We start from the raw sequence: 70,277 nt of genomic DNA, 5'->3' as shown, positions 1-70,277 counted from the left end.
GTGATCCGGTTTTGGAGGCTGTGTAGTATGTCAGGGCACCAGACTGAGTCGAGTCATGGGACTCTGTCTAGCACCTTGCAGAAGAGGAATCACGGCCTCTCTCCCATCCTCAGTGGAGTTATCTGTACATGGAGTGGAGATGGAGGTGGGCGGGGCTAGGTAGCCCAAATGGGCTCTCCCAGCTCTGATGTTCCTTGAAGATGGGACACCCGGGGTTTGACTCCGTTCTGTGTCCTGGCAGATCCCTCTGTTCTCTGAGCTTCAGTTTTTCTGAAAGTAAAATGGGAGCTCAGGTAGCCCAGTGTTCCTCAGTCTATTTTGTGGATGTTACTAGGTGTTAGTTATTTTATTTTATTTTTTAAAACAGGCCTCTGTGATGAAATGGGAACTTTCTTTACTGCATGGGAACCTCGCCATGCAAATAAATGGCAAATGTGCATTGAGAGTCTCTGAGAGGCAAAGAGAACGATCAGCATTTCCCAAACTTATTTCACCACAGGATCTTTTTTCACATGGAACGTCTTATAGGACTGGCTTCTGAGGAACACAGGTGAGTCACTCTGAACTGGCTTCTCTAGAAAACCTCCAGCTCTGGATCGGGCGCGGTGGCTCACGCCTGTAATCCCAGCATTTTGGGAGGTGGAGGCAGGCCGATACGAGGTCAAGAGATCGAGACCATCCTGGTCAACATGATAAAACCCCGTCTCTTCCAAAAATACAAAAATTAGCTGGGTGTGGTGGCGCGTGCCTATAGTTCCAGTTGCTCAGGAGGCTGAGGCAGGAGAGTCGCTTAAACCTGGGAGGTGGAGGTTGCAGTGAGCTGAGATCGTGCCAGTGCACTCTAGCCTGGCGACAGAGCACTCTAGCCTGGCGACAGAGCAAGACTCCCTCTCAAAACAACAACAAAAAACATAAATAAAGTTTATTAAAAAAAAAAAAAAGAAAACCTCCAGCTCTGCTGTGATAGTTTTAGGCACTGCCCGTCACCCATTGGGCCTCTACTCCTGCCCCCTTGAAGGATTCTTTTCTCTGGCCCCAACCTTTCCTGGACACTGCCCACCTCTGGGCCCCTTACTGTACTCTCTTTAGGGAGGCCTTCCTTTTTTTTTTAAATTTTTTATTTTATTTTATTATTTTTTTTTAGAGACGGGGTTTCGCCATGCTGGTCAGGCTGGTCTCAAACTCCAGATCTCAGGTGATCCACCCGCCTCGGCCTCCCAAAGTGCTGGGATTATAGGCGTGAGCCACTGCGCCCAGCCTGAGGGAGCCCTTCCTGTGCCTGGCTTCCTGGGACCTCCCTGGCTCAGCCCTGTAGAGGGCTCCACTTCATTTAGCTGTCCCTTCCCTGGTCTTTTCCAGTTCCCAGAGGACCTGAGGGACACGGTCTGGGCTCTTCTGGCAGGGTCAGTGTGATGGCCACCCTCAGCCCCAGTACATGGTTTTCTGGTTCCTAATCCCAGACCCCAGTCCCAAGTTTCCCAGGCTCAGCTTCAAGCCTCGCTCTCCAACCCGCAATCCACAGACCTCATTCCCTAACCCCTACATGAGGCCTCCAGCCGCAAGTCTCCTGCCTCCCAGCTCCAAGTCTCCTGCCTCCCAGCTCCAGGCTCCTGCACCTTAATCTGCAGCTCAAGCCCTAGTCCCACTACCCACCCGTGGTGCCCAGCCTTCCTCTCCAAAGCAGTTTCTGAGATTCTGGGTTCTAGAGGGTTAATAGGCAGCCTCTTTCCTCTCTCCAGCTGCAGCTGCAACCTACTTGGTTTTTGGGCCTGAGCCAGGGGCCTGGGCCAGAGGAGAGCAATTGAGCATATTGGCTGAGTGAAGGGTGCATCTCAGGAGTCGAGGACAAGTATTACAGTAACACTGCCCCCAACCCCCCAGACTGGTTCAAGGTGAGGGAACCCCTTAGAGACAAAATTACAGGTTATGAATAGAAAATTCTAGTGAGGTAAGTGATGGGAGGTGGGGGTTGGGGCCAAGGGCGGGGTAAGAAGACAGGAGAGGGATGGGGTGGTAAACCTGGTCCAGCCAATGGTCCTAGATGGTGCTGGGGATAGGGTCTGCCATGGGTGTCCTAGCTGGGGAATCTCTAAAGAACCATTTTACAGATGGGGAAGCTGAGGCCCTGTGACTTGCCAAAGGCTACACCCAAAATTGTCTCCTCATATCATGATCTCCATGTGCAGTTCCAAAGTGCTTTTTCTTCAGCACTTCCTCCTTCTAGAAATACGTGCTGTGCTCAGCCTCTGGGGATACCCCCTCTTGGGTCTCTTCCTACTCCCTCAGCTGTTGTTCCATGTTCGCTTTTTTTTCTTTTTTTGAGATGGAGTCTTGCTCTGTCACCAGGCTGGAGTGCAGTGGCGGGATCTTGGCTCATAGCAACCTTCGCCTCCCGGGTTCAAGTGATTCTCCTGTCTCAGCCTCCTGAGTAATTGGGATTACAGGCATGGGCCATAACACCCAGCTCATTTTTGTATTTTTAGTAGAGATTTTAGTAGAGATGGGGTTTCACCGTGTTAGCCAGGATGGTCTTGATTTCTTGACCTTGTGATCTGACCACTTCGGCCTTCCAAAGTGCTGAGATTACAGGCATGAGCCACTGCACCCGGCTTGTTCCATATTCTTCTTTGCTGATGTTCTTTGCCATCCTGCTATAAACTTTGGAGTGTCTGGGCTCAGTGTTTGGACCTTCTTACCCACTTTCCAGGTGAACTTGTGCCACCCACACACTGATGACTGTGTGTCTGTCCCAGGCTCTCCTCTGAACACCTGCCTTGTATATCCAATACTTCCTCCTCTGTAAAATGGAATTAATATTAGTAGCTGTACATCCCAGGCCATGATGAGGATTAAATGAGTTTAGACGTGTAAAGTGTTGGAAGAGTGCTTGGCTCAGAGTAAGCACTACGGCTGGAGCTATGATTGTTATTATCACTGTCATTATTGCTGCCTGCCAGCTCCATTTGGATGTGTGGAATCATCTCAGTCAGTCATGACTCATCCCAAACCCCAAGCTTGTTCTATCCGCAGCCTTGCCCATCTCAGCAGGTGGCAACCCGGTTCTTTCAGCAGCCCAGGCCGAAAACCTTGGAGTCACCCTCCACTCCATTCTTTCTCTCACATGCCAAATCTAACCCATTTGAAAATCCTGTGTCTGTTCCTTAAATACATCCAGAGTGCAACACTGATCTTGCTAGTGGATTACTGTAATCTCTCACCTGGATTACCGTCTCAGGCCCATCGCCCTTCTACAGCATGAATGCTGAAGGCAGCATTCCGAAAGTTCCTTTTGACAGGTAAGTTATATCCCGTCTCTCTTCTGTTCAAAATGCTCTGACAACTCTCCAACTTTTTCAGAGTATAGTTTGAGTCCTTATCATGACCTGCAAGTCCCCATAGGAGCAGCCCCTGCTTCGTCCTTAGCTTCTTTTCCTACCTCTGACTCCTCACTGCTGTCCTCAGCCACACTGGCTTTGTGGTTCCCAGAACCTGCCAAGCACTTTCCTGCCTCAAGGACTTTGTACTAGTGTTATCTTTGCTCAAGTAATAAATAAACAAACCATCAGGTTTCTACAAGATAGATAAAGATTATGATAGAGATCATGCATGGGTTTGGGAGTTGGGGCAGTGGGCACATAAAGTGGAGCCCAGAGAGCCTGGCGGGGGCTAGTCCTCAAAGTCACTGAATGTCCCGTGGCCGCATGTGGTAGCTCATGCCTGTAATCCCAGCACTTTTGGATGCTGAGGCGGGCAGACCACGAGGTCAAGAAATTAAGACCATCCTGGCCAACATGGTGAAACCCCATCTCTACTAAAAATACAAAAATTAGCTGGGTGTGGTAGTGCGCACCTGTAGTCCCAGCCACTTGGGAGGCTGAGGCAGGAGAATCACTAGAATGTGGGAGGCGGAGGTTGCAGTGAGCGGAGATTGTGTCACTGCACTCAGCTTGGCGACAGAGAGAGACTTCGTCTCAAAATAAAAAGGTCACAATGTCCCTTACACAGTGGGCAGCTGAGGAAGGGGTGTGTGTAGGGCAGGGTGGGACTAGGGTGAGGTAAAGTGCAAATTTAAGAGGATGCCAAAAAACTCAACAATCATGATAAATAATATTTATTGCAGTATTTTTAAAATAAAAATTGCAAAAGTTCAGGATGAACAAAATATCAAACTTTCAGTTAAAGACTGGATCAGGATCAGGCATGGTGGGTCATGCCTGTAATCCTAGCACTTTGGGAGGCTGAGGTGGGTGGATCACCTGAGGTCAGGAGTTCGAGACCAGCCTGGCCAACATGGCGAACCCCCCTGCTCCTGTCTCTACTAAAAATACAAAAAAATTAGCTAGGTGTTGTGGCAGGAGCCTATAATCCCAGCTACTCCAGAGGCTGAGTCAGGAGAATTGCTTGAACCCTGGGTGGGGGTCGGGGGGAGCTGGGGCAGAGGTTGCCACGAGCCGAGGTTGTGCCACTTCACTCCAGCCTGGGCAAAAGAGTGAAATTCCATCTAAAAAAAAAAAAAAAGGACTGGATCAGGCAGGGCTCAGACTGGAGAGATAAGTCCATGTGGTGCTTCTCTGTTTCACTCACTCCATGCTGGTGTTGGCCCTGGACTGCAGGCCAGTGACTCAAGATCCTTCTGGGATCGTGGGAGGATGTATTAGACAGGGACACCAAGCAATGGGCCAGGGAGAAATCAGGTGGAGAAGCCTGGCCCAGGGGAGGGCAGTGGGCTGGACGAGATGTCCTTGGCCTGTGAAATGATATTAGCGAGTCTTGGTGAGGTAATGAACAGAAACTCTGTGCCTGGTGGTGGTGCAAGTTTGGCTGAGAGGCAGTTAAAGACTAGGGAGGTGTGGGGCAACAGGGACGGGGTGGGGCCACGTGGAAGAAGGGGCACTCACCTGGCTCATGTTGAAGATTGCCCTGAATCAGCCATCTGATCAGGAAGTGAAGTTGCAGCAGGTGAAGAAGCTGAGAGAGAAGGTTGTGCAGATCCTCGATTTCTCAGCTGAGGTGGGACCAGGGGAATGGGGCCTTGAGATTGACCCTGGTGATAGGGTCTCAGGAGCAGCGCCAAGGCTGAGAGGCGGGGAGTTAGGGGGTGGGTCAGAGCTGTGTTCAGGGTCTAAAGGCTGGGCTGATGGATGGGGGGTTGGCAGGCCAAGGCTAAGGGACGGGATCAGGGCAGGCAAGAAGGGTATCTGGAGACCAAATCTAGTACCCGTCCAGAACCTGTGTTGGGTTAGCCTTAGCACGGTTGCCCCTTCCCCTGCAGGGCCAGGTGCGGGTCATGCCAGCCCGCTTCCTCCCTTCCTTGGGGCTGGGACAATGCATGCCTGTCTCTGGATGTGGCTGGAATCAGGCACCTAGGCCCGGGGCAGGGTCTCATTAGCCCAGAGCAGGTCTTGGATGGGCAGATGGACATGGTGAATGGTTAACTGTTGCTCTGGGCAGCTACATCTTGCTTCCCACCCCACTCTGGCCAATCTACAGTCCCTACCAGAGCACCTCGCGGCCTGCACCCTCAGGTCCTTCCTGATGTGAGCACCAGAACAGGCACTGGGCATCCTGGGTTCTGTTCTGGATGCAGATCATGGCCATCCCTCATTCCGCTCTCCTGCGGTCTCCCCACTGCCATCAGCACTGGCTCCTACCAGCCCAGGAGGGGAAGGGAGGGGCTGGGGAGGAGGCAAGAACTGAGGATGGAGGATGGAGGAGATCAGACCTCAGGCACTATCCCGGCTGTGTTTTTCCTTCTGGGGTCCCACTACTGCCAGTCCAGGGCTCTCTAGAGGCAGATTACAGTAAAGTCTAGAAGTGCTATAGAAAAGCCCAGAAGGGCAACAGAAAAGCTAAGGTTAGTGGGGGGGGGGGGCGGTGTGTGGAACTTCCTGGGCAAGGGCCTAGATGTAAGGTGGCAAACTGCTCCTGAGCCAGGACCCAGCCTAGGGTGGAGGGGCTGTTGCCCCCACCTCTGCATTCTTCTGGCCTCCAGTTTCCAGATGTTTGCACCTGCCTCAGGGAAGGGAATAGCCCAGAACAAAGCCTCCTTCTTGGCTTCCTTCATTTTAGTTCCTTTTACCCTTCCAGGAAAGACTGAATTGGGAGGAGGAAGAGGAGGAGCAAGACTTGTAAGGTTTTTCACTAGCACCAAAAGAAAACCTTTAAGGGAGTAGAGAAAATGTCAAGGAAGGTAAGGAGGATGGGGTGTGTGTGTGTGTGTGTGTGTCTGTATGTATACATATCCCTGAATTCTGTCAAGCCAACTCTCTGGGTTCAAGAGTATCTCCTAGCCTACTTTTTTTTGAGACAGAGTTTCACTCTTGTTGCTGAGGCTGGAGTGCAATGGCGCAATCTCGGCTCACCGCAACCTCTGCCTCCCAGGTTCAAGCGATTCTCCTACCTCAGGCTCCAAAGTAGCTGGGAAGCCTACTTCTTAGCTGTATCTTCTAGCCTTCCTCCCCTTGAGGATAATGCTCTTACTTACCTTACAGGTTATTGAGGGTTTTGATATGTATTATGCCACATATCCACCATTATAGTACCGTAAAGAATAGCTTCAGAGCCCAAAAAAATCCCCTGTGCTGGCCCACTCATCTCTCTCCTCTCCCTCTGAAACCCTGGAAACCACTGATCTTTTTACTGTCTCCTTATATTTTTTGATGCTATTGTAAGTGGTATTGTTTTTTAAATTTCAATTTCTGGTTGTTTATTACTAGTATGTAGAAACACAAGTCTTTTTTTTTTGTTTTTGAGACGGAATCTCGCTCTGTTGCTCAGGCTGAACTGTAGTGGTGCAATCTTGGCTCACTGCAACCTCCGCCTCCCGGGCTCAAGTGATTCTTGTGCCTCAGCCTCCCACGTAGGTGGGATTATAGGGGCCCGCCACCATGCCCAGCTAATTTTTGTATTTTTAGTAGAGATGGGGTTTCACCATATTGGCCAGGCTGGTCTCGAACTCCTGACCTCAGCTGATTCACCCACCGGCCTCCGAAAGTGCTGGGATTACAGGTGTGAGCCACCATGCCTGGCCACAATTCTGTTTTTATATTGATCTTATAACCCGCAACCTTGCTAAACTCATGTTTTAGTTGTAGTAGTATTTCTGTAGATTCCACTGGATTTTCTACACAGATAATCACTGAAGGACATCTTGAACCAAGGGTTGGCTAACATGGAGTGGCCACTACGTAAGGGTCAGAGGGGAACCATGGGATAAATTGTGCATTTTTTTTTTTTTTAAGAGATGGGGTCTTGCTATGCTGCTCATGCTGGAGTGCACTGGCTGTTCACAGGTGTGATCCCACTACTGATGAGCTCTGTTTCTGACCTGGGGTGGTTTAACCCTCCTTAGGCAACCTGGTGGTCCCCTGCTTGCAGGAGGTCATCATGCCGAGCTTAATGCAGACACCCCATTGGCATAGGCCTTAGAACTCCTGCGCCCAAGCGATCCTCCTGTCTCAGCCTCCCAAGTAGCTGGGACTAGAGGCCTGGCTCCATAGTTACTTTTAATGAAGTGGGCTTGGGTGGATCTGCCCAGTAGTGAGGGGCCCAGGGGAAGTGTTTCTCTGAGACCACAGGCCCTGTCCTCTACTGGCTGCCATTTCTCCATCCCACCTCCTGGCATGGATTTCCAAGAGATATAGGGCTCCTCTTCTCCACCCTCTGCTCCTTCTCAGTCCTTGGGAGGCTTGGAGTGTGTCCATCTGCTGTTCCTGTTGCTGCTGCCCCAGTTTCTCTTTCCACCTGGGAGGGAAGGAGAAGCAGCATTCAGGAGTAGAGTTGGGGGATTCTTTTTAGGTGTCTGTGCTCAGTTGTCCTACTTTATATCCAAAACCACCCACTATTTCCAAGAGCTGAGAGTCTCAGGGAGGATTCCTGGGACTCAGCCAATGTGTGAGAATAGGATCCAGGGGGCCTGGATTTCAGCCTTGGCTCCAATCCCCAGCTGCATGACCCTGGCTAAGTCCCTGCTCTCCCCTGATCTGGCCCATTATGACAAAATAAACTAGGTTTAGGAGCTGTGAGCTCCTATGACTCTGAAGTTAGGGGAGTGTGCAGCCCACCTTCTCTCCAGGTCCTTCTGCACCTTTTTACCATGTTGGACAGTGGCTGGCCCAGGGTCTCTGGCAGGAGGACAGTGATGATACTGGCAGCCACAGGGACCACATCGTAGATGAATCGAGGCAGGGAAGGGTAGAACTCAGCAGCCATGTCCACCAGTAGGCTTAGAAGGGTGCCTCCATTGGTCATAGTTGTTATCATGCTCAGACCTGTCTGCCTATGGGAAGGAGGAGCATCTTGGTGAGGACTGTGGGACTTGGGGGTGCCCTTACTCTGCCTGCCACCCTGGTTTCCTCTTTTCACACTTGCTCAGGGTAAAATGATTGCATTTAATTTAGCTAAAAGGAAAAGCGGAGCAAATGATTTTGGACCTAGGAAGTCTAGGTTCTAGTCCTAATCTGAACTCATCGTGTGTCTGTGAACAAATTCCTAATCAACCTGTCTCTCCAGCTCCAGGCTACATATCAAACTACTCTGCATCTTCATTTGGATGCATTAAAGGCCTCTCAAATTGTGTATGGTCAAGGAACTCTTCATTTCTTCCTCCAAGCTTGGTCCTCCCCCAGACTTCCCCATCTTAGTAAACGGCACTTCCAACCACCTACTTGCTCAAGCTCAAGTATCTAGGAATTATCCCTGATGCCTCCTATTCCCTTATTTCTCCACATCCAAAATAGGAATTTGGATAGCTATTCCTAACTCACACAGGGTTAGTTTCCTTCTCTCTATCTCTATAACTTCTGTCCACCACTGATATGGTTTGGCTGTGTCCCCACCCAAATCTCATCTTGAATTGTAACTCCCACAATTCCCATGTGTCATGGGAGGAACCCAGTAGGAGGTAATCGAATCATGAGGGCAGGTCTTTCTTGTGCCGTTTTCATGACAGTGAATAAGATCTGGTTTTAAAAACAGGAGTTTCCCTGTACAATCTCTCTTTTTGACTGCTGCCATCCACGTAAGATGTGACTTGCTCCTCCTTGCCTTCTGCCATGATTGTGAGGCCTCCCCAGCCATGTGGAACTGTAAGCCCATTAAAACTCTTTCTTTTGTAAATTGCTTTTGTATGTCTTTATCAGCAGCGTGAAAATGGACTAATATAAACATGTCACTTCAAGTGATTTTCATCTCTTGCCTGGACGATTGCAGTAGCCTCCTGACGGGTCTTCTCTTTTCTACTATTGGCCCTGACCCTGACTCCCTGGCCCTACCCCATTCTCTATGCAGAAGCCAAAGTATTCTCTTAAAACCGTAACTCAGATCATTTCACCCTCTGTTTAAAACCATCCAGAGATGTCCCATTGTATTACTAGAATACAATCTGGCCTCCTTATAAATCCTTATATGACTGGTTTCTGCCTACCGCTTCTTTTATCTTGTGCCCTGTCCATTTGTTTCTACATTAAAGCCAATAGAGTTTTTTTTTTTTTCTGAGACTGAGTCTCACTCTGTTGCCTAGGCTGGAGTGCAGTGGTGCGATCTCGGCTCCCTGCAACCTCCACCTCCCAGGCTAAAGCAATTCTCCCTGCCTTAGCCTCCCAAGTAGCTGGGATTACAGGTGCCTGCCACCACACCTGGCTAATTTTTGTATTTTTAGTAGAGTTGGGGTGTTGACATGTTGGCCAGGCTGGTGTCAAACTCCTGGACTCAAGTGATCTGCCCACCTCGGCCTCCCAAAGTGCTGGGACTATAGGCATGAGCCACTGCGCCTGGCCCAGACTTGGTCTTTACCTTTGATCTTTACTGAGACTTTCCCGATTGCCCTGATTATTTTATCTAAACTAGCTACCGAATGGTTCCTTCTTTCCAGGTCTTTTTTTAATGTCAGGTGCAGAGGGTTGAGTTAATCATACTCCTCATTTCATGACTCTTTGTCTTGGCAATGGCCCTTGTTTTACCCTTTAATGTTTATTCCCCTTACCACCATTACCCACTTCTAATTCCCTTCCTGCCAAAGTCAACTAGTATATTGCGCTTAATGTGTACTCTTTTATTTACATGTGTTCTTATAAAATGAGTATTGTTGGCCGGGCTCAGTGGCTCATGCCTGTAATCCCAGCACTTTGGGAGGCCAAGATGGGCAAATCACTTGAGGTCAGGAGTTCGAGACCAGCCTGGCCAACATGTCAAAATCCTGTCACTACTAAAAATACAAAAATTAGCTGGTGGTGGTGATGTGTGCACCTGTAATCCCAGCTACTCGGGAATCTAAGGCAGGAGAATCACTTGAACCTAGGGGGCAGAGGTTGCAGTGAGCCAAGATTACATCACTGCACTCCAGCCTGGGCAACAGAGCAAGACTCCATCTCAAAAAAAAAATGTATTGTTTTGTGTGAAAATATTTTAATTTACCTAAGTGGTATAGGCATAGATCTTATTCTATTTTTTATTCCATTCAGCATTATTTTTTTTTCTTTTTTGAGACAGTCTTGCTCTGTCACCAGGTTGGAGTGCAGTAGTGCAATCTTGGCTGACTGAAACCTTTGCCTCCTGGGTTCAAGCGATTCTCCTGCTTCAGCCTCCTGAGTAGCTGGGACTACAGGCACATGCCAGCAAGCCCAGCTAATTTTGGTATTTTTAGTAGAGACAGGGTTTCACCATGTTGGCCAGAATGATCTCGATCTTTGATTCATGATCTGCCCGTCTCGGCCTCCCAAAGTGCTGGGATTACAGTTGTGAGCCACTGTGACTGGCTTAGCACCTTATTTTAAACAGATTTTCATGCCAATGGTGTTTACCTGCTGCTGCATAGTATGCCATGGTGTGCCTGTTACCTAAACACTAATTCCCTTGGCTATGGGGATCTAGATTGTTGCTAACACCCATGATCTCAAACAATACTGCAGTAAATGTCCTTGTATATGTCTTCTTAAGGGCTTTTGTGAGAAGTTCTCTGAGATACAGGCCCAAGAAGGGAATTACTGGTGTATGTGTACGTGTGTGTGTGTGTTTGTGGATGTGAATGTTGCCAATTGGTTTCCAGAATGGTGGTACCAACTTTCACTCCCACCAGCAGTACATTTGAGACATGTGAGGATGTAGGGGTCCTGTATTCTAACATGGCCACTAACACTTGCCGTTACCCGGCTTTCTAATGCTGCCAGTTTAATGGGTGTAAAGTGCTATCTCATTTTTCATATGGTGATTAACCTTGTGGATTTCTTTCTCTGTAAAATGTCTAATACATTTTTTTTTGCCCATGTGTCTACTAGGGTTCCTTTCTTTTTCTTGTTGAAGGAGTCTTGTCAGTGTTAAAGGTTGCAAATATTGGGATGGAGCAGCGGCTCACGCCTTGGTAGATCGTTTGAGCTAACGAGTTTGAGACCAGCCTGGGCAACATGACAAAACCCTGTCTCTACAAAAAATGCAAAAATTAGCTGGGCATGGTGGTGAGCGTCTGTAGTCCCAGCTACTCAGAAGGCAGAGGTGGAAGGATGGTTTGAGCCTGGAAGATGGAGGTTACCGTGAGTTGAGATGGTGCCTCTACACTCCAGCCTGGGCAATAGAGCCAGATCTTGTCTCGGAAAAAAAGAAAAAAAAGAGTTGCAAATCTCTTCTCTCATTCTGTCATCTGTCTGTTAAATTTGTCCAGTAAGCAGAAATCCTTTCTGATGCAATCAAATTTATATATTTATATGTCTATCTCCAAGTTCTCTTCTCAATTCTGTTTCTTCTTGCACCAAGAAAAGCTGGGGACATACTATATCTTTGTTGTGTGTCTCAATAAACAGTGGAGTGAGTATCCGCTCTTTGCTATTCTATTTCAAAATTGACTCAACAATTGCAGTTCTTTATTCTTCTATATAAATTTTAGAGTAAGTTTTCAGATACGGAAACAGAAAGTGAATCTAAAATATATAAATAAAATAAAAACATTTTTAAAGAAAGAAAGTTTTTGGAGTTACTAAAAAAAAAATCCAACTAGAATTCTGATTAGGTTGCACTGAATTTCTATATTTCTGTAAGTTAATTTGGGGACGATTGACATCTTTATAATATATGTCATTCTAAACCAGAGTGTGGAGTGTTTCTCCATTTACTAAGATAATCCTTGTGATCTTAAAAGAATTTCAAAAAGTTTCTCCATGGAAGTCTTGGGTGTCTTTTGTTAATTCCATAATGATATATATCTTTTGGTGCTATTCTGAGTGGTGTCTTACTTTTCAAAACAATATTTTTCTAGATTATTGCTTCTAAGTTATTGCTATTGTTGACAAGATTTTTAACTTTCTTTTTTAATTTTTAATTTTCTTATTTCTTTTTTCTTTCCTACTAGAGTGGTATTGGTCAGGCCCCCCAGTACTATGTAAAATAGTTGATTCTGATGCTGAAGAGAATGTGTATACATTTTCTCACACACAGTGTTTACTTTTGTGCTCAGGTGCTCTGCTTCCCTCTTTGGGTTTGCATTTTTCCTTAGATGATTGGCCTAGATTTTCCTTACTATCTTTTTTTTTAAGACGAAGTCTCACTCTGTTGCTCCAGCTGGAGTACAGTGGCTTGATGTTGGCTCACTGCAACCTCAACCTTCTGGGGTCGAGTGGTCCTTCCCTCCTCAGCCTCCTGAGTAGCTGGTACTACACATGCACGCCACCATACCCAGTTAATTTCTGTATTTTTTGTAGAGATGGGTTTTCACCATGTTGGCCAGGTTGGCCTTGAACTCCTGGGCTCAAGCAGTGTACCCACTTCTGCCTCCCAAAGGGATTACCGGTGTGAGCCGCCACACAGGGCCCCATTTTCCTTACTATCTTTCTAACTCTTTGCTCCTTGATACTTTTAAGGTTATTTAAAAATAATTTATACCTTTTTGGGGATTATTTTCTGTGTAATTTTGTTATTTTAAAGGGAACAGAAATCATTTTTCTAATCAATTTCTAGAAATTCGTTATAAATTCTGAATACAAATCCTTGTAAATTTCTTCTTTTACTCTTTTCACCTTATATATAGTGAAACGTATGACCCAAATTAAAACACTTTAAAGCAGAAAAATTTATCAATTTTTTTTTTTTTTTGGCTAGCACTTTATATGTCTTAAATTCCCCCCTTCAGCAGGAAGAGGTGGGTTTTCGCCATGTAAAGATGAGTTGGAATCAGCAGGAATTCATTTTTATTTAAGGTTGGAATATGGATTGTGTTTTATTTCTTCGCTATGTGGGTAAACATATGTCCTGGTACTACCTGTTGAATAGTCTGTGTTTTATCCAGTGATCTGCAGTGCCTGTTCTGTCACTTACCAAGTTCCTAGATTTTTTTGAGACGTAGTCTTGCTCTGTCACCCAGGCTGGAGTACAGCGGCACGATCTTGGCTCACTGCAACCTCTGAATCCCAGGTTCAAGCAATTCTCCTGCCTCAGCCTCCTATGTAGCTGGGATTACAGGCCCGTGCCACCTCATCTGGCTAATTTCTGTTCTCCGACCCAAGTTTCTTCCATGCTTGATCTTCTCCACTGGTGTATTGTTTTTCCTGAGCCATCATCTACTGTCTTAATTACTAGAGTGTTACAACAAGAATTTATAATCTGTATTAATTTCTGGTAGGGCAAGTTCTTCTACCCCATTCTTTCTAAAAAGAGCATCTTAGTTTTACTTGGCCCTTAGCACTTTTATGTAAATTTTATAATTTGCTTAGCCAGTTTCTTGAATATGGCCATTGGGATTTTGATCAGAATTGCACTGAATATTTTTTGAGAAGGAGTCTTGCTCTGTCGCCAGGCTGGAGTGCAGTGGCATGATCTTGGCTCACTGCAACCTCCATTCCCAGGTTCAAGTGATTCCCCTGCCTCAGCCTCCCAAATAGCTGGGCCTACAGGCATGTGGCACCATGCCTGGATAATTTTTTTTTTTGCATTTTAATAGAGATGGGGTTTCACCATGTTTGCCAGGATGGTCTCGATCTCTTGACCTTGTGATCCACCCACCTTGGCCTCCCAAAGTGCTGGATTATAGGTGTGAGCCACCATGCCTGGCCCAAATTGCATTGAATTTATAGGCTGGGCACGGTGGCTCATGCCTGTAATCCCAGAACTTTGGGAGGCTGAGGTAAACAGATCACCTGAGGTCAGGAGTTTGAGACCAGCCTGACCAACATGGCAAAACCCTGTCTCTACTAAAAATATAAAACTTAGCTGGGTGTGGTGGTATGCATCTGTAATTCCAGCTACTTGGGAGGCTGAGGTAGGAGAATTGCTTGAACTCAGTAGGCGGAGGTTGCAGTGAGCCAAAATCATGCCACTGCACTCCAGCCTGGGAGACAGTGTGAGGTTCCATCTCAAAAAAAAGTTGCATTGAATTTATAAATCAATATTGGAATAGCTACATTTTTATACCCTCTGATATGGTTTGGCGGTGTTCCCACCAAAATCTTATCTTGAATTGTAGTTCTCATAATTCCCATGTCTCATGAGAGGGACCCAGTGGGAGGTATTAGAATCATGGGGGTGTTTTTCTTTGAGCTGTTCTCGTGATAGCGAGTGAGTTCTCATGGGATCTGATGGTTTTATAAGGGGCTTTTTCTCCCCTTCGCTCTGCATTTCTCCTTGCTGCCACCATGTGAAGAAGGATGTTGTTTACTTCCCCTTCTGCCATGATTTTCCTGAGGCCTCCCCAGCCATGCTGAACTGTGAGTAAATTAAACCTCTTTTCTTTATAAATTACCCAGTCTTGGGTATATCTTTATTAGCAGCATGAGAATGAGCTATTACAGTAAATTGGTACCAGGTAGTGGGGTGCTGCTGGGAAGATACCTGAAAATGTGAAGGGACTTTGGAACTGGATAACAGGCAGAGGCTGGAAGAGTTTGGAGGGCTCAGAAGAAGACAGGAAAATGTGGAAAAGTTTGGAACTTCCTAGAGACATGTTGACTGGCTTTGACCAAAATGCTGATAGTGATATGGACTATAAACTCCAGGGTGGGGTGGTCTCAGATGGAGATAAGGAACTTATTAGGAACTGGAGCAAAGGTGACTCTCGTTATACTTTAGCAGAGGCTGGTGGCATTTTCCCCTGCCCTAGAGATCTGTGGAACTTTGAACTTGAGAGAGATGATTTGGGGTATCTAGTGGAAGAAATTTCTAAGCAGCAAAGTATTCAAGAGGTGACAGAGCATAAAAGTTTGGAAAATTTGCAGCCTGATGATACAGTAGAAAAGAAAAACCTATTTTCTGGGGAGAAATTCAAGCTGACTGCATAAGTAATGAGGAGCCAAATGTTAATTGCCAAGACAATCGGGAAAATGTTTTCAGGGCATTTCAGAGACATTCACAGCAGTCCCTTCTATTACAGACCCTGAGGTATAGGAGAAAAAAAATGGTTTTGTGGGCCTGGTCCAGGACCTCCCTTCTATGTGCAGCCTAGGGACATGGTGCCCTGTTTCCTAGCCACTCTAGCCATGCCTAAAATAGGTTAAGGTACAGACTGGGCCATGGCTTCGGAGGGTGCAAGCCTCAAGCCTTGGCAGCTAACACATGGTGTTGGCCCTGTGGGTGCACAGAAGCCAAGAATTGAGGTTTGGGAACCTCTGCCTAGATTTCATAGAATGTAAAGAAACTCCTGAATGTCCAAGCAGAGGTGTGCTACAGGGGTGGAGCCCTCATGGAGAACCTCTGCTAGGGCAGTGCAGAAGGGAAATATGGGGTTGGAGGCCCCACACAGAGTCCCCAGTGGGACATTGCCTAGCAGAGCTGTAAGAAGAGGGGCTGGGCGCGGTGGCTCACGCCTGTAATCCCAGCACTTTGGGAGACTGAGGTGGGCGGATCATGAGGTCAAGAGATCGACACCATCCTGTCCAACATGGTGAAATTCTGTCTCCACTAAAAATAAAAAAAATTAGCTGGGCATGGTGGCACACACCTGTAGTCCCAGCTACTCAGGAAGCTGAGGCAGGAGAATTGCTTGAACCTGGGAGGTGGAGGTTGCAGTGAGCTGAGATCGTGCCACTGCACTCCAGCCTGGTGCCTGGCAACAGAGCAAGACGCTGTCTCAAAAAACAAGAAGATGCCCACCATCCTCCAGACCCCAGACCCACTAACAGCTTGTACCCTGCACCTGGAAAAGCTTCAGACACTCAATGCTAGCTGTGAAAGCAGCCAGGAGGTGGGCTGCACCCTGCAAAGCTACAGTGGAGCTTCCCAAGGTTGTGGGAGCCCACTTCTTACAATAGTGTGACCTGGATATGAGACATGGAGTCAAGGGGGATTATTCAGAGCTTTAAGATTTTTTATTTTGAGATGGAGTCTTGCTCTGTCACCCAGGCCAGAGTGTACTGGTGAAATCCTGGATCACTGCAACCTCCGCCTACTGGGTTGAAGTAATTCTCCTGCCTCTGCCTCCTGAGAAGCTGGGATTGCAGGCATGTACCACCATGCTCAGCTAACTTTTTATTTTAGTAGAGATGGGGTTTCACCATGTTGGCCAGGCTGGTCTTGAACTCCTGATCTCAAGCAATCCACCCGCCTTGGTTTCCCAAAGTGCTGGGATTACAGGCATGAGCCACTGTGCCCAGCCCAACTTTAATATCTCTAATATGTTCAACCAATTCTTGATTGCATGACCTCTAGTATCTTTTAGAAATACCTTTTAAAAACTAGACCCGGCCGGGCGCGGTGGCTCACGCCTGTAATCCTAACACTTTGGGAGGCCGAGGGGGACAGATCACCTAAGGTCAGGAGTTCAAGACCAGCCTGGCCAACATGGTGAAACCCCATCTCACTAAAAATACAAAAATTAGCCATGCGTGATGGTGCACATCTGTATTCCCAGCTACTTGGCAGGTTGAGGCAGGAGAATTGCTTGAGCCCGGGAGGCGGAGGTTTCAGTGAGCTGAGATTGTGCCACTGCATTCCAGCCTGGGCAATAGAATGAGATTTTGTTTTCATTTGTCATTCTTATTCTATACACACTGTTATTCTTATTCTACATATTCTCCAGTATAATGTTGAATAGAGAAAGAAATAACAGGCACATTGGTCTTGTTCCAAAGTTTAAAGAAAATACTTTTAATGTTTCACCATTTTTTTTTTCTGAGATGGAACCTCACTCTGTCACCCAGGCTGGAGTGCAGTGGTGTGATCTCGGCTCACTGCAACCTCTGCCTCCCAGGTTCAAGCAATTCTTCTGCCTCAGCCTCTTGAGTAGCTGGAATTACAGGTGCATGCCACCACACACAGCCGATTTTGGTATTTTTTCTTGCTTTTATTGCCCAGGCTGTAGTGCAATGGCACAATCTCGGCTCATGGCAACCTCTGCCTCCTGGGTTCAGGTGATTCTCCTGCCTCAGCCTCCCGAGTAGCTGGGATTACAGGAGCCTGCTACCACGCCCGGCTAATTTTCTATATTTTTAGTAGAAACGGGGTTTCACTATGTTGGTCAGGCTAGTCTCGAACACCTGACCTCAGGCGATCCACCCGCCTCTGCCTCCCAAAGTGCTGGGATTATAGGCATGAGCCACCGCACCTGGCCTGATTTTGGTATTTTTAGTAGAGACAGTGTTTCACCATGTTGGCCAGGCTGGTCTTGAACTGGCTGGTCTCAAACTCCTGACCTCATGATCCACCTGCCTCGGCCTCCCAAAATGCTGGGATTACAGGTGTGAACCACTGCGCCTGGGCCGTTTCACCATTAAGAATAATGTTTGCTGTGGACTTTTTTCCATATCAAGTTGCCTTCTTCTATTACTGTTTTACTATGAGTGTTTATTTTTATATTTATGTATTTAATTTTTTTAAGAGACTGGGTCTCACTATGTTGGCCAGGCTGGACCTGAACTCCATAGCTTGAATGATCCTACTACATCAGCCTCCCAGCTAGTTAGGACACCTTCTGTTATCGCAGGAACAGAAAGTCAAGTGCTGCCTGTTCTTTTTTTTTTGAGATACAGTCTGGCTGTGTTGCCTAGGCTGGAGTGCAGTGGTATGATCTTGGCTCACTCCAACCTCTGCTTCTTTGGTTCAAGCTATTCTCCTGAATATTCTTACTATACATATGAGCTGAACATTGAGTACACATGGACACAAAGAGAGGAACAATAGACACCAGTGCCTACTTAAGGGTAGAGGGCAAGAAGAGAGTGAGGATCCAAAAGCTACCCTATCAGGCTGGGCATGGTGGCTCATGCCTGTAATCCTAGCACTTTGGGAAGCCGAGGGGGACAGATCACCTAAGGTCAGGAGTCCAAGACCAGCCTGGCCAACATGGCGAAACCCCATCTCTACTAAAAATACAAAAATTAGCCATGCGTGATGGTGCACATCTGTATTCCCAGCTACTTGGCAGGTTGAGGCAGGAGAATTGCTTGAGCCCGGGAGGTGGAGGTTGCAGTGAGCTGAGATTGTGCCACTGCATTCCAGCCTGGGCAACAGAACGAGACTCCATCTTAAAAAAAAAATCTACCCTATCAGGCACTATGCTCACCACCTGGGTGACAAAATCATTTGTATACCAAACCCCAGGGCCACACAATTTACCCATATAGCAGACCTGTATATGTACCCCACTGAAACCTAAAATAAAAACTAGAAGAAAAAAATGTAACCACACACCCACTAGAAATGGCTATAATAAAAAAGTCAGATAGTAATGAGCGTTGGTTGGGATATGGAACCCTCATACATGTTGATTGTGGGTATGTGCAATGGTGCTACTTTGGAAAACAGTAGGGCAGTTCCTTAAGAAGTTAAAGGTACAGTTACAAAATGGACTCAGCAATTTCACTCCCATCTATACCTAAGAGAAATGAAAACATATGTGTCTATGCAAAAGTTGTACAGAAATGTTCATAGCAGCATTATTAATAATAGTTAAAAGGTATAAACAGCTCAGATGTTCATCAGCTGATAATGGATGAACAAAATTGGTATTTCACTCAGCAATAAAATTGAATGAAATACTGATACATGCTATAACATGAATGAACTTTGAAACATTATGCTAAAAGAAGCCAGTCATAAAAGACTACATAGCATATGATTCCATTTATAGGAAATGTCCAGAAAAGACAAAGCTATAGAGATAGAAAATGGATTAGTGGGGCCAGGCATGGTGGCTCATGCCTGTAACTCAAGCACTTTGGGAGGCTGAGGTGAGCGGATCATCTCAGGTCTGAAGTTCAAGACCAGCTTGGCCAACATGATGAAACCCTGTCTCTATTAAAAATACAAAATTAGCTGGGCGTGGTGATGGTGCCTGTAATCCCAGGTACTTGGGAGGCTGAGGCAGGAGAATTGCTTGAACCTGGGAGGCAGAGGTTGCAGTGAGCTGAGACCGTGCCATTGCACTCCAGCCAGGGCAAAAAGAGTGAAACTCTGACTGAAAATTAAAAAAAAAAAAAAAAAATAAGAGAAAATTTAGTGGTTGCTTAGGGCTGGGTAGGGGATAGAGATGGATGTTTGGGGGTTGAAAGCTAAAGGATACAGGTTTTCTGCTGTAGGGGATGAAAGTGTTCTAAAATTTACTATGGTGATGGTTGTACGTATCTATGAGTATAATAAATATCATTCAATTGTATACTTGGAATGGATGACTCATATGGTATATGAATTACATATAAATAAAACTGTTACAAAATATTCATTGTTATTTGAAATTTATAAATATAAAATTTGTCAGCATAGACTTGTTTATAGATTTTTTGCATCTTTTTAATGACTCTAAGTCTATAGTTTTATTTCCTTTTTATTCATATTTGCTTATGTCCTCTTTCATTTCTTGATTATTGTTACCCATGATTTCTCCATTTCATTGATATTATTAAGTACCAACTTTTTGTTTCATTGAGCTTCTACACTGTATCTTAGTTTTCTGTTTAATTTATTTGTGGTATTATTGTTATTATTGTTGATGTTGTTGTTTTACAACTAAGGTAACTCAGCGTTTGGACCAAAAACTTTGGCTCCAGAGCCAGATTCTTAACCACTGCACCATTTTTTTGTTTGTTTTAAAGTTTACTTGGACTATTATTAGTGTTGCTAATCAGCTTTCTTCTGGTTAATATTTGCCAACTATATATTTTTCCATTTCTCTACATTTAACATTTATATGTACAAAATTTTAGATGAGTTTCTTATAAATAGCATGAAGTAGATTAAAAAAAATTTACCTGGAATATCTTCACCTTTAAATTGATAAATTTAATTCATTTACATTTATTGTGGTGACTGAGATATTTGGAGTTATTGATACCATCTTACCCTTGATTTTCATATGTTTTTGTCCTCCTTTCTTGCCTTAAAAAATAATTGATTGACCTTTGTACCCTTTCCAACTTGAAATCTGCTCTAGGGCCTGATTGGCCTGTCCCAGGATCCCTCCCCTAAACCTCACTCACTACATTTCTATAGATATAGTTCTCTCATATACACGAAGATGTGGTTTGTAGATCCAGTTGCATAGTCTTTTCCTAACATGACCATTGTAATGCAGAGGAATAACTGATATGGAAGGGAATGAAGATGATGGCAGGGTGCTGGGAAAAGTTTGATGGAGTCTTGGGTCTTTTCCACCCTTCTAGGTAGCTGGCCTGGGGCAGAGAATCACTTGAACCTGGGAAGCAGAGGTAGCTGGGACTATAGGCAAGTGCCACCACCCCTGGCTAATTTTTGTATTTTTAGTAGAGATGGGGTTTTACCATGTTTGCCAGGCTGGTCTTAAACTCCTGATGTCAGGTGATCTGCCTGCCTCGGCTTTTCAAAGTGCTGTGATTATAGGCATGAGCCACCGCAATGATTCTTTATTTTATTTTTTTTAGGGATGGGGTTTCACTGTGTTAGCCAGGATGGTCTCAATCTCCTGACCTTGTGATCTGCCCACCTCGGCCTCCCAAAGTGCTGGGATTACAGGCGTGAGCCACCGTGCCCGGCCAAAGATGATTCTTATAAATCATTACAAAGGAAAAAATCAGGAAGGGATATGAATGGGAAGTTTATAGGATAAAGACTTACAAATAGATCAAAATCATACGAAAAAAATGTCCAACTCCTTTCAGAATCAAATAAATGTGAATTTATTTAACACAACATACTATTTTCTGCTTCTCAGAGCAAGAATACTCAGTGTTAATAAGGGCATCTAATACACTTTTGCAAAATCTTACTTTTCTGGAGAGTAGAATATCTCCAGAAATATCTGTGAAAAGCCTTACCATTTTTTTGGACTTTTGACCCAGTAATCACACTTTTAAGATTTATTCCAAGGGTTTAGTCAGACAGGTATATGTGTATAGATACTGTTTATAATTGGGAAGAGCTGGAAGAAGGCTACATGTCCACTATTGGTACTGGTAAAATAAACTGTGAAATTATGAAATACAACATAATCTTTAAAAATGAAATTCTGATGAGTATGGGAGAAAATATATTGTAGTAACACAGGGAGAAACTGCCAGGAAAAGTAATACGTACAGTCAACATTCATAAGAGATTCTGTTTGTGATCTTGCATGTTTGGCAATATTTTATGTATTATTTTGTTCGCAGAAACAGAGAATATTCAATTGGCACAATTGGATAAACACAATAATGTCCATTAAACAACAACCACAAAAGTCTGGAAAGCAAGATGCTAGGAGACACATAAATGATAAAGAAGAAGATGCAATGATTTTTTGTTTGTTTGTTTGTTTGAGACTGAGTTTTGCTCTTGTTGCCCAGGCTGGAGTACAACGGAGTGATCTCGGCTCACCACAACCCCCTGCCTCCTGGGTTCAAGTGATTCTCCTGCCTAAGCTTCCTGAGTAGCTGGGATTACAGGTATGCCCTATTGTGCCCAGCTAATTTTGTATTTTTAGTAGAGACGAGGTTTCTCCATGTTGGTCAGGCTGGTCTTGAACTCCCAACCTCAGGTGATCCACCCGCCTTGGCCTCCCAAAGTGCTGGGATTACAGGCGTGAGCCACCGTGCCTGGCTGTATAACTTTCATTTGAAAGAGATTCTGGGGCTATATCAAAGAAGACTGGGAGTTGATTTTACAGCAATTTAATGGAAATACATGAATGGAATATCACGGTGGAGATGCCTGTGGGACACACCATGGTGAGTGGGATCAGGACAGCCTGGACAGGAGCTGAGGAATGGGAAGATAAGGAGCAAGAGAATGTAGGAAAGAGGCAAGAAGTCAGAGGAGTGCAAAGAGAGCAAAATCTATATGCAGCCTAATGATGAAATCTACATGCAGTCCCGATTAAAAACTGACTGATGCATACAAAATACTTAGCAAGAATCTCTCAGCCTCTGGTTTGCTGTAAGGTGCTTCTTATCTGCAAACGCAATAGTTGTATGGGGGCTTGTACCGCCTTGCGGACTGAGTTCTCTTCATTGTACACCTGAAGCCCCTGAGGATCTCATATTTCTGTGTGTTCCTGGGCCTCAAGTATTGAGAATTACTTTATCCCTAAAAGGAACCAAAGGCTAAGAAGAGACAGTGGTGGATTTGAGGGAGACTGAGGATTACTGCCCAGGACAGTCCTGCACTGCTAACTTGATAAAGACCATGATCAGTGACAGATGCTATGAGACTGGCCTCAGGGGAAAGAAAAGGGGGAGAAGAGAAAACCAATGACAGTGCCACCTGAAAGCAAAGAGGTGAAATGGTGCTTGTTATCCATCTGCAATGTAGGAGTGAACAGGAGGTAGGCTGGGTCATTCATAATAACTCACTCCCCCTGCCCTACAGTCATTGGACTAATGCGTAGGCACATGACTCAGCCCAGCCAATCAGTCTTTCCCAAAATATTTCAAAGTTGGAGGTGGGAGACAGGAACTTTTTTTTTCTCCTTGGTTACAAGGTTATCAGGGGTGAGCCCAGAATGGCAAGTGGCCACCGTGTGAAGGATCCTGTCCACAATAGACATGACCAGTATGGAAAGATAACAAAGATGAGAGCACACAAGAATTCTGATGCCATGATCCTGGTTCTCAATGTCCCTAGAGACAGCTCTACCTTTGTCCATTTTTGTTTTGGTCATGGGAGCCTTTACACGCCCCCTTTATGCTCAGATTAGCTAGAATTGAATTACAGCCACTTGCAAACAATAATCCTTATGAATATAGGTTCAGATTGATGTTGCTAGTTTCTGCCCAGTGTGTTAGTCTTACACTGCTAATAAAGACATACTTGAGACTGGGTAATTTTTTTTTTTTGAGACAGAGTCTCACTCTATTGCTAGGCTGGAGATGAGCTTGGCTCACTGCAAGCTCCGTCTTTCGGGTTCAAGCAATTCTCCTGCCTCAGCCTCCCAAGTAGCTGGGACTACAGGAGTGTGCCACCATGCCCAGATAATTTTTGTATTTTTAGTAGAGACAGGTTTCACCAGAGACTGGGTAATTTATAAAGAAAAAGAGGCTTAATGGACTTATGGTTTCACATGGCTAGGGAGACCTTACGATCATGGTGGAAGACATTTGACATTTTTTTTTTTTTTGAGATGGAGTTTCGCTCTTGTTACCCAGGCTGGAGTGCAATGGCGTGATCTCGGCTCACTGCAACCTCCGCCTCCTGGGTTCAGGCAATTCTCCTGCTTCAGCCTCCTGAGTAGCTGGGATTACAGGCACGCGCCACCATGCCCAGCTGATTTTTTGTATTTTTAGTAGAGACGGGGTTTCACCGTGTTGATCAGGATGGTCTCGATCTCTTGACCTCGTGATCCACCCGCCTCGGCCTCCCAAAGTGCTGGGATTACAGGCTTGAGCCACCGCGCCCGGCCTTTGGTGGAAGACATTTGTCTTACATGGTGGCAGACAAAAGAGCTTGTGCAGGGTAACTCCCATATATAAAACCATCATCTCGCGAGACTTATTCGTTACCATGAGAAAAAGTATGGGGGGAACCTGGCCCTGCCCTTGACATGTGGGGATTATTACAATTCGAGGTGAGATTTGAGTGGGGACACAGCCAAACCATATCACCCAAGATGTTTAATTCAAAATAAAATAACAGGAGGAGTCAGGTAGGGTTTTGTTGTTGCTGCTGTTGTTTTGAGATAGGATGTCTCTGTCAATCAGGCTGGAATGCAGTGGCGTGATCATAGCTTGTTACTGTAGGTAGCTTAGCCAGGCATGACTGGGGCAGGAGAGGGGTTCCCTCACTCCATCAGGAATGTCAGGCAACCATCAGGTGATGATCAGGCAGTTGTCACACTGCCTCTCTAAAGTAATAATGGGTCGCAGTCATCGCCAGGGAAAGGCAGTTTCCCAATAGATTAGAAATATCTGTAACTGGTGATTGGCAGCTTCCCAACAAGATCTCAGGAGTTGGGTGAGTGAGTTCAAGCATGCGCATTAAAAGGCAAAATGGTGGAGTTTAACTGGTATAACCTTCTGGGGGCATTCTACTGGAAAAGTGATGCAAGATGCCAGAAGTAGGCCAGCATATAAAACCCCAATTCCAAGGTCAAAGGGGACATGACCTCCAAGGTGTCCACTTGGCCCTCTTCCAAGTGTATTTTACTTTCTTTTCGTCCCTGTTCTAAGGCTTTTAAATAAACTTTCACCCCTGCTCTAAAACTTGCCCCGGTCTCTTCTGCCTTATGTCCCTCAGTCGAATTCTGAGGAGGCAAGAATTGACGTTGCTGTAGTAACAAGCTCACTGCAGCCCTAAGCTCCTGGGTTCAAGCAATCCTCCTACTTCAGCCTCCCTAGTAGCTAGGACTACAACCATGAACCACCACTCTCAGCTAATTAAATTTTTATTTTTTTTGAATAGAGATAGGGTCTCACTATGTTGCCCAGGGTGGTCTCAAAATCCTGGCCTCAAGTGATCCTCCCACCACTTCCTCCCAGAGTGCTGGGTTTACTTGAGTGAGCCATTGCACCTGGCTAGGCTTTTTATTAAAACCCATGGCCTGCATCTTTTTCTTGTTGTATTGATTAGTTTTTTGCTTTGCATTCAGAGTGCTGCAGTATGATACTGGGATGCTGTCCCTTTGGGATACTGGCTTCTTTGGGAGTTCCTCCTGAGGGGCAACCTGGGGCTTGTCTTCCTCTAGTGACTTAACTGTGTTGTGCTTACCAGTTACAGCCAGGTGGTCTTGGGGCATGGGTGTCTTCACTGCAATGAAACAATGAAATATCTTGTTCTTAAGTAACCCCTGTTGGCTTATGAGCCATTTCATTTGCTTAACAATCCAGCTTCACATTAGGTTATGCATGCAAGCTACCCATCCTCCTAATGAGATGTTCTTTTGATACAGCCATAGGCTTTGACATGATTAGCCCAAGGAAGAGGTATCTTGGCCGTGCTCATAAAATAGTGTCCCATGTCTATATGTGGTAGTGGATGATGGTGCCATCCACAGTGCCTGTTGAAAGAGGATTGGATTATTTCTGGCACTTCCATATAGACATATTTGGAATTCGGTGTTAGTAACTGACAACATCAGACGTACGCAGTTATCCTGATGAAATAACTGTGTGCATCTCATGTTGTCAGTCAGTTACGAACACCAAAAATGGTAAGAAGATTATTACTGACTCCCCATTTAGAAGGAAATCCAAGATGTTCATTCACCCAGATTCTCTGGACAGGAATCTAGACTTTTGGAAGGAACTGCCCGCTGTTTTGAACAGAAGAGCAACAGGTAGGTTGATAGTTCCTGGAGTATTGTTGACCTTGGAACACAGAGAGTTTAAGAAGGGAAATAGGGAAGCAGAACCGGGAGAATAACATACAAGTTATGGCGGGTGGACAAGGATATCTCAAAACTTGGCTTGAGACCGGCAAATATGAAGAAAGTGTCCGTAACTCAGTGTGGAGGGGATTGCATATGATGCCTACACGCATCAGAGGAAGTCTAGCCATATTGGTTACCTTCTGCTTCTGTGTGTTGGGTCTTTCTAGTAGGAATATGGCTTAACTGTAACCAGTTTCAGAGAGTTGCTACATGAGGCAGGTTTGCGGGGGCTATGCCTGATTGCAGCCCTTCTCAAGGCATCTTTTCTTTTTTTTCTTTTTTGAGATGGAATCTCCCTCTGTCGCCAGGCTGGAGTGCAGTGGCGCCATCTCGGTTCACTGCAATCTCTGCCTCCCAGGTTCAAGTGATTCCCCTGCCTCAGCCTCCTGAGTAGCTGGGGTTACAGGTGCGCATCACCACATCTCAGGGCATCTTTTCTTTGCACAGCTGTAACCAATGGACAATGGGCCGCAAAATCTCACTACGCTCCCCTTTGGCACACTGATAAGATGAAGTGTGGACACACCTGACTTAAGTGGGGAGGGTGAGGCGCATCAATATGAGGCACTAAGCCAGTCAGAGCCTGCTCTAGGAATTTGAATTGAGATAAATAGAAATGTTCTGGTTGCTGATGGGCTCTAAATCTGAGAAACAATGACTCAGAGCTGGGACTGGTTGGTAGTCATCCCTTAAGAAGAGCACACAGATGAAACTGATTTAAGTAGGAGCGACGAATGGAGTCAGCGTAAAGAGATGCCTCTTGTGCTCCAGCTCCTGGTTCCAGTGTCCATGAGGCCTGAATACACTTTGTTTCCTGTTCTTGAATTCCCTGTAATCTCTGTACCCTTGCAGTTATGCCCCCTTTTCCCAAGAGCTGATTCGACGGGGCTTCTCTTCTTTGTGACCAAAAGACCATTGACTAGAACAGATGTTGAGAACATGATCAGTGTGACAGCTGCTAAGTACAGAATGCAGCCTGATGAACCACTCAGCAGGCCAGGGTGACTACAATTGCACGTGTGTGTGTATGTTTAGGGGGAGGGGCATTAAATCACTAGAGATGAAAGGATCCCCCCCCCCCCCCCCGCACATAACCATCTTCTTTTTCCTGTCTTAGTTCCTTGGCTGCTCTCCATCTCCTGGCCCCAGCTGCTAAGAGCTATTTCTAGATAAAGTCAGCAAACTGTTTCTGTTTCTAAGACTGTGAGTCCAGAATCCCCTGCTCAGGAATGTCCCCTCTGCCCTCATCACCTGCACTCCTCTCTCCCTTTCTCTGTATCACCTCTTCACCTTATGGAATTGTCTTATCCCTCAGGGTCTTTTGACATTTTGAGAAAATGAAGTGGAACATTAAACTCCTGTAGCAGCGTCTGTCTCTGGTGGGGGCTGGGAGGCAGGGAGCAGCTCTCTGCAAGGACTTCATGTCTCCTCCACCGGGAAGCTCTGCTTCTGAGCTCCATCCTGGGTAAAACTCTTCCAAGCTCCAGGGTCTTCCCAAATTCAGACAAACTTGGGTCAAGGTTGCACAGTCTGTGTCTGTAGGTGGGACGGTAAGATGAGGGCACAGGGATTGGAAGGGGGCAGAGGACCCAGCTATCCTTACTTCAGTCACGGCGGTCATCGGGAAGGTGCTGTTGTCATAAATGCAGCCATTGGTGCAGGGCTCTATGGCCCCATGTTGTTGGCCTCTGTGCCGTTAGGAAAAGGTGGTCCCCACTGGGAGGAGATGAAGTGGAGGCAGGACTGAGGCCACACCTGCCAGTCTTGGGACAGCCAAGCCTCCAGCCACCTGTCCTTGTTGAGGTTGGCGTTGGCAGGTAGGGGTGGCAGGGGTTGGGTGGGGAGAGGCAGTGGCAGTGAAGTTTTGTAGAGTAGTGTGCAAACACAGGAGGAGCAGGCAGAGGACCACCACAGGGTGACTTGGATCTGCTGGAAGTGGCTGACACCCCCCCATTTGCTGTAGGAAGTCATTGAAAGCCATGGAACTAGGCCTGGTCAAGTGGCTGGGGAGCTGGGTCTCCCACTCGAGCAATTTGTCTCTTCCAGTGCAGTGGGAGGAGAGGGGCTGCCTTTGTCTCCTGCACTCATCAATTTCTGGTTCTGCTGTAGCCCTAGGCCTCCTGATGGCCAGCAGTAGTTTTTGTTTTTGAGACGGAGTTTCACTCTTGTCGCCCAGGCTGAAGTGTAATGGTGCAATCTCAGCTCACTGCAACCTCTGCCTCCCAGGTTCAAGTGATTCTCCTCTCTCAGCCTTCCTAGTAGCTGAGATTATAGGCACCCACTACCATGCCTGGCTAATTTTTGTATTTTTAGTAGAGATGGGGGTTTTACCACATTGGCCAGGCTGGTCTTGAACTCCTGACCTCAGGTGATCCGCCCACCTCGGCCTCCCAAAGTGCTAGGATTACAGGCATGAGCCACCACACCCAGCCAGTAGTTTTTTTTTTTTTTTTTTTTTTTTTTTATAACGTCTTTTGAAGCACCAAGTTAAACTGACTCGAGAGTGGGACATTTAATTATAAGACTCATCTGGCCAATGGTCTGTTCCAGGATGTCTAATGGGCAAGTGAAGTTGGATCAGGCAGAGGAAAGGCCTTTCCTCTGAAGGAGGGACATGTGTGAGTCTCTCTACCATGCTGGAACAGGTGGGGAGGAAGGGGAAGCACCGAGGGTGAAGGCGGTGTGAGCATGAAGCCTGATCTGAGCTCTCGTTCTCAGGGCCGGGTCCTACCTCTCTGAACCAGACTGAACTAGGGAGACTGAAGAGCCCACGCATAAATGCCGTGGGGTGTGGGCCTCAGCATCCCCTAACCTGTGAGCATTGCCTCTGCATGAATCCCGGAGCCTGGGCCTTCAGCCCTAGACAAGGGCCAGCCCACAGCTTAACCTTCACTTGAAGCAGAAATTCTTTGCTAGAGGTTTGTGTTAGCAGGGTCTTTTTTCCCAAATTTTTTTTTGTTTTTTTTGGAGACGGTGTCTCACTCTGTTGCCCAGGGTGGAGTGCAGTGGTGCGATCTTGGCTCACTGCAACCTCCGCCTCCTGGGTTCAAGCAATTCTGCCTCAGCCTCCTGAGTAGCTGGGATTACAGGCCCACGCCACCAGGCCCAGCTAATTTTTGTTATTTTAGTAGATACCAGGTTTTACCATGTTGGCCAGGATGGTCTCAATCTCCTGACTTCCTGATCTGCCCTCCTTGGCTTCTCAAAGTGCTGGGATTACAGGCATGAGCCATCTCACCCAGACTCTTTTCTCTTTATAATATCCTCTCTAATCCACTCTCATTTTTTTCCCCTTCCCAGAATTGTACTAATATATGTGACACGATAAACAGCCATCAGAATGGATAGTTATAACATTCTTCAAGGGTCTGGGCATATTGGGGTCTGCACCATTAACAGGGCCCAGGTGAATCCAGGTATTCTGACATCTTGGCCCCAGTTATGGACTCAATTATATCCCCCTTGTTCATATGTTGAAGCCTTAACCCCCAATGTAACTATATTTGGAAATGGGGCCTTTAAGGAGGTAATTAAGGTTAAATAAAGTCATGGGGTGGGGCCCTAATCCAGTGTGACTGGTGTCCTTACAAGAAGAGTGACAGCAGCAGGGTGGGACGCACGTGCACAGAGGAAAGGCCATATGAGGACAGTGGGAAGGCGGCCATCTGCAAGCCAAAGAGAGGCCTCAGGAGAAATCAAACCTGCTGACAGCTTGATTGTGGACTTCTAGCCTCCAGAACTGTGAGAAAATACATTTCTGTTGTTTAAGCCACCCAGTCTGTGGTATTTTGTTATGGCAGCCCAAGGCTGTCACATATCTGTAATGTAACACAATTCTAGCCAAGAAATGTGGCAGGAAGCCCACTGTGGGGGAAGTGGCTTTTGGGAAAGGTCTTCAGAAGAGATGTCTTGCTCTTCCAAACAGATGTGTGAGGACCGATATCCTTTTCTGCCTTTGGATACTGTGTGAGGGGTCATACCTGTAGCCACAGTAGCCCTCTTGCTGTCATGAGGGGAGTCATTGACCTGCTGAGGAGGGGGTTGAAAGAACCTGGATCCATGATGATGTCAGGTGCCTGAATCATGGAAGCCAGCAAATTTGTGTGTGTGTGTGTGTGTGTGTGTGTGTGTGTGTGTGTGTGTGTTTTCTTAAGCCAGTTATTGTGTCACTTGCAACTGAAAGACTCCTGGCTAATACGTCCATCATAAGAGCCATAACCTAGGCTGGGCGCGATGGTTCATGCCTGTAATCCCAGCACTTTGGGAGGCTGAGGCATGTGGATCATGAGGTCCGGAGTTTGAGACCAGCCTGGCCAACATAGTGAAACCCTGTCTCTACTAAAAATACAAAAAACTACCTGGGCATGGTGGCAGGCACCTGTAATCCCAGATATTCGGGAGGTCGAGGCAAGAGAATTACCTGAACTCAGGAGGTGGAAGTGGATCGCGCCACTGCACTCCAGCCTGGGCAGCTGTGGGAAACCCTCTCTCAAAAACGAAAATAAAAGAGATATCCCAGAATTCTGCGCGGCGCCAGCCCTTCCGCCACGGCCGCCATTGGAGAGCAGCAGCCGTGGCTCTTTGCTACCCTGCGGCTGTGGGCCTCAACAAAGGCCAAAAGGTAACCAAGAACACGAGCAAGCCCAGGCACAGCCGTCTCCTCGGGCGTCTGACCAAACACACCAGGTTCGTGCGGGACATGATCCGGGAGGTGTGTGGCTTCGCCCCGTATGAGCAGTGCGCCGTGGAGTTACTGAAGGACTCCAAGGACAGACGGGCCCTCAAGTTAAAGGAAGGGTGGGGACACGCAGCTGCGCCAGGAGGAAGCGGGAGGAGCTGAGCAATGTCTCGGTCGCCATGGGGAAAGCCGCTGCCAAGAAAGGCTGAGTCCTGGTCCCTGCCGTCTCCCTGAAATAAATAACAGCTTGACGCCCCAAAACAAAAACAAAAACAAACAAAAAGAGCTATAACTTGGAAGCACAGGGAAAACTGAAGCCGGTGAAGCCTCTTAGGCTGAGTGGTGATAGAATGGCTGTATTAGTCAGGGTTGTTGAGTATAAACAACAGAAACAGACTGCGGCTAATGTAAGCTGTAGAAAAATCATGGAAGGGTAATGGGTTGCTCATGGAATTGATGCGGAGGCCAGAGAATCTGGCTCAGGAATGGGCAGGAGCTGAGGGAGGCCGGGAAACAGGCTAGGACTCCACTGGAGTGTTACTTGGGTGTTTCCGTTCCTCCCTGGACCCTCACAGTCATTGCTGTTGTGCGTAATTTCCCAAATGTTCCCGTAGCTTTGTGTTTTTTCACAAAAGTCAAGGCCCCAGGTGGGAATCCTGATTACGTAGCTGACCATGGTTCTGTACCTGAGTAAAACTTTATTAGGGTTTAGCATATGCAATAAAATGCGTCGATTTTGGGGGTACATTTTGACAAGCTCTGACAATTATTATTTTTTTAGACAGAGTCTCACTGTATTGCCCAGGCTGGAGTGCAGTGGCGTGATCTCGGCTCAGTGCAATGTCTGCCTCCTGCGTTCAAGACATTTTCCTGCCTCAGCCTTCTGACTAGCTGGTACTACAGGTGTGAGCCACCATGCCCGGTTAATTTTTGTATTTTTAGTAGAGACAGGGTTTCACTATATTGGCCAGGCTGGTCTCGAACTCCTGACCTCAGGTGATCCACCTGCCCGGGCCTCCCAAAGTGGTGCAACTCTGACAAATTTTTATACCACGTAACCACTGTATAGAACATTTTCATCTCCTGCCTCTCCCACCCCAGCAATTCCCTAGTACTGCACCCCAGCCAATTCTCATCTTCTATCCTAGGCAGTAGATTTGTCTTTTCTGGAGTTTCAAATGAATGACATCATACAGTATATCGTCTTCTGTGTCTGGCTTCTTTTGCTCAGCAAAATGTTTTTGAGATACATCCACCTGGTAGTGTGCCAATAGTTTATTCCTTTTTTTAAATTTTTTTATTTTTTGAGACAGAGTCTCCCTCTGTTGCCAGGGCTGGAGTGCAGTGGCGACACCTCGGCTCAACGTTGCCTCTACCTCCTGGGTTTTTCATGCCTCAGCCTCCCGAGTAGCTGCGATTACAGGCACGTGCCACCACACCCAGCTAATTTTTGTAATTGGTAGAGTGGGGTTTCACCTTGTTGGCCAGGATAGTCTCGATCTCTTGACCTCGTGATCCACCCACCTTGGCCTCCCAAAGTGCTGGGATAATAGGCATGAGCCACTGTGCCCGACCTAGTTCATTCCTTTTTAATACTGAATAGTATTCCATTGTATGTATAAGCACACTTTGCTTATTCATTCACCTGTTGATGAACATTTGTGTTGTTTTCAGTTTTTGGCTGTTATAAAGAAAGCTGCCATGAACATTTGTGTGTAGTGAGGGGACATATACTTTCATATCTCTTGGGTAAATACCTAGAAGTGGAATTGCTGGGTCATATATTTAACTTCATAAGAAACTGTCAAATTGTTTTTCAAAGTATTTCCAATTTTTACATTTCTACCACCAGTGGATGAGAGTTCCAGTTATTTCACGTTCTTGCCAACATCTTTGTATGACCAGTCTTTTACAGTTCAGCCATTTATTATTTTATTATTTATTTATTTATTTTTTGAAACCGAGTCTTGCTCTGTCACCAGGCTGGAGTGCAGTGGCACAATCTTGGCCCACTACAACCTTGACCTCCTAGGTTCAAGCAATTCTCCTGCCTCAGCCTCCCGAGTAGCTAGGATTATAGGAGCCTACCACTGTACTCAGCTAAATTTTGTTTTTTGTATTTTTCGTAGAGATGGGGTTTCACAATTTTGGTCAGGCTGGTCTCAAACTCCTGACCTTGTGATCTTGCCCACCTCAGCCTCCCAAAGTGCTGGGATTACAGGCGTGATCCACCATGTTCATATATTTTAGCTATTTATATGAATATGAAGTGACTCGACATCTCACCGTGTTCTAACTTGCATTTTCCTGATGACTAGTGATGTTGAGCGTTTTTTCATGTGCTTATTGGCTATTCATATATCTTTCGTGGTGAAGTATGTGTGTAATTTTTTTTTTGAGATGTTATCTTTCTCTGTCACCCAGGCTGGAGTGCAGTGGTGCGATCTTGGCTCACTGCAACCTCCGCCTCCCAGGTTCAAGTAATTCTCTTGCCTCAGCCTTCAAGTGGCTGGGACTACAGGCACACGTCACCATGTCCAGCTAATTTTTCGTATTTTTAGTAGAGAAGGGGTTCACCATATTGGCCAGGCTGGTCTTGAACTCCTGACCTCAGGCAATCTGCCTGCCTCGGCCTCCCAAAGTGCTGGGATTACAGGCATGAGCCACTGCGCTCAGCCTACATGTCTAATTTTTTGGCCTATATTTGAATTGGAGTGTTTGACTTCTTTTTATTGAGTTGTAGGAGTACTTTTTATATTCTGCAGATCTGTTTGCATAGCTCTCTCCTCTCCTGAGAAATCTAGCTGCCTTGGCCATCCTGAACTTCTCTTTTGTTCTCCTTGGCTTAGTGAGGTTGCCTGGCTCTGTTTGGATTCACTTATTCACATTGCAGTCCAGAAGTTGCTTCCAGGGAGAAAGCTGGGTGATAAAAGTTGGTGGAAAAGTAATTGCGGGTTTTACAATGGAAAGTAATGACAAAAACCACAATTACCTTTGCATCAACCTAATAGTAGGTCTTGAATAATCTGTTTCCCTTCTCAAAGAAATTACAGTCCTGCGCTGCCTGTTGTCCAATGTCTGAACATTGTTATTTTCCACATTTCCTTCAGTTTTTTTTTTTTTTTTTTTTTTTTTTTTTTTTTTTACAGTGGGAGAGTTGTTTGGAAGTTTATTTCCTGATGACTGAAACTTTTCCTTTTCCACTCTGAATGCATTTAAAACAGCAGTGTTCCTTCTACAATTGAAAGTGTCTTTCTTCCTCTCTAAAGGGGGATGCGGGGTAGCGAGTAGAGGGATAAATTTCCATTCTTCTGGCTTCTTGTTTCCTTATGGAATAAGGAGTGGGTTATTTGGTGAATTTGCCAAGGAGAAGGAATAGGGCATGTATAGCTACGTTCTTCTTCCTTTCTTTTGGGCATGTGTTTTTTTTTTTTATTGTTTTTGACCATGTAGTAAGGTATTTGACTGCTGTGTCTCTGAACTGGTGAAGAAGAGATGATTTTTGTTTGTTTTTTGAGACAGGGTCTCATATCATCCAGGCTGGAATGCAGCCCCATGATCACGGCTCAGTAAAGCCTTGACCTCCTGAGCTCAAGCCATCCTTCCACTCAACCTCCATGTAGCTGTCCTACTGAAAATGAGTCCTGATCCAGACCCCAAAAGAGAGTTCTTGGACCTTACACAAGAAAGAATTTCAGGTGAGTTCATAGGATAAAGTGAAAGCAATTTTATTAGAGAAATAAATAAACAAAAGAGTGGCTACTCCATAAGCAGAAAAGCCCTGAGGGCTGCCGATTGGCTATTCTTTTTTTTTTTTTTTTTTTTTGAGACGGAGTTTCGCTCTTGTTACCCAGGCTGGAGTGCAATGGCGCGATCTCGGCTCACCGCAACCTCCGCCTCCTGGGTTCAGGCAATTCTCCTGCCTCAGCCTCCGGAGTAGCTGGGATTACAGGCATGCACCACCATGCCCAGCTGATTTTTTGTATTTTTAGTAGAGACGGGGTTTCACCATGTTGACCAGGATGGTCTCGATCTCTTGACCTCGTGATCCACCCGCCTCGGCCTCCCAAAGTACTGGGATTACAGGCGTGAGCCACCGCGCCCGGCCCTGGCTATTCTTATGGTTATTTCTTGATTACATGCTGAACAAGGGGTGGATTATTCATGAGTTTTCTAGGAAAGGGGCTGGCAATTCTCAGAACTGAGGGTTCCTCCCCTTTTTAGACTCTATAGGGTACCAGCTGGGTTGCCATGGCATTTGTAAACTGTGCTGGTGGGGGTGTCTTTTAGCATACTAATACATTATAGTTAATTAGTGTATAATGGGCAGTGAGGGTGACCAGAGGTCACTTTCATTGACATCTTGGTTTTGGTGGGTTTTGGTGGCTTCTCTACTGCATCCTATTTTATTAGCAGGGTCTTTATGACCTGTATCTTGTGATACCAATTCTGCCGAACTAAAAAGTAAGGCTGAGACCTACTGGGCCCTATTCTCAGAAGGTTAGGCTTTCCTAATCACAGGATGAGAAAGCCTAACCTTCTGAGAATAGGGCCCAGTAGGTCTCAGCCTTACTTTACCCAGCCCCTATTAAAGATGGAGTTGCTCTGGTTTGAATGCCTCTGACAGCTGGAACCACAGGCACATGACACCACACTTGGCTAATTTTTAAATTTATTGTGGAGATGGGGTCTCACTATATTGCCCATCCAGTCTTAAAGTCCTGGGCTCAAGCGATCTTCCTGTCTTGGCCTTTCAAAATGCTAGGATTATAGGCATGGGCTACCATGCACAGCAAACATGGATGAATGTTTTGATCGTTTATTGTACCCAGCTCCAAGTTAAGGACATCTTAGTTATGTCTTCCTCTTTAGTTTTGTTGCAATGCCATTGTTATGCTATGCATAGAAATCAGAAAATATTGTCTTTAATTCTTTTTTTTTTTTTTTTTTTTTGAGATGAAGTTTCACTCTTGTTGCCCAGGCTGGAGTGCAATGGCTCAATCTCGGCTCACCGCAACCTCCGCCTTCCGGGTTCAAGCAATTTTCCTGCCTCAGCCTCCTAAGTAGCTGGGATTACAGGCATGCACCACCGTGCCTGGCTGATTTTTTTTTTTTTTTTTTCGTATTTTTAGTAGAGACGGAGTTTCTCCATGTTGGTCAGGCTGGTCTTGAACTCCCAACCTCAGGTGATCCGCCTGCCTTGGCCTTCCAAAGTGCTGAGATTACAGGCATGAGCTACTGCGCTGGGCCTGTTGTCTTTAATGTCTTCAATCTTTTCTGTTTATGGAAATGTTTTGGCAAGAAGTCATGGGACTATAATAATATATCAGTTGTTAGGATTCTGCTTCCATCCAAGATGAAGGAACAGGGACTAGTAAATAGTAAATACTCTCCTGCCTTAAACTAATAAAAAAACTGACAAATTAGGTTTGTCTGATAACTGTTTTTACACATTGGACCATAGGCAGCTCAGGACAGTTGTTCCTGAGAGAGGGAAACAAACAGAATGAGCCTTATGAACCAGTTTACTTCCTGGAGAAACTTTGCAGGCTGCAGAACATGGAGAGGGGATCTACTCGGAGCCCAGAAGGCTCCCTGAGTTGAGGAAACAAAGTTGGGAGTCTGGGGAGGCCCAGATGGCAAGAGTTCACAGGGCAGAGGACTGGAGAGAGAGAGCTGCATAGAGCACTGGAGATTTGTAGGGGGGTTTGTTATTGATAGACTCTTTAGCTGAGTATTGGTTGATGCATACACTTGGGGAAAGAATGATTCACAAAGTTCACACAGGCCAGGAACAGTTTATCTTTCCACCAGCCACAGTGAAGACAAAACCCATAGTATTCAGGGCATTGGGTTGAGAACTCGGAAAGATCACTTGAGAGGAAAAATTAGAAGCACCTCCGCTCTCACCTAACAAAGCCTAAAAGCAAACCTTGAAACGTAACTTATGGTGACCCAGAAAAAAGTTCAAAATGACCAGGTGTGGTGGCTCATGCCTGTCCTAGTACTTGGGAGGCCAAGGCAGGCAGATCACCTGGGGTCAGGAGTTCGAGACCAGCCTGGCCAACATATGGTGAAACCCTGTCTCTACTAAAAAATACAACGATTAGCTGGGTGTGGTGGTGCACACCTGTAGTCCCAGCTACTTGAGAAACTGAGGCAGGAGAATCTCTTGAACCCAGGAGGTGGAGGTTGAAGTGAGTTGAGATTGCACCACTGTACTCCAGCCTGGGCGAGACACTGTCTCAAAAACAACAAAAAAGAAACCAAAAAAAAAAAAAAAGTAAGAAAAAGAAAAAAAGTTCAAAATAAAAACTACAAATTCAGATCCAAGAGGGTAAATTAACTCTGATATGATGATATTATAAAAACTACAAAGTGCATCATAATCAAATGCCTAGAACCAGGGATAAAGAGAAAATCTTGCTTGCAAACAGCTGGAGGGAAAAAAGACACATTAGTATAAAGCAAAAAGTTAAGAATAGCAGCAGATTTCTTGTCAAAAATGATGTAAGCCAGAAGACAATGGAGAAATATCTTTAAAATGCTGAAAGAGAAAATCTGTCAACCTAAAACTCTCTACCAGCAAAAATATCTTTCAAAAATGATAATAGAATCAATATCTTTTTAGGCATACGTAAGTTGAAAGAACACAGCAGCAACAGACCTGCACTGCAAGAAATGTTAAACGAAATTAAATTTGTACTTAAAAACCACCCCACAAAGGAGATTCCAGGAACATATGACTTAACTGATGAATTCTGTCAAACATTTAAGGAAGAAATAATACCAATTCTACATAAACACCTACAGCAAGGTGAAAAGTAGGGAATACTCCACAACTCATTCTATGAGGCTGAAATTATCCTGATACTAAAACCAGACAAAACATTATAAAAAGGGAAACTAGAGACAGATATCTCTCATGAACATAGATGTAAAATTCTTATTATAATTTTATCAGATTCAACAAAAATATGTAAAAAGGATAATACATCTTTGCCAAGTGGGGTTTATTCCAGAAAAGCAAGATTTGTTTAACAAAAAATCAGTTAATGTAATTCACCATACTAATAGACTAAAAATGAAAAACCATATAATCATCTCAATAGATGCAGAAAAAGCATTTGATAACATTCAATATCCATTCATAAAGCTTCTCATCAAAGAAGGCATAAAGGGAACTTCTCAGAATAGATAAGCCAGGCAGGGTGGTACATGCCTGTAGTCCCAGCTACTCAGGAGGCTGAGGCAGGAGGATATCTTGAGCCCAGGAGACCAGCCTGGGCAACATAGGAGGATCCCATCTCAAAAAATAATTGATAAAGGACAGCTATGGAAAAAATATAGGTAACATTATACTAAATTGTGAAAGACAACGTGTTTCCCCTAGGTTCAGAGACAAAGATATTCACTCTCATCTCTTTTATTTAACAGTGTACTGGAGATTCTAGGCAATGTAATAATGCAACTAAAAGAAATAAAAGAATTCTTGAAGGGAGGAAAAAAGGAAGTATACCTTTATTTGCAAACAGCATGATTGTATCAAAAATCCTGAGGAATCTACAAAATGCTATTGGGACTAATAAGTGATTTTAGTGAGTTTTCAGGATGCTAGTAGGATATATTAAAAAGCAATGGTATTTCTATACACTGGCAACAAACAATTGGTAATTAAAATAGAAATATCATTCATAATAGCTGTTAAAGGAAAATAAGCAGGAAGTTATTAGTCTGGAATTGTTTCTGTATCCAGAACTCTTACACAAGCAAACTGAAACTTAACCTAGAGGCATTCTTTGTAACTAATAAATTTTGAAAAGCGAAAACCAAAACAGAGACCAAGCTTCCGCCAATCACAAATAGCACGTTAGCCCATTAGTTATATAACTCGGAACTTTCCACCAGATCATACCCAAATAAGACAAATAGTGGCTGAGCATGGTGGCTCATGCCTATAATCCCAGCACTTTGGGAAGCCAAGGTAGGAGAGTCCCTTGAGGCCAGGGGTTCGAGACCAGCTTCGTCAAGATTCTAAAATACTGTTCTCTACAAACAAAACAAAACGAGGCAAGACAAGACAAAACAAAAGCCTGCCTGTAGCCAATTGAGTTATTTCTTTAATTCTGTGTTCAGACTATGAAGATCTACTGCTTGTAGTGCTAAAGTGTAGCTACATGAACCTCTTCCGATTTCAAATGCCCCCCAATTCCTTAATGCTTTAGTGCTCAAATAAAATGTTACTTTTATTTTGTCTAAAGTTTTTCTTTTTTTCTTCTTCTTCTTTTTTTTTTTTTTTGAGACAGCATCTCGCCCTGTTGCCCAGGCTGGAGTGCAGTGGTGTTATCTCAGCTCACTGCAACCTCTACTTCCTGGATTCATTCAAGCGATTCTCCTGCCTTAGCCTCCCATGTAGCTGAGACTACAGGTGCGCACCACCACACCTGGCTTTTTGTATTTTTAGTAGAGATGGGGTTTCACCGTGTTGACCAGGATGGTCTCGATCTCTTGACCTCGTGATCCACCCGCCTCGGCCTCCCAAAGTGCTGGGATTACAGGCTTGAGCCACCGCGCCCGGCCTAATGTTTGTATTTTTAGTAGAGACGGGGTTTCATGGTGTTAGCCAGGATGGTCTCAATCTCCTGACCTCGTGATCCATCTGCCTCAGCCTCCCAAAGTGCTGGGATTACAGGCGTGAGTCACTGCACCTGGCCAAGTTTTTAACATAGTAATAGGAGATATGTAGGGTTAAACCTGGCAAAAGATGTACAAAACCTATACAATGAAAATACAAAACATCATTGTGAAGACTTAAATAAATGGAGAACTATGTCATGGATTGGGACACTCAATATTATTAAGATATCAGTTTTTCCCAAGTTGATTTATGATTCAACATAATCACAGAAGTTTTCTTGGTAGAAATGTACAAGTTGATTTTAAAATTTATACGGGAATTTAAAGCATCTAGACTAGCCAAAATAACTTCGAAAGAGCTGAACAAAGTTAGAGAATCTACACTGTTTGAGCTCAAGACTAATTACAAAGTTATAGTAATTATGACAGTGTGGGATTTATGTAAAGGCAAATAGATCAATGGAAAAAAAGTAGAGTCCAGAAGTAGAGCCACACATATGTAGCCAATTGATCTCTGACCAAGATGTTTAGGCAATTCAATGAGGAAAATAAAATCTTTTAACAAATGGTGCTGGAACAATTGGATATCCATATGCAAAAAGAAATGAACCACAATCTGTTTACCTCATATCATTTACAAAAGTAACTCAAATAGGATCATAGACCTAAATATAATAGTTAAAACTATGAAATGTCTATAAAAAAGGGAGAAAAATTTAGTGTTCTTGGGTTTGGCAAAGATTAAAAAAATTTGACACAAAAAGTATTAACTATAAAATCAGTAAACTGGACTTTATCACGGTTTAAAAACTTTTGTTCTTCAGAAGTCACCGTTATAAAACTGAAAAGGCAAGCTATAAACAAGGAGAAAACATTTGCAAAACACATATCTGGCAAGAGACTTGTTTTTGGAATATATAAAAAGTTTCCAACTTGACAATATGAAACAATCAAAATTTAAAAATGTGCAGAATTTTTAACAGACACCTCACCGAAGAGGAGGTCTAGATGGAAATAAGCATGTGAACAGTTGCCTTACATTATTAGTCTTCAGAGAAATTTAATTAAAACTATAATAGGATGCTACTACGAACTTGCTAGTATGGCTTAAATTAAAAACAGCAGTCAGACCAGGTACAGTGTGGCTCATGCCTGTAATCCCAGCACTTTGAGAGGCCAAGGCAGATGGATCACTTGAGGTCAGTAGTTCGAAACCAGCCTGGTCAACATGGCAAAAACTCATCTCTGCTAAAAATACAAACAAAATTAGGGTGTGGTGGTATGCGCCTATAATCCCAGCTACTTGGGATGCTGAGGCAGGAGAATTGCTTGAACCTGAGAGGCGGAGGTTTCAGTTAGCAGAGATCACACAACCGCACTCCAGCCTGGGGTACAGAGAGAGACTCCATCTCAAAAAAAAAAAAAAAAAGCAATTATACCAAGTGTTGATAAAGGTGTGGAATAACTGGATCTCTTATATACTGCTGGTGGGAATGTAAAATGTTAAGAAAATTGTTTGGCTATTTCTTTTTGTAAAATTTTGGCTGGTGCAATAGTTCATGCCTATAATCCCAGCACTTTGGGACTCTGAGGCAGGAGGATCACTTGGGGCCAGGAGTTTGAGGTCAGCCTGGGTCATATGGTGAGACCCTGTTTCTACTAAAACATGGTTTAAAATTATTTATTTATTTTTATTTTTTATAGACAGGGTCTTGCTATGTTGTCCAGGCTGGTCTTGAACTCCTGGGCTCAAGGGGTCCTCCTGCTTCAGCCTCTTGAGTTATTGGGATTACAGGCATCAGACACCACACCCAGCTGTTTGGCTATTTCATAAAAAGTTCAACATGCACCTTACATACTATTCCGCCATTCCACTCCTTGATATTTGTTCAAGAGAAGTGGAAGCATATGTCCACGTGAAGAAGGAGCATGAGAAAACTTAAATTTGTTACCCCTAGCAATCTTGGTGGTGATGGATATGTTCATTGTCTTGATTGTAGTGATGGTTTCATGGATGTGTGCATGTGTCGAAAAGCATCCGATTTTACACTGTAAATATGAGCAACTCAGCCTGGGCATTGTAGGGAGACCTTGTCTCTTCAAAAAAATACAAACATTAGCAAGGAGTGGTGGTCCGTGCCTGCAGTCCCAGCTGTTTGGGAGGCTGATGTGGGAGAACTGCTTGAGCCCAGAAGGCTGAGGCTGCAGTGAGTTGTGATGGCACCACTGCACTCCAGCCTGGGGCCAAGAGCAAGATCTTGTCTCACCACCACCACCAGCACCACCAGCACCACCACCACTGCCACCAGAGCAACTAATTGTCTGTTATATTTCAATAAAGCTGTAAGAATATAAGATATCTTTGATGAAGGCTGGGTGAGGTGGCTCATGCCTGTAGTCCCAGCACTTTGGGAAGCCAAGGTGGGCGGAGCAGGAGGTCAGGAGTTCGATACCAGCCTGGCCAACATGGTGAAAACCCGACTCTATTGAAAATGCCAAAAATAGGGGTGGTGATGCACACCTGTAATCCTAGCTAGTCAGGAGGCTGAGGCAGAAGAATTGCTTGAACCCGGGAGGCGGAGGTTGCAGTGAGTTGAGATAGTGCCACTGCACTCCAGTCTGGGGGACAGAGCGATACTCTGTCTCAGAAAAAAATGAAAAAACCTTTGACTGCAAATCACAAAAAAATGAACTCACACTGGCTTAAAGTATAAGGAGGATTTAAGTTTAAATTGTTAGCTTTAACAATAAGAGTAGAGGTAGGTGGTGCCAGTATTGATTAAATCGGTGGGGTTAAATTATCAAACCCCAGATTAGGTCCATCTTTCCATTATATTATCCTTATTTGTTGCCTTAGTCCATGTACTAGTTTCCCTCTAGGTTACAAGATGGCTGCCACAGTTCTGGACATCCGTCCAGACTCAGCATTGTCTGCCACCTACATCCAAATCCTATATTCAGGCTCTTACAGGCTGCTTGGTCTTTCCTATGGGTGTGGTTCACATGGCACTTGTTACTGGGGTGCAGGATTCTCTTGGGGGAGAGGTTTAGGAGGAGCAGACCTCACTGGAATGGGTCAGGGAAGCTGAGCCTGAAGTTCATCTAGCTTATTACTATAGCATTTTTGTGGTAGAGTCCTCTGCTGTTCTATGACTATGACATAAACCACATGGACATAGTCATATCTCAGAGAACATCCAAATGGTTTTCTTGAAAGAGGAGATGCAGTGGGACAATGGAGTCCACCAAGTCAGTGTTTTCCTTTTGCTTCCTGCACCTGTGACACAATTTTTTTTTTTTTTTTTTTTTTGAGATGGAGTCTCGCTCTGTCGTCAGGCTGGAGTGCAGTGGCACGATCTCGGTTCACTGCAACCTCTGCCTCCCAGATTCAAGTGATTCTCCTGCCTCAGCCTGCCGAATGGCTGGCACTACAGTTGCATGCTACCACACCTGGCTAGTTTTTTGTATTTTAGTAGAGATGGAGTTTCACCATGTCGGCCAGGATGGTCTCGATCTGCTGACCTTCTGATCCACCTGCCTCGGCCTCCCAAAGTGCTGGGACTACAGGTGTGAGGCACCACGCCTGCCCTCCTTCTACAATTTTTAAACATAAGGAATGGTAGTGGTGGGAGTGTAGCACAGAGGAGTCTAGGAGTCCCAAACTTAAATGTCTACAAGGGCTAGTGGCTAATTTAAACTCTGTGAATCTGACAAGATATAAGACAATAGGAAGGAGTGAGGCCTATGGTGATTTAGACATTACAACCCATCCCTACAAAAATTGTAGTGCATGGGAAAAATAAATCTCTAGGGGCCTCCCTGGAAGAATCTAGGAACAGGGGATCCATATCAGTTTCATATTGCTGTTGTTAACAAACTGTCACAGATTAGAGGCTGAAAACAGTACAGATTTATTTTCTTATAATTCTGGAGGCCAGACATCTAAAATCAATATGTCGGTTGGGCATGGTAGCTCATGCCTGTAATCCTTGTACTTTGGGAGGCCGAGGCAGGCAGATAACCTGAGGTCAGGAGTTCAAGACCAGCCTGGCCAACATGGTGAAACCCCATCTCTACGAAAAATAAAAAAATTAGCCGGACATGGTGATACATGCCTGTAATCCCAGCTACTCGGAGGCTGAGGCAGGAGAATCACTTGAACCTGGGAGGTGGAGGTTGCAGTGAGTTGGGATCTCACCATTGTACTCCAGCCTCTCAAAAAAAAAAAAAAAATCATTATGTCAACCCAGCTGCGTTTCTTCTGCAGGCTTCAGGGGAGAATCCATTTCTTTGCCTTTTCCATCTTTTAGAGGCCATTTGCATTCTTTGGCTGTGGTTCCTTCTTTTTTTTTTTCTTTTTCCTTTTTCTTTTTTTTGACAACACCAAATGCATTTACTTCGTGGTTTGAATGATAAGTTATTGAATGAATTGAGGTCTCTGTTTTGACTTGAATGTGTTCTTAAGAAAATGTTTTTGGTCTCTTCTTGCTTCACTCCAACCTCTTACTTCTGTTGCTGGATCTGCTACCCACTCTGATCTCCTGCTCTTATAAGTACTGTTGTGACCACATTGGGTCCACCCAGATAATCCAGGATAACCCACCCCCACCATCTCAAAATCCTTAATTTTTTTTTTTTTTTTGAGATGGAGTCTTGTTCTTTTGCTAGGCTGGAGTGCAGTGGCACAATCTCGGCGCACTGCAACCTCTGTCTCCCGGGTTCAAGCAATTCCCCTGCCTCAGCCTCCTGAGTAGCTGGGACTACAGGCACCTGCCACCATGTCTGGCTAATTTTTTGTATTTTAGTAGAGACAGGGTTTCACCATGGCCAGGATGGTCTCGATCTCCTGACCTTATGATCCGCCTGCCTCGGACTCCCAAAGTGGTGGGATTACAGGCGTGAGCCACTGCACCTGGCCTCAAAATCCTTAATTTAATCACACCTGTAAAACCCCTTTAGCATGTAGGGTAACATACTCACAGGCTCTAGGGATTAGGATATGGATACCTTTGGGGGCCATGATTCAGCTTCCCACATGATATGAAATTTAGCTATTTGGGGATCTGCTCTATAAGGGGTTGTGCAAACTCCTGGGAAGCGGGAGAGAAGAGCCTAAGGGAGGGGCTTGGAGTGGAGTGAAACTGGGCTGTCAAGGTGGGACCGGGGAAGATAGTGTGGAGCCCTGAGAAGGTGGCTTCTGGTGAGCACACTATAGAGCCAGGCAGGTGAGGATCCTCCTGAGTATGCCATCCTGGCCAGGAAACTGAGGGTGGCCACAAGGCTCTGCCAAGCTGGCTGATCATAGAACCTGTGGTCAAAACTGGAGATAGGCCCACTTTGGGAGGCTGAGGTGGACGGATCACTTGAGGTCAGGAGTTCAAGACCAGCCTGGCCAACATGGTGAAACCCTGTCTCTACTAAAAATAGAAAAATTAGGCAGGCGTGTTGGTATGTGCCTATAATGCCAGCTACTCGGGAGGCTGAGGTTGCAGTGAGAATCGATTGAACCCAGGAGGCGGGAGTTGCAGGAGTGAGCTGAGGTCGTGTCACTGTACTCCAGCCTGGGTGACAGAGCAAGACACTGTCTCAAAAAAAAGAAAAAAAAAAAAAAGGAGAGCATCTGAGGCCACCGTGGTGGGGTATGACAGTGTCCCAGCTCAGGCTCAGGGCCATGGCTAGAGGACGGGCCTGTGTTTGGGGGTGACTCCTTGGAGAGGCAAGGTCAAAAGTTACTTACTGGCGACTTAGAAGTGGGAGGAGGGTAGGGTTCTCTTTTGCTAAGGGCACAGGATGAATATAAGAAGTCTCAGGCCAGGAGCTGGGGGAATGGATTCTATGTGAATGGTCTGAGCTGGCTGAATCAGCACCCAGGACTTGTACCAGATAGGATGCAGCAGGGGCAGGTTATGGCTGGCTCTGAACAGCCCTGCTGAGGCAGATGCAGATACCAGGTGGTCTGAGCACAGAGAAGAGAGACCTGCAGGAGGAGCCAGGGCATGTCAGAATCACTGGCAGGGTCTGGAGGCAGGTAGGCCAAGTCACTGGTCTCAAACCCCGGATCTGCAGAAGCAGGGGTAAATCGATGTGTCTTGTCTCCGATTCTCAGCCTAGACGCCCTGTGAGGGTCAGTGATGAGGGCAATGCTGCCTGAGAAACTGCAGGTTGGGCGGGGCTGGTGACCCTCCAGCAACCAATGGGTCCATGATGGCCAAGACATTCTTGGGGAGCATGAGGAGTTTCAGCGCCAAGGGGCAACACCAAGGCTCCAGATGTTCCAGGAGGTGAGGCGGGTTATGGTGATTTCTGCTGTGCCTGGATTTGCCCTGAGAGTCCTGCTGTCTGAGTTGCCGTGAGCTCTTCCAGGGCTGTGTGGTTTTTTCAGGGGATCTTCAGGCCAACCCCTCTTTCCAGATGGCCCCGACTCAACCTGAGCCCCTGGGGTCCCACCTGGAAGGCAGTAGTGTACAGTTTGAGGAATATGCCCTTTTTTCCTCCGGGGGATAAGGGGTTGGCTCAGGGGCCAGGCTGGCTGCTGGGGATAGGGTTCCAGGCAGCGTGCCAGCAAGCATTTACGGCAGGGTGAGGCAGGACTCACTCCTGCCACCTGTAGGTGCGAACAGGGCTGCCTTTCTTGGGACGTCCCAGGCTTCCCTGAAGTGAGCTCCTTTTGCTGGACATCCTGGTCTTTTCCTCACTGTTACCCTTATATTGCCTTCCACCCCTCCTTTCATATGGTTCTTCCCATGATCCTCTCCCTTCCTCCCCTTCTCATCCTTTTCAGCCCAGAAGGAAGGAGGAGAAGCTGGGTCCTGGGGGTGAAAGAGGCTAAAGTGTCAGCGCCTCACAGCTCCTGGCAGCAGAGGGGTCAGGCACATGTATCTTGGTGCCAGATTATCTGGATTCTAATCCTGACTCTACAATTTACCAGCTGTGTGAACTGGACAGGTTACTTAATCTCTCTGTGTCTTGACTTTCTTATCTGTAAAATAAGGAATAATTGTAGTAATCGCCAAGGGTTACTGGGAGGAGTACATGAGTTATATAGGCAAATGGCTTGGGACAGTGCCTGGTATGTAGTTAGCACTTAGTGCTGGGCCTTACTGGTTCTGTTCCCCACTCCCACTTCCCTCTTCTCTTCCCTCCACCAGCCCAGAGCCCACAGGAGGCAGAGCAGGCAAGAGAGCTCAGGTAGTGTAGCAGGCAGGGTTTGGTTAGCTAGCAGGCTAATCTAGAGCAGGTTTTGAGTCCAGACTCTGCTGGAATCTAGAGATTCCATCACCCATGCTGCTAGATGGGCCAACATCCTGAAGTCACAGCTGTTGTCTGCTTTTTTTTTTTTTTTTTTTGAGACAGAGATTTGCTCTTGTTGCCCAGGCTGGAGTGCAATGGCACGATCTCGGCTCACCACAACCTCCGCCTCCCAGGTTCAAGCGGTTCTCCTGCCTCAGCCTCCCGAGTAGCTGGGATTGCAAGCATGTACCACCATGCCTGGCTAATTTTGTATTTTTAGTAGAGATGGGGTTTCTCCATGTTGATCAGGCTGGTCTCAAACTCCTGATAAGGCTGAGGTGGGCAGATGATCTGCCCACCTCAGCCTCCCAAAGTGCTGGGATTACAGGCATGAGCCACTGTGTCCGACTGTGTTTTGTTTTTTTTTTTAAATAGAGACAGGGTGTTGATATGCTGCCCAGGCTGGTCTTGAACTACTGGGCTCAAGTGATCCACCCACCTCAGCCTTCCAACATGCTGGAATTACAGGTATGAGCCAGCACACCTGGCCAGCTGTTGTCCTTTTTCTTCTCCTTTGCTGTCAGAGGTTCCTATCTGCTCTCACAGAAGGGAAGGAGCTTAAAACAAAGCCTCTGATTGGTTGCTTTCATTTCAGCCAGTCATTTCAGCCCTTGTCAGTTTACAGGAAAGGGAGGAGCGTTAGATAGTTAACTAAAACTCACAGAAATATTTGAATAGGTTAGAGGACCGGGGAGGGAAGAGGGAGGAAAGGAGGGGTAGAGAGGGGCAAAGGCCAGAGTCTTTTCTAATTCTCTGGGATAATCCTGGTGGTAGAGTGGGTGGGAGCGGACTGTACGGTCTCTTGGGCTAGAAGCTGGCTAAAGTGGAGTGGCCATTCCATTTATTCCTTTTGAGACAAGAGAGACACAGGGAGATGGTATGCAGTCAAACCTTTTAATGATGTAGTTTTGGTGGGGTTTTTAAAGGGTGGGGGAACCCTGGGAAGGTGTTTTCCTGAACCACAGCCCCCACACTTGGGTCACCATTTCCTCTTCCTCCTCGTGTGGGTAGCCCGAGACCTGTAGGACCCTCTCTCCCTTTAGGGTTCTGTAAGGCCCCTTCTCAGTCCTCAGAGTCCATTCTTCTCTTGTGCTGAGGCCTGCAGTGGGACCATATACTTTTGGTGCTCTTGTTGCTGTCGTCTCTGTTTCCCTTTCCTGCAGGGGAGAAGAAGAGTGGCACTCTGGGTGTGTGGCCTCTAGGCCAGGGCCGGGAGTTGGGAGCTCCCAGGGGGTCTCCATTCAGCTGTGCCTAGCCACCTGCTCTCTGCCCCAAAAACCTACTGCTCCCTGGAGCTGGGATCCTCAGGAAGGATTCTAGGAGAAGTTCAGGCAATTGGGGACAAAGGGACATAAAGCTTTGCACCAGAAGAGGAAGCCAGGGCCTGAGTCTCAATGCCACCTCACCCTGAATGTATGACCTGGGTTATATCCCTGCTCCTTTCTGGACGGGGGCCCACCTGTTCTCCAGGTCATGCACTGTGTCCGGCAGTGGCTGGCCCAGGGTCTCTGGCAGGAGGACAGTGACGGCGCTGGCGACCGTGGGAACAGCACCATAGATGAAGAGAGGCACGGATGGGTAGAGCTCAGCAGTCATGCTCACCAGCGGGCTCACGATGCTGCCCACTCGGGCCATGGTACTGCCCATTCCCAAGCCTGTCTGCCTGCAGGGCCCACAGCGGGTGGGTGTTGGTTAGAGTTCTGGCATGAATGCCCAGGTGCTAGTCCCATTTGGAGGTGGCAGCTCAGGCCCAGCCCCCAGGACACTCCCAGTACCTCCTCTGTTCCCCATTTGATTAGCAAGCAAACCAATTTTTTTTTTTTTTTTTTTTTTTTTTTGGTTAGAGATAGGGTCTCTATGTTGCCAGGGCTGGTCTTAAACTCCTGGGCTCAAATGGTCCCCCCACACCACAGCTGTTGATGATCTTTTTAAAAACAGAAGCTGGAAAGGGCTCTGGCCAGAGAATAAGGAGACTAAAGATTGAATTTTGCTTCTGCCCTTAATTTTCTGTGTGACTTTGGGCAAGCCCCTTTCCCTCTCTGGGCTTCAGTTTCTGTAGCTGTCAAATGAGACAGTTGTGTTACACCTATGGTTCTCAGATCATCTGAAGGAATTGTGAGTTACAGTTGCAACAAACCAACACACACCTATTGGATTACAATCCCTAGGGAGAGGGAGCTGGAATCTGCATGTTAAGAATATTCTTGGCCGGGCGTGGTGGCTCACACCTGTAATCCAAGCACTTTGGAGGCCAAGGTGGGCGGATCACCTGAGGTTGGGAGTTCAAGACCAGCTTGACCAACATGGTGAAACCCCGTCTTAAAAAAAAAAAAAAGAAAAAGAAAAAGAATATTCTTCATGAGAGAAGAGGCTAAAAACATTGACTCAGGAGACAAACGGCTTGGGGTTCACATTCATGCTTTACCATTTGTTAGCTCTGTGATCTTGGAGAAGTCACTTAACCTCTCTTTGCCTCAGCTTTCACGTTTGTAAGTGGGAATAATGATAGTACCTACCACAATGGCTTGTTATGCAGATTAAATGAATTAATATTTGTGAAAAGTTGAAGACACTACCTGGTACATAGTGAGTGCTTTGGATTATTGCTCTTTCATCTGAGATCTGGTAAGGGCACAGGACCATGACCATCAGGGTTCCACTCTGCAGACCTTGCAGGCCCACTCCAAGTAACCTAGGGAAGCCTGACATATCTTTGACATCTCATGTGAATTTTGCATCCCGTTCTTGTTTCTTAATGCAAAAATACCACCCCCTATCTTTGCACTCAAAAATGCAATGCTGTGTTTATTCCTACTGCTGGGATATCATCAGGAGTGATTCCTGGGATAGGAAATTGCTTTCATGTTTGTGGTCTTTGCTTTCAGATGTATCGCTTGGCTTATAGATGGAATTTAGACTTGGTGGCACGTTCTAATTTGTATTTTGGAGATTAAGGGAGGACTCCAATTTTTTGCCTCTGAGATGTGTCTTCTTGGTTCCTTACCCCTCCCCAGTTGGTGGCTACTTTTGAGATCTTCTTCTAGGGTCTGGTAAGGGCTTAGAGACAGTAACACCTGTGTTAGCTAGGCCATGAGGTATGAACTGAGTGGCTACTTGTGCTTTGCACTGATGAGTGTTGAGAGGGGCCTTTGGGCTGGGATACACTTGATTTAGCCCTGGGGTCTGACCTGTGCACAGGAGAATGTCTTTTCCCAAGAAAAGACTGTCATTCTCCCATTATGTTCCCACTCACCGGCTCATCGTGGGATACAGTTCCCCAGTGTACAGGAAGATGCAGTTGAAGGAGGCAGCCAGGCAGCCCTTCCCCAGCACAGCAAGGGAGGTTCGGATAATGGACTGGTCTAGAGAGAAAGAAGGGGGGATACCAGGAGCTTGGGAGTGGAGGCTAGGAGGAATTGGTCCCCTCCCTTCTGAGAGGTTGGTTTATGTGTGGGGATGGGGCTGAGGAGAAGGGGCCAAGGTGCTCGTGGGTGCTCACCCTGGGGTACCACCCCATTGAGCAGGATGCAGATGCCCGCCAGCAGCAGTGCGGCCATCTGGGCAGGCCGGCGACCCAGGGAGTTGATGACAAGGAAGCCCACAAGCTTGGCAGGCAGGTCCACAGCACCAAAGATCACCTGGATTAGGTAGATGCTGACTCCAAAGCCCTGCAGGTCCATGACCAGCCCATAGTATGCAAAGCTAGTGGCAAACCTAATGGAGAGAAGAGAAGGGCATAGAGTTTGTTAGCGAGGCTTAAAGTGGGGTGCTCTTTCAAAATAGCGGGGAGCTGCTGTGGATACCCTGCTTAAGGAGCTGGAATGTGCCTTGGCTAATATTTCTTTAGACATTTAATCACATAATTAAACTGCATCACCATTTGGAGCATTGAGGTAGTCCTCTAATACTCCAAATTTCCCAATCTTCTGATAACTACAGTCATAATTAATTTGGGGATTTTCACTTAGTTGCTGTGTAGGATTTACATAGGTTTGGTTCTCATCTTATCAATTGATGCTGGGCTGAGGGAGGGCAGGTGGATATCTAAGCCGTCTTATGGGCCAAGGCAGCTGGGAGAGTATAGAGCCTTCTGGGACCTGTCCATGGTCCTGGGATGAGTGTTGTGCTTTTTCGGATGTGAAGAGCCCACAAAATGAAGCTCAGATTACTGGCTAGAACCTATGACTGAGAATAAATCCCAAATTGGAAGCAAATAATTCATTGGCAGAATTGTTCCTTCTGATCATGTTTCCCTTAACTGTCATGGGACTGCCATGGTGGTGGGAAGGAAGGATAATGGGGTGTGTTGCAAAGGGAAAGGCAGCTTCTTTGGCCTTGGCCAAAGTGTTCTTTGGAGATGAGTTTTAGTCATCTTGTTGCCCATGCCTGTGTTTCTGACAGGCACCATCAGGCCAGTAAAATCTGTGAATATTTTGCAAGCCAGACTGCTCTCTGCTTTCATGATGCATGTCTATTGACTCTGAAGCCCACTTGTCCTCATGAGGTGTCTACACATTGGAACAGGGCTAGTGAAGGGACAAGATGGGGAGATTGGTGTCCAGGATAGAGGCTGGGACTGAGTTGAGGCTGACGGGTGTCTGGTTCCTAAGGATGATCCCTAGTTTGGGGTTACCAGCTCTCACAGCTGGTCTGCTGCCCTTCCTGCCCTCCTGTCTGGCTTCTTCCACCCACTGTGTCTGCTCCCTCCCCAGCCAGCCTTTTGTCTCAATCTGTCTGTCTTTCTGGGCCTACCACAGCATGGAGAGGTAGAGGAAGAGATGGCGGAGGGTGGGGCACCGCAGCAGCTCCATGGCCGATGCCTGGCCTTTGCCCATGGTCAGCTCCTTCTGCAGACTGGCCCGGAGCACCTGCTGGGACCGGCAGAGCTCAGGGCCCAGGATCCTCCCAAGAAGCTCCTCCCAACCTAATCCCTTATTCAGAGAAGCTCCCTGGGCCCTGTGTCCTGGGTTTGGGGCTTGGGGGTGAAGCCCTGGGAGGTTATCATGGGAGGTCTCCAGGGATCTCACCTCCATACTCAGCTTGGCTCCTTCTTCCCACTTCCCATTGATCCGGGCGACTCTCTGCAGGGTCCTCAGGGTGAGGTCCAGCCTTCCGGAGGAGGAGTGCCAGCGGGCCGACTCGATGAAGAACCTGGGAGCAGGGGTGGGAGTGGGTGTTGGCATGGCTTCAGTTTCAGTTAGCTGGGTAGGGGGCTTTCCAGGGGCCTGTGATGGGATTTTATTTAAGGTTGGGAACCCAGGGTCCTTGTCAAATCCCTCTCTCTAGGACCACGAGGCAGTGACCAGCTTGGTAATGACATATTTCCCAATCCAGAAGCTCAGCTCTTGGTTGCTGGGAAGGGGAGCAGAGCAGGCAGATTGGAGAACTGAGTGGGGGATATCCAATATAATTGGATATCCTGGGGCAGAGCCTTCTCCCCACAGCCTTGGTTTCCCTATCTGTCACACAGAGGCATTGGACTGGGTTTGACCTTCTCTAAATTTGTGGGATGGGATGTGTGCTGAGCTCTGGGAGAGGTCCTGTCCCTTGCAGCCCTCTGGGCTCCTGTGGCAACCACCTCCATCCCTAGGCCCCACGCACCAGGAGTAGATGAAGAAGGCAAAAAAGGGCACAGAAACCAGCAGCTGCAGGTGGCGCCAGTGGGGCACAGCATAGGCCACTCCGGCCAGGAGGAACTGGCCCAGGCTGTAGACATAGCCATTCAAGGTGCCCACGCAGGCCCGTGTGTGGATGGGCATCCACTCCACATCTGGAAAGAGGGTTAGGACAGGATGGTGCAACTACCTGGGCTGCTGGGCTAGTAAAGACCCCTCCCTCCATCCAAACCATGGCCTGTCCCAAGGCTCAGTGGAAAATGCATCAAGTAAGTTGAGGCCAGGGTGATGGGAGTGGGGGGCTTTCAGTGGAGGTATGGATGGGGAGCTGGCTTCAGAATACCTGGGAACTGCCCCCTCCACACTCTTGATGGTTTTCTTTTTTTCGTTCCTCCTCAACCTGCTCTCCTGGCTAGAGTTCCTTCTCCCTTCAGAGCACTTCTGACAACTTGGTCTATCTTCAACAGCAACCACCCCTCTGGTCTTCCTCAGCCATGGGCTGGATTCTACTCTCACTGGCTAGAGCAGCTTGGAGGAGGCAGTGGCTTTTCTCCATCCTGGAGTCTTGAGGTAGGAGTGGGACCACCTCTCTGGTGTGGTCTGGAAAGGCCTACCTCCTGTCCTGGTGGGCTCCCCATTCAGCTGCTGGGACAGGGACTTGGATACTTAGGCTGGACTTAGGGGTGGGTTTCTTAGGTGTCTTGCCCAGGCCCTAGCCCAGTCTTGGTTAATTCCTTTAGTCCAGAGAATCCCAAATCCTTGGATTCCCTTCTGTGCTTGAGGAATGACCTTGGGTAAATCCTTTCCTTTCTTCTCGGCCTCAGGTTCCTCATCTGAGAAACATGGGTAGGGGGGAGTGATCTCTCAGAGGATGCACATGGATGGCCCACGGGGAGACCACGCTCAGTCCACAGATGTATCTTGTCTACATGATGCTCCCTCACCGTATGTTTAATATTAGAGTTAATTGCAAACATTAAAAAATCTGGGATATTTTATATTAATCCAAGAGAAGGGGGGAATATATGACAGCCCTAGGATCTCCCGGCTGGAATGCCCTAGGCATCTCCAGCTGCGTGCCTGTGGTGTCTCTGGATGAATGTGTCTCTCCTTTGAATACAGTTCTCACCATTCCCTAATGCCTTCTGTACCTGGCCTGCGTGGTCTCTTACTTGATCTGCTGGCTCTAACAATGGAGTTCGCAATCCTGTTTCTGAATGAGGGGTCAGGGTGGCATGAGCCTGAGAAAAAGGTTGTTCTATTAGCAGGAAGGTGAGACCCAAGAGAGAGGCTGGAGGGCAGGCAGGGCTCAGGAGGGGCAGGCTGGGAGGGGAGGCTGGAAAGGGGTTGCTGGGCTGGGTGGCCAGATGGGGGTGGGCAGGTAAGCATCTCTCACTCAGTGTCATGCAGTTGAGGGTGATGCCAGCCAGAGACATGCCCGAGAGGAGCCGGAAGGCACAGTAGATGGGGAAGTTGGGTGCGAAGGCCGCGCAGGTCCCTGATACAGCTGTCTGCAGGTAGTTCAAGATCAGTACCTTCCGGCGGCCTAGCCTGTGGGAGGAGGGGAGACCTGCAGCAGGCCCCTGGAGACTGACGGGGCCAGGCTGAGCCAGGAGAGGAGAGCTCACCCTGGATGAGGCGTGAGCTGTGGGCCTTTGAGGACCTCTCAAATATTATGAGGCTGGTGCTGTAGATCCTCAAACCAGCCCTGACTGGCAATGCCAAGCTCCCACCTGGACCCCATGAGCCTAGTTGACCCCTAATCCCAGTCCAGCCCCTTGACCCTACCCAGGACCGACCTGTCTGCAAGATAGCCGAACACCATGGCTCCGAGCAGCACCCCCACCATGTACAAGGACTGGGCCAGCTGGCGTAGGGCCCTGTGAGAGCACACGAGGTCCCACTGTGGGGAGAGGAGCAAGGGTCAGGCAGAGATGAGCCTGGTTTCAGAGGATCCCCTTCTCCTCCTTCAGGCTGGTCCTCTGGGGTTCATGTCACCCTGTTCCTCTGGCACTTTGCCCTTTTCCTCCCTGATCCTGAGAGCTGAGAGCGTTTTTCTTTTCGACTCAGCAGTTAAAAAACTCAGCAGTTAACTTCTCCATGTACATTTTTTTTAAACAAAGGCTCCCATCTTCCCATCTTGGCCCCTGGAGGGGGAGCCCCAAGTCCTCACCTCAGTCACGATGGTAGATGGGAAGGTGCTGTTGTCATAGATCCATCCATCGGTGCAGGGCTCTGTGGCCCCCGTGCCATTGGCTTCTGTGCCATTGGGAAACGGTGGCCCCCACTGTGGGGAGGTGAAGCGGAGGCAGGATTCAGGCTGCCCCTTCCTGTCCTGGGGCAGCCAGGCCTCCAGCCCCCCATCCTTGCTGAGGTTGGCGTGGGCAGGCGGGCGGCAGTGGTGGGTGGGGATGGCGGCGGTGAAGTTCTGCAGGGTGTTGTGAGAAGCCATCAGAAGCATGGGGAGGACCACCAGGGTGACCTGGATCTGCTGGAAGCGGCCGACACCCCCCACCTGCTGAAGGAGGTCATTAAAGGCCATCGGGTCAGGCCCAGCCCAGCGGCTGGGGGCTGAGGCCCTCAAGTCCCAGGACCTCTGTCTGTCTGTCTGCCTGCCGTCCTTCACTGGAGGAGCAGCGCTGCCGTTGCTTCCGCAGCTGGGTTGCTCCCGGAGCTGAGTCTGAGCTGCTCTGTGGGGGGACAGCAGCCTCCTTGGCTGCTCCTCCTTCTTCCCTGGTCTCCCTGATCTGTCCCTCCCTTTTCCCGTGCAGCTTCTCCTCACTTGGGGGGTCAGGACAGCTCAGCTTTCAGGGTCTGCTGGAGGCCTGACCCTTGCATGGGCAGTTTTTAATCCTTGGCCTGGAAGGAATGAGTTAAAGTGTGACTTGGTATCAGAAGGATTAACCCTCCAAGGATTCCTTGTGTCAGTGGAATTTCTCCAAGTGGTTATAAAGGGCAGGAGAGGGTGGACTGAAGTAGGAATTGGGAGAGGGGTGTATTGGGGGGGAGCATCTGGGCATCTGGGGGCAGGAGGGGCCAGAGTGGGATCTATTGGATTTATTTGTCTTCCTTTTAGGAACAAGACTGGGCTCTGGGAAGTGCAGTGGCCTCTTGAGGAGTTTCTGCCCTTGTTAGTGGATGAGATCCAAATAGTCTGCCTTTGGGAAGGGTTACCAGGGAAATTACAGGGTGCCCAGTCAAATTTGCATTTTAGATCAATGGAGAGTTTTTTTTTTCAAGGCCAGCAGCATCCGCACCTTTATCTGCACTATACACTGGGCTCGGTGGGCTGGGCAGAGGGTGCCTGGCCCCCAGTGAAGAGTTTTAAAAAGTTGGTCTCTAATATTGCACGGGACATACTTACACTAAAAAATTCTTCATTGATCTGAAATGCAAATTTGACTGGGCACCCCGTATCCTTATTTGCTAAATGTGACAACCCCAGTCTTTGTTCTTATGGGGACAGCTCATATCTTATAGGACCATGGCCTTATTTAATTGGAAGAAACAACAGAGGTCAGAGGCTGCTCTTGGAGTGGGACCCAAGACCAACGTCATACACAGCGTAGGGTGTCTCAGCTTCCACCTTCTTGCTGATCATTGGTCAGATTTTTCCCTTAGTCATATTGTCTTCTGTTCATAGTGCTATTCTTTCTTTTTATTTTTTAATTTTTTTTTGAGACACAGTCTTACTCTGTTGCCTGGGCTGGAGTGCAATGGTGCAGTCTCAGCTCCCTGCAACCTACACCTCTCAGGTTCAAGCAATTCTCTTCCCTCAGCCTCCCAAGTGGCTGGGATTACGGGCATGTGCTACCATGCCCGGCTAATTTTTGTATTTTTAGTAGACATGGGGTTTCACCATGTTGGCCAGGCTGGTCTTGAACTCCTGACCTCAGGTGATCTGCCTGCCTCGGCTTCTCAAAGTGTTTCAATTACAGGTGTGAGCCACCACACCCAGCGTCTTTATTTATTTTTGAGATAGGGTCTTACTCTTACTCAGGCTGGAGTATTGCAGTGGCACAATCTTGGTACACTGTAGCCTTGACCTCCCTGGGCTCAGATGATCTTCCTAGTTCAGCCTCCTGAGTAGCTAGGACTGCATGTGCACAGCAGCACACACACACAAACACACACACATACACATTTTTTTGTAGGTTTTGCTATGTTGCCCAGGCTGATATTGAACTCCTGGGCTCAAGCAACTCCTGCCTCTGCCTTCCAAATTGCTGGGATTACAGGAATGACCCACTGTGCCCAGCCATAGTGTTATTATTATTATTTTTTATAACAATGAGCATGAACTACTGTATTTTTAGCCACAACTCTAAAATAGTCACGTGAATTCCTCCAACAGAGTGTTGGCTCCTGAGTCACATATGACCAGGAAAGTGTCGAGCTCTGATTGGATGGGTTTCCGTAGGATCCAGTTGGTTGGATCCCAGATTGGGGGCACTGAGAACGAGAAGGTGGCAACTTCTTGTTATTAATTTATGCAGTTAATATTATTTAAAACTGGACTCTAGAGTCAGTCTACTTGGACCTACACCCTCATTTCACATTTACTGGCTGTGTAACCAGGGGCAAATGACTAAAATCCTCTGGACCTCAGTGTCCTCATTTGCAAGATAGAGATAATAACTATGTTTGCTACCTTGAGTTTTTGTAGCATTAAATGGACTAATATAGGTAAGAAGCTTAAAGTAGCTCAGATTCTCTCTAATTTTTTTCAGTGGTTACAGGCTCTTCTTATTTGTTTCTGGTGAAAAGGTGAGATGATCACATTGATTTTAGAAAGAAATTGCACCTAAGTACATCTTATCCTAAGAACAGTGATTTTTGATTGGCTGTGATTTTGCCTCCCAGGGGACATTTGGCAATGTCTGGAGATAGCTTTGGTTGTGTGTCACGACTTGGGGTGGTGGTGGTGCTACTGGGTTTTAGTGGCTAGAGGCTAGGGATGCTGCTGAATATCCTGCAATGCACAGGACAGGCCCTCTCCACGAAGAATTATCTAGACCTCCAAATGTCAGTGGTGCTGAAGTTGAGAAACGCTACCTTAAAAGATGTTGTGTGTATAATATTTAATCCTATACCTGCTTGGCCAAGGAAAGATGGCTCCTTTGAAAATATTTCCAAGAACCCCCAGGATCTCATTTGAGTGAAGAAAGTGTTCTGAAAGGTGAGGAAGAGAAATTCTCCTGCTCCTTGTTCTGCTGGAGGACAGCTGGATAGCCTGGCCTCCAAAGGCCTGAAGCTCTTTCCCAGCCAGGGCCTACCCAGCCACTTTCACCACTGGGGTGGCTGAATCAGGACCCTGATCTTGCTGTGTCTGCTGTGACGCTCTTCTCCATGATATCCTAGCTTGACTCTTGGGCTTGGCTGCATGCTGGACTCTTCCTTGCCTTTTATGTGTGTTTCCACTTTGGGTCTCTGATTGTCCCTCTGGGTAACCTGGCTCCTGCTGACTGCCCCTCCACCTAGCTTTGTCATTCTGTTGGCATGTATCTAGACACAATGGATGATTAGGGTTCCATTGTTTTACAGGAAGCACCCCAGGCCCTATGCAAATGAGCTGATGCCAAGGGTCATGAGAAGAGGGGATTTTTCTCAATTCTTCTGGCAGAACTCTCCAAGTCTTGCTATTGAAGGGATGTAGTTTGATGTTTAACTTCTCTTGTTAAAAGTCGAGATGACCTGTTACTGTTGTGCAGTTTATGCGAACTACACCTTGTTTATTAAGTTGGGAGGGTATTTATCACTCATCAGGACCCTGAGATCCATGAAGTGTTAGACTGGCTCAAATCTATTCTGTCTAACTTCAGAGCTGAGTTCTTAATTGCTGCTGTGGAGATGTAGACTGCCCAGCCCAAAGGGTTTTGGAAATTATCTGGGCTCATATGTACAAAAGAGAAAAGTGGAGGCCCAGAAAGGGATGTGACTCAGCCCAGCTTTCCCCCTCCCACCCTGTGTTGATTCTGGGCTGGGACCCAGTGGGTGTCCAGATGCCTGACAACATTATCCAGGCCAAGATACATAAGAGTCCTGTGGTCTGGGGATGTGAGGACAGCTGGACAAACAGCTTTGGGACTGCGGGGCCAGTCTCCTGCCAGGACTTGGTGCCCTCATGGGGGAGTGGGTGGAGTGCTGAGGGCAGCGGGGCATGGTGGGCCCCTACAAGCACCTTCTCTCTCCAAGCCTGTGCCAACCCCACCTTGGAAAAGAGCTCCCTCCTGACTTCCTGACCAGCTGTGAGCCTGGGAGAATCTGGAAAAGACTCCATCGGAGACTCTGGGCCCTGAATTGTGTTTGGGTCCTGGGATCATCTGAGTAGCAAGGGATTTCCCAGCAGCCTCCTGGCTCATGGAGAGTTTCTGGATGGACATACTCTCATCGCAAGTGATTTTCAGAGCCAGGAACTATCCCTTAGGGGAACCTTGTGGGCCACTAAAACCTCACAATTGGACTTCCTTGTGCTGACTAGAATGTAGACTTAAATTCTGGTCATACTCGCTGAGAAAGGGTCAAATCTGGGAATCTATGATTGGCCTAGAGCCACAGAACCATATGCCAGCTAAATTGAGTGCCATCAGGTAAAAACGTCTCATTAGCACACATAAGGAAACCGAGGCCCAGAGCTGGCAAAGGATTTGTCCTTGGTCACACGGCAAGCAAGTCTGGAACTCAACTGTTTGGACTCCATTGTTCTTCCTACCATGCCAGCAGCCATCACATATCCCAGATTTTCTGGGGTAAGTCCTGATTTTGTATGATTTTATTCCATTAAATAAATGGGATTTAAAGTGTGGGACTACCTGTGATTTTGGCTTTTAGTTTTTTGTAAGACTTTTCAAATAAATGATTTACAGATTATATAAAGCACTCTTACTTAGATCATATGCCCTAAGCATGGGTTTGAAATGATTGACCTAGGGAGCAGTTCAGAAGGTTCCAAGTGTCTGCCAGGCCCCTAGCAACGTTCTGAGTAAGGAACTCTGAGGTACACTGAGAGCTTTGTGCCTTGTGGCCTGACTTTCCTGGCTGATGGATGGTGCAGAAATGAGAAATTCACCCAAAGACTTCCATTTAAATGCTGGACATGAGGCCAGTGACCAACGAGTTGACGCAGCATGAGGACTCTGCCCAAATGTGGTGCCGCATATTAGATCTCCATGCACTGAGCCAGGTGGAGTCCCTGCTTCGAGACAGGAGGGGAGAAGAAAGAGCAAGCAAAGCTGGGGTTGTAGAGGAATAAGCAGCAATGGAGAGAAGGAGGAATCCAGAATGGGGATTTGGGGATTGCAAAAAGAATGGGTCTTGTGAGTGGCCAGTTTGTCCTGACCAACATCCCAGTTCACCATGAGTCCTGATCATGTACCTGGAAAGTGTTTTCTTGGGTGTCTTCCCTTCCCTTCATATGTGTCCTTGCAATAAGCACCCTGAAGCAGCACAGGCATAGTCATGTCCAGGACATCCTGGCAGCCACTCTGAATTCTGGACAACTGAAAGATGGGGGGACAGTAAAGTCAGTGTTCCTCCCTGAGCCTGGTCCTTCTCCCTCCAGGTTGAGCCAGTCAAACCAAGGGAAGGCATTGCTGGCTCTGTTGTCAGCTGATCCTAGGCTCCAAGGTAGAAACTCTATAGGCAGAAACCAGGTTTCAAGGAAGAAACTAGGTGGCTTCTCCCCATCCAGCCCCATAGCACTCTCAGCATAAAGGCCCGATCTCAGGGGGCAGTGTGGCACAAGGCTGGTCCTAGGTGCCAGCCCCAGATCATCTACAGGTTGGCAAGTGGGGAGTCCTGCGTCCAAAATGATCATAAATGGCCAGTCCCAGTAGCTTCCCACATGGCTGGGTGACAGATGGGCTGGCACAGGAGACCCGCTTCCCTTCTCATTCTCTTTCAACCTGGCTCTTGCTTCTCTTCCCTGACTTACCCTCTAACTCCCTACTTACACTTTCTGGGATCTCCTGCCAAATAGACTGTGATACTTGGACTCAAATTCTTGTCTTAGGGTCTGCTTCCAGGAAAATACCCACTAAGGCACAACTGTGATCACAGTTCAGTGTCTGATAAGCAGGATGCTCAACCCAGGCTCTGGGGGATGGGTGGCATGGAAGGCTGTTTAGAGGAATGCATCCAAGCTGGGCCTTAAGGATGAGTTGGTGTAAGCCAAGTGCTGGGGAGTTGGAAGGGGGGAAGCAAAGCATTGGGCATGGTGAAGAGCAGGGGCAGCCCAGGATCTGGAAAAATGTCAGTTGAGGCTGGATTTCAGGGTACAGGGTAGACACTGTTAAAAACCAAAGCTGTTGAGACAGGTTAGGCCTGGTCATAGTAGGTCTTGTGAGACACTTTAGATTTTATCCCAGTGGAAGCTCACCAGAAGGTTGAAGTAGGGGTACAATATGATCCCGTTCATATTTATTAAACTGTCTCTTAAATCTCTAAATACAGATTTGAGAGAGTAATTAGCTGCTGCTGATAAAGGCCTGCAGTGTGTCTGAGTTGTTCACCGTGTTAGCCAGTAGCCACTACTGACTGCTTGAATTGAGCTAGTCCACCGAAATATGCTGCTAGTGTAAAATACACACCAGAATTTGAAGACAGTCTGAATTTAAGGTTCTAAAATGTCTAATTAATAATTGACCGGGTGTGGTGGCTCATGCCTGCAATCCCAGCACTTTGGGAGGCCGAGGCAGGCAAATCACAAGGTCAGGAGTTCAAGACTGGCCTGACCAACATGGTGAAACTCCCTGTCTACTAAAAATACAAAAATTAGCTGGTCATGTTGGCAGCTGTTATTTTCACCTGTTTCTTTTAGCTTTTTAAAAATGGCTACTCGACGATTTGGAATCACATATGTGGCTTACATTCTGTTTCCACTGGACAGTGCTGGGGAAGAATGTTATAGGAAGAGATTCTAGGAAAGATTCCTGAGGATCATCAGTGTTGAAGAGATGATAGAGGGAGAGGAGCTGCTTTTGGAACTGTTTGGTTACAAGGAGCAGCCCGTCAAGTGAGCTTAGACAGAAAGGGGAATTTATTTGGAGAGTTCAGGGATATTTAATAGAACCCCAGTGCAAAAAGTGCATTCAGGGATGTTGAGGAACTGAGACCTGGAATTCATTAAGAACCAGCTCTTTTTATCTGGGCCCATGTGGTCTCTTGTTCTCTTTTTCTCTGTGCATCTGTGTTATCCTCTTGCTGCAACTGGCTTTCTCTTCTCTATCTGCATCTTGGCCAGCCCAGCCTCATGCTAACGTGCCTTCCCAGGGCAAGAGATGGATGAGAGCCTCTAAGATCTCAAATCCTAGCCCAGGAGAGAATATGTGGTAAATGAGGTTTGGTTCTGGAGTGCCCTCTGGTCTAGTTGGTCACCACCAGAGGTGGTGGGTCATGGAACTGTTCAGATTCCAGGGATGCAGACCTTTAGAAAAGGGGTGGGGGCAGGATAGGCAAAGTGAACACTACAGCATTTACAGGATACCCTAAAGGGGTCTGAGAAGGAGTAGCCAGTGTGTGGGAGGGAGCTGCAAACACATGGCCTCTCAGAAACCGGGGAAGACGAGAGTGACCAGTAGGACCAACCAGTAAGAGGAGGGCTGAAAAGTGACTTGTGGATGCAGCACAGGGAGGTGATCAGCGTCCTTGGTGAAAGTAGTTCCAGGGAGGGAAGGGGTGGGGTCAGAGTGCAGTGGGGAGTTGTATGAGGCTAGAAGGTGGATACAGGGGAGGCAGACAGCTCCTTTGGCTTTGAAGGGAGAAAGAGCCAGTGTGGCCCTTGGAAGGAGGCGCAGCATCTTGGCATGTGTTTGTTTGTTTGTTTTGATTTTTGTTAAGACGGGAGAAGCCTAAGCTTGTTTAACTGGTGATAGGCAGCAGCCAGGAGAGAGGGAATGGGCAGAGACCCCAGAGGGAAAGGGATGGCTGCTGATGGGAGAGGCTGAATGTGGGGCTCCAGTGGGCTGGGTTGTCTGTTCTTTTTTTTTTTTTTTTTTGAGATAGAGTTTCACTCTTGTTGCCCAGGCTGGAGTGCAATGACACGATCTCGGCTCACTGTAACCTCTGCCTCCCGGGTTCAAGCGGTTCTCCTGTCTCAGCCTCCCGAGTAGCTGGGATTACAGGCATGAGCCACCACGCCCAGCTAATTTTGTGTTTTTAGTAGAGACGGGGTTTCTCCATGTTGGTCAGGCTGGTCTCAAACTCCCAACCTCAGGCGACCCAGCCACTTCGGCCTCCCAAAGTGTTGGGATTACAGGCGTGAGCCACCGTGCCTGGCAGAATTGGCTGTTCTGCTGCAGCCGGAGGGCCCTTGGAACATGGCAGCGGACATTGACAGTGGTCAGCTACAGGTACAGTTTTCTCAGTTAACAGGAGAAAAACTATCTGCAGGGCACGGGGCTGAGACATGGATCAGAGATTTGGGGTGATCGGGGGAAAGGAATCAGGATTGGAGGGGCTCTGGCTTCTGTCTGCAGCCACTCTGAGCCTGGTCGATCATCTGCTCACGGCATGCTGGGACATGTAGACACACACATGTATTTTCATGCACAGGCGTGGTCTACACACCTCACAGCACTCACACATGCTCACATATGTTCATATCAGTCCAGCTTGCATGTACCTCTGGTGCCTGTACACAGGCCTGTCGTACATGAAAGTATGGACGGACCCAGATGTGCATGCTCATGTGTCCACACAGTGGCCAGCTCCCATCCCCACCCCTGTTCCCGAATATCATGGCTCGAGTTCTTATCGCTATTTATTGAAACCTCCCATCAAAGAAAAGTGTGGGAGGCAAGAAGGGGAGGACTTCTTATCTTGTTAAGACTCAGTCTTGTTAGGACTGAGCCAGGGAATATCAGGGGACTTCAGAGGAAGAGAACCGGGACAGTGGCGGAAGGTGGCCAGTGGGGAAGGGCTGGACAGAAGAATGGCAGGGCCTGGGTTGCAGGAACAAGGGCAGGGATGGGTATGGGAAGGCCTGTGGCTGGGTGGGAGGCGCTGGTGGTGGTGTTGGAGATACCTTCACCAAGCTCTCCGAAGGTTTCATCCTAGGAGCATGGACCCATCTGGGGCCTCCCTGCACCCTCAAGATGCCTGGCTAGGATCAGTCTTTGGAAGTTAGGGAAAGGGGATTCCGTTGTCCTCAGCTGGAGCCCAGGGCTGGTCCGTAAGGCTGCAGAGGGATCCTCTGGGAGGCCTTTTCCACCTCTGGCTCCTGCTTTGGCTTCTTTGCCTGAAGGGACCTAGGGACAGAGAACTCAGGAAAAGCCCTTGACCCAGACCTGATTCCCCAAGGAGGAGCACTGATGGGGCCGGAGGCAGTGACTGACCAGTTTTCCACGTCTTCGATAGTCTCTGGCAAGGGCTGATTCAGGGTCTCAGGCAGGAAGAGGGCAGCACTGCCCCCCAGGAGAGCGATGATCCCATAGATGATATTGGGGATGAGGGGCTGCACCTCACCCGTGATTTTCACCAGCGGGGACAACATGCTTCCCACGCGGGTCCACAGGTTACTTACGCCCATACCTGTTTGCCTGTGAGGTTTCAGAGTAGGGATTGGCAGCCTGTGTATGGGGTTCATAAAGGATGGCTCCCCTGGGCAGGGGACAGGACAATGCCACAGTCCCACCTGACCTTGAGTCCTCTGGCTGGGCCTGGCCCCAGGTCCAGCACCTACCTGATGACTGTGGGGTATAATTCGCTTGTGTAGAGGAAGAGGCAGCTGAAGGAGCTGGATAGGCATCCCTTCCCAAACACAGCCAATACTGTCCTCACGGTCTGCAAGTCTGCAGAGGAAAGAAAATGTGGTGGGCCTTGGGGTTCAGGAGCACCTAAGAGTTCTCACTTCTTAACTGATCTTGTCTCCCTTTTTGCTTTGGCTTCCAGGAAGCTCAGATCCAAACTTAAAGCTGAGTAATAGTCCCTCTGCTATTCCTAATTCTTTACATGCCTGTGTCCTGCTATGTTTGTGTTTTTCCCTGCCTCTGATCCTCTATTCCCATTTATATTTTGTTGCATATGGTTGTATATGTTCTTGTCTTAAAATACCTTAAGTTCCTTTGGAAAGATATAGGTGTATCAACCGACTAACACCTATATAAATTAAACGTGGCTTTTCCAAGGTTATGATGGAGTAGGTTGTGGGGTCTTTCTTGAGCATGGCTCTGTCATTTTACCATCTCAGCTTATCCTCTACAGTGATGTCACTCAGGACACTCTCAATACAGCAACATTTCTCACACTGTCCAGATACCACCATACTTTACCCAGTCCAAGTCAGATCTGGAAAGGAGCTTTGATGTTATCTAGCCCAATTGAGTTATTTTCTGGATGAGAGACTCTGAGCCCCAGAGAGTGCAGGGAACTGCCCAAGGTAACACAGTGAATTACAGGCAGAGCCAGCAGTGGAGTCCCTGGCACCCAACCTGGCAGCTTCTTCCAGAGGGTTCTGGGGTAGCCCCAGTCTCTCACCCAAGGGCACAAAGGTGAGAGCCAAGATGGCCCCTCCTGCCAGGAGCAGGGCAGCGGCCTGAGTGGTGTGCCGGCCCAGATAGCTTAAGGAGAGGATGGTGATGAACTTGGCTGGGACATCGACCCCACCAAAGATGATCTGGAGGATGTAGAGGTTGACTCCAAATTCTTCCACACCCATAGCCAAACTATAGTAGGCAAAACCGGTGGCAAACCTGAGAGGCAGAGAAGGATTGGTTAGCACCTACAGCCAGGCAGAGGCCACTCCCCATGCTGGTCATTGGGTCACCAGGATGATGAATAGCTTCACTTCTTGTGCCAACTGCAACTGATGATAGGGGCTACTTGAGTGTCCTTTTGAGGTTTCTGAGAATGTGTCTGGGCTCAGGGAGAAAGCGCTGTGATTGACTGGCCATGTCTGACGTGGGCATGGTCCAGGGCGTGGTGGCAAAGGCACCGAAAACTGACTGTAGAGAAGATCGGGACTGGAGGGAATCTTGGAGACCAAAGGAGGCAGTCAGTGATCTCTCCTGGTTGGGCAGCAGTTTCACCTCCAGACTGGGGAGGTGAGCACTGAGCTGCACGCCTGGGTCTAATGTTTCCCCTTCCTCTCTCTGAACTGTGGGATTCCTTTGAAGGGTTCCTGGACAAATTGAATTCTATCCACAAGGAAATGGCCAGGGTGGGAAGGGCCTCAGAACCAGAAAAGGCTTTCAGGGAGCTGGAGAAATCAGACAGAAGAGAAAACTTGAGAGAAATATAATTTTTTTTCACGCCTGAAGCCCCATGTGCCAGCCTTGCTCTGTGGGGTTCCCACAGAGCTGGACCAGAGGGGGACAGTGACAGAGAAGCAGAGCATGGGGACACTGAGTGGCAGGGATGTGAGCTGGGGAAGGGGTCTGGAGCGTTTGTCCTGTGGGTGAGGGGTGGGGCATTGTGACCCCAGAGGGCAGCAGACCCTGATGGCTGGATCTGGGTGTGGAGCAGGAATGCAGTAGATTTCTGGGGCTGGGCTGGGCTGTGGTGGCCCAGGAAAGGGGATCCCCTGACTTCTCTTTCAGATGCCCTAGGCCATGCCCTTAGGTGAGCCTGCTGGAGGCCTTGTCTGTTACTCCTGCCTTGTCAGGGTATGGGGTTGGGGGTGGGGGAAGGTTACCAGGCCAGGGAAAGGCAGAAGGTCATGCGGCGCAGGATGGGTATCCGGAACAGGTCAGCTGCGCTGTACTTGGCCTTGGCCAAGGAGATCTCCTTTTGCAGGTTGAGTTTGAGCTCCTTGGGGCAGAGGAGGGGGAGGGATGCCATTAATGACCAGCTGGTAGGCAGGAAGAAGAGAGGGAGATGCAGACCAGTGCCTCTAGAGGAACACAGGGAATCAGATGGGGTATAGGCTGTGAGCAGGGGAAACTGAGGTAAGGGGAGGGTACAGCTCCACAGTGGAGCACAGGGGCCCGGCTCCCAGACTGCAGTCCTTCTCAGCCCCTACCTCCAAGCTGAGCCTTTCTCCCTCTTCCTTCTTGCCATTGAAGGCAGCCACCCGCCGCAGTATCTTCAGGGCCTTTGAGGACTTTCCAGACAGGACCAACCAGCGTATGGACTCTGGTGTCCACCTGGGGGCCAGAGACCAGTCACAGTGGCTCCTCCCACTCCAGAGGCCCTTTTGAGAGGCTGAAAGAACATCAGCAGCCAGGGCCAAGGGGTAGGAGGACCAGAAACCTGAGCTGTCACTGCAGATTTCATGGAATTTAAACTTGGCCAAACTCTGCACCTGGGCTGCCTGCAGCCAGCACAAATTCCAGTGTTCTCTTCTTCTCCTTCCAGAAGAGCCTTTCCTCTGGCCCCTACCTGGGCTACTTGTTATTGTTGGGTGTCTTCCTTAACTAGGAGCCCCAGGCTCTAGGCCAAGGAAGGTGGGGCCTGGGGAGGGGACAGCTTGTTCAAGGCTGAGGGGTCCTGCACATCCACCTCCCCAGCCTTCCTTGAACTCTACTGGGGGAGTTGTGGTGAGGGTGTGAGCACAGCATGGAGTCTTGGGATTGGCAAATGTGCAGTCACCCCTAACTCTCCCTTGCCCCCAGGCTATGCTTTTGAGGTTGGCTCATTCTGAGCAGTCCCTGAGGGTCCCTAGGATAAGAGGAAAGGAAGAGGCTGAGATGAGGGGAGGAAGGAGTGGTGTTTGGAAAAGTCTGGTCCAAGGTGGGGTCAGCTTTAGCTGTAGCCCCTGTGGGTGACCTGGATCCAGTGAGGCCCTCAGGGAGTGGGCATTGGTTGCCTGGCCTCCGGGCCACTTCCCCAACTGATGGTGGCAGCTTCCTGGGCCCATTAGTATCCCTCCTCCTGCTCTGACAGTCTCCTGAGCCTGCTCTTACCAAGATTATCAGTGACTTCCTCTCAAAACCACAGCCAGGGCCTGGACTCTATCCTCCTCTTCCTGGGAATTATGGCAGCAATGGCTTATAGTTAGCGAGCCTTCCTATGTACCAGGCCCATGAAACTCTGGCTGACAGGCAATGTTATCTCCATTTTACCTAGAAAAATCCTGATGCTCAGAGTGCATGAGACTTGCTCCAAGTCACACAGTGAACGGGCCCAAGCTCTCGACTGTACTCTGCTGATCGCCTACCCTTATTCTGCCTCCTGAGTCTGAGTCACCCCCAGGTTGCCCATCCCCTCTGGAAGCTGCTATTCTCATTTCCGAGCTGAGGTTCCATCCCAGCTTTGCATTATTTTGTGTAACTCTGAGGAACTGCTTCACATTTCTGAGCCTCAGTTTCCTCATCCGTAAAATGGGAACAATAATGTCTCCCTCACACAGAGAAGCCATGAAGGTCAGAGACGATGTAGGTTGATGCCCAAAGCAGACCTTGCATGTAGCACATGCTCAATAAAAGTTTGCTCCAGATGCCGGGTGTGGTGGCTCATGCCTGTAATCCCAGCACTTTGGGAGGCTCAGGCAGGGGGATCACGAGGTCAAGAGATCGAGATCATCCTGGTCAACATGGTGAAACCCTGTCTCTACTGAAAATACAAAAATTAGCTGGGCATGGTGGTGTGTGCCCGTAGTCCCAGCTACTAGGGAGGCTGAGGCAGGAGAATCGCTTGAACCTGGGAGGCGGAGGTTGCAGTGAGCTGAGATCGTGCCACTGTACTCCAGCCTGGGATCAGAGCAAGACTCCATTCAAGAAAAATAAAGATAGCTCCAAGACTTCACTTCTTTTCCTGAGCTCCTTTGGGATTTCCTGCGCTTCCTGAGCTCCCTTGGGATTTCCTGCTCTTTGGCTCTGACTACTTTCTTCTTTTTTGAGACAAAGTTTTGCTTTTGTTGCTCAGGCTGGAGTGCAGTGGCGTGATCTTGGCTTACTGCAACCTTCACCTCCCACATTCAAGCAATTCTCCTGTCTCAGCCACCTGAATAGCTGGGATTACAGAAGTGCATCCCCATACTCAGCTAATTTTTGTATTTTTAGTATAGATGGGGTTTCACCATATTGGCCAGGCTGGTCTCAAACTCCTGACCTCAAGTGATCCCCCTACCTCGGCTTCCTAAAGTGCTGGGATTATAGGCGTGAGCCACCGTGGCTGGCCAGCTCTGACTACCTTCTAAAGACCCATTTCCTGTCTTTTGGTGTGGCCTGGGGTTCAACACATTGGTAATGAGCCCTCTGCCTGCTCTGGATAGAGACCCAGGCTGACCTGCATTTTCCCAGGTTCCCAGGGTCAGGCTCCTCTTTGAACTTTCCTTTATACTTCAACTCCAGTAGTCCCAAATTCTCCAGATTCTTCCTTCAAGATATTTCCCAGATTAGTCTCCCAGAATCCTCCTCCCTGTACAGTCCTCTCCCATCTGTCTGTTGGGTCTCAGCTGGGTTTGTCCTTCTGGGCTATTATTTCACAAATGGAATCTTGGTCAGGCCTGTAGCACCACAGACTTTTTCGGTGGCTTTCTACATGAAGTCCAGACTTCCCTCACATGAAGCCCAGGCCCCCCAGCTTCCCGTCCTCTCCTAGCCGGTCCCCATCCGGTCCACCTCCACTTACCCTCTTCTTCAGCTGCAGGCAGGCCCTGGTTCCCCACGGCCCTGCATCCCTGCTCTCTTCTGCAGCATGCATTTGTTCATGTAATTCCTCCTCCCTGGAGTGCCCTTCCCTGACTCTGGGACGGGGTGCCCAGGGACACAGAGTCAGCCGGCCAGGGCAGGGATGGGCTCCCCTGTGTGGCCATGGGGCGCCTAAGGAAACAGATGAAGAGGAGAGGAACACATACCAGGATGACAGGAAGAAGATGAAGAAGGGAATGGACACAGTTAACTGCAGCCAGCGCCACTGGGGGATGGCATAGGCCAGGCCGGGCAGAATGAACTGGCCAACGGTGTAGCAGTACCCGAGTGCTGTTGACATGATGGCCCGCATCCGGGTAGGCACCCACTCCACATCTGTGGGAAGAGCCCAAGGACCAGATTAGGGTTCTGCTAGGCCCCAGGCACCTCCCCGTGAAGGGGCACCGGCTTTTGACTCCCCACAGCTACCTGATCTGTTGCTGACCCTAAATTCATCATTCCCATTTTACAGATGCCACAGCTGAGGCTCCAGGGGGCAGGACTCAAACCTAGGTGTGTCTGTTTCCAAACTCAAGCTCTTGACCACGGCTTCCCTGTGGCAAGTGACTTTCCCTGTTCTGCCTCAGTTTCCTAATCCATGAAATGGGGACAATAGTGTCACTTACTTGCAAGTGTTATTGAATGAGGTTGTGTACTTAGCAGAGTGTCAGGCCCTGGGTATGTCCTCAGTATTGACAGCTGTTATTTCTATGCCTGTGGTCAATGTTAAGTTCAAATGGGGTCTCTGAGAGGGGGAGGCACCTTGACCAAGGTCACTGGGAGCCTGTGGTTGAGCCAGACCCAGACCCCATTCTCTTTTGGCTTCTGGATTGTGCGCCCCAAAACCCAGCTAACTGCCCCCTTGCTCTCACTCAAGATGACGGTGCTCAGCGTGATGCCTGAGATGCCACAGCCACACAGGAAGCGGAAGATCACGTAGCTGGGGAAGGAGGGGCTGAAGGCTGCACTGGAGCCGCCGGCTGCCAGCAGCAGGTAGCTGCAGGTTAGAATGGGTCTGCGGCCAAACCTGCGGCTCAAAGGAGAGGAGGGACCAGGTTAGCCACATTGTGCCTGCCAGGAGGAGTGACTCTGCAGACTGTGGGGCAAAGGGCTAAATCCGACCCCCAACCCTTCCCCGTGGGGCATGTACAGTTCCCCGTCCACACAGAGCTTTCTTGGTAATTGTTGTTTTTTGACAAGTTTGCAATTAGAGGTTTGAGTTAATATGTGATCTCTACATCCATCTCGGCTCAGCTGACTGAGCAGGGGTCAAAGGACCGCCCATCTCTAAGCAGTCCGTCTGCTTTGCCTCCACTGCTATGCAGCCACTACGCTATGTCCCAAAACCTGGAGGCTTTTCTCCCTGGAAGAAAGGAAGGCTGGAAGATTCCAGTTGTAAGGGCTTTCGGGTGGAGACAAGGCTGTGGTCCAGAAAGGTAGTGAGGCTTGCCCAAGACCACACAGCAAGGGCCATCCCACCCTCCTCCAGCTCTTTGCCTCTTTGAGGGTGCTTGGGTGGAGCAGAGCAGGGAGGGGTTGTCTTCATGGGTCATGCCTCCATGGGCTGTGCCCCCACATCTCACCTGTCAGACAGGTCTCCAAGCACGAGCCCTCCGATCAGTATGCCTGCCATGAAGATAGACTGGGCCATCTCCTTCAGTTTGTTGGAGTTGCACACCAAGTCCCACTGCACAGGAGAAAGGTTGGGCTAGCCTGACCCAGTGTAGACAGCCCGTTCAGCCATGCTCAGCCTGTGCCCTCATACACGT

At 47.6% G+C, this 70,277-nt stretch overlaps 2 protein-coding genes and 1 pseudogene across 4 annotated transcripts in view; 1 reads left to right on the top strand and 2 right to left on the bottom strand.

The window, feature by feature from the left end:
• The first annotated feature begins 27,275 nt into the window (after positions 1-27,275).
• LOC116554517 lies at positions 27,276-30,607 on the top strand (annotated as a pseudogene).
• A 16,593-nt stretch (positions 30,608-47,200) lies between these two features.
• SLC22A6 (solute carrier family 22 member 6) lies at positions 47,201-54,810 on the bottom strand. Its single transcript, XM_032283060.1, has 10 exons — positions 54,114-54,810; positions 53,740-53,843; positions 53,337-53,491; positions 51,927-52,095; positions 51,353-51,476; positions 51,078-51,193; positions 49,825-50,039; positions 49,579-49,687; positions 47,785-47,988; positions 47,201-47,482 (listed from the first exon to the last, which is right to left on the bottom strand). Exons 1-10 carry the CDS (start codon positions 54,480-54,482, stop codon positions 47,395-47,397), a joined length of 1,653 nt encoding a protein of 550 aa, XP_032138951.1. The 5' UTR covers positions 54,483-54,810; the 3' UTR covers positions 47,201-47,394.
• Positions 54,811-62,683: 7,873 nt separating this feature from the next.
• The window catches only part of SLC22A8 (solute carrier family 22 member 8), a 24,438-nt gene continuing 16,844 nt past the window's right edge, over positions 62,684-70,277 (bottom strand). For all 3 annotated transcript variants that reach the window (XM_032283056.1, XM_032283057.1, XM_032283058.1), the window contains exons 3-11: positions 70,092-70,195; positions 69,381-69,535; positions 68,676-68,844; positions 65,898-66,021; positions 65,571-65,686; positions 64,415-64,629; positions 63,621-63,729; positions 63,274-63,477; positions 62,684-63,186 (exon numbers count right to left, since the gene is read on the bottom strand). In XM_032283056.1, the coding sequence (XP_032138947.1) occupies positions 63,087-63,186; positions 63,274-63,477; positions 63,621-63,729; positions 64,415-64,629; positions 65,571-65,686; positions 65,898-66,021; positions 68,676-68,844; positions 69,381-69,535; positions 70,092-70,195 (1,296 nt within the window). In that variant the 3' untranslated portion in view covers positions 62,684-63,086. The remainder of the gene's footprint in view (positions 63,187-63,273; positions 63,478-63,620; positions 63,730-64,414; positions 64,630-65,570; positions 65,687-65,897; positions 66,022-68,675; positions 68,845-69,380; positions 69,536-70,091; positions 70,196-70,277) is intronic.

Source organism: Sapajus apella, unplaced genomic scaffold, assembly GCF_009761245.1.
Source record: "Sapajus apella isolate SASKATOON/1434 unplaced genomic scaffold, GSC_monkey_1.0 scaffold14, whole genome shotgun sequence".
Taxonomy (NCBI): domain Eukaryota; kingdom Metazoa; phylum Chordata; class Mammalia; order Primates; family Cebidae; genus Sapajus; species Sapajus apella.
Note: the sequence above shows the minus strand (reverse complement) of the source record. Positions and strands in the feature narration are given on the sequence as shown.

Excerpts from the sequence above, each read along its gene's own strand:
- SLC22A6 (XM_032283060.1), bottom strand. The coding sequence starts at position 54,482 with ATGGCCTTTAATGACCTCCTTCAGCAGGTGGGGGGTGTCGGCCGCTTC. Across the intron at positions 53,844-54,113 it reads CATCTACCATCGTGACTGAG|TGGGACCTCGTGTGCTCTCA; the intron begins GTGAGGACTTGG and ends CTCTCCCCACAG. Across the intron at positions 51,194-51,352 it reads GAGCCAAGCTGAGTATGGAG|GTGCTCCGGGCCAGTCTGCA; the intron begins GTGAGATCCCTG and ends CGGTCCCAGCAG.